The sequence below is a fragment of the Lygodium microphyllum genome, chromosome 26, assembly GCF_053477565.2.
Source record: "Lygodium microphyllum isolate KBCC chromosome 26, Lygodium_microphyllum_v1.1.10, whole genome shotgun sequence".
In the NCBI taxonomy this organism is placed as follows: Eukaryota; Viridiplantae; Streptophyta; class Polypodiopsida; order Schizaeales; family Lygodiaceae; genus Lygodium; species Lygodium microphyllum.
The window spans coordinates 52,800,594-52,872,682 of record NC_141160.1 but is presented as its reverse complement, the minus strand read 5'-3'; the positions used below and the strand labels follow the sequence as shown (position 1 = coordinate 52,872,682).

Sequence of the window (72,089 nt, the reverse complement as noted above, 5' to 3'; positions counted from 1 at the left end):
GTCTCTCTCCCCCCTCTCTCCTCTCTTTTCCTTTTTTCTTTTCTTCACTCACTCTCTCTTAAATTTTATATTTCCTCTCTCTATAATTCTCTCACTGTGTTTAAATTCTTTCTCTTCTTCTTCTTATTTTCTCTCTCTCATTTTTTTCTTTGTCTCTCTTCCCCTCTCTCCTCTCTTTTCCTTTTTTTTCCTCTCTCTCTCTCTCTTAAATTTTATATTTCATCTCTCTATAATTCTCTTTCTCTCTGTTCCCCATCTCTCTCCCTCCCTCCCTCTTCTCTTCTTTTTTTTGCTCTTTCTCTCTCTCTCTCCTTATTTTAATTAAACAAAACGTTTACATTAAAATTTAATCTAACAAAGAGAGAGAGAACCTAGGCCCTAGGCATAAGAGAGAGGGGGAGAGGTAGAAGAAAAATGTTTAATTAAAAAATACTATTCTCTTTCCTCTTTCTCCCCCTTCTTTTTATCCTTCTTCTTCTTCTTCTTCTCTCTCTCGCTCTCTCTCTCTCTCTCTCTCTCTCTCTCTCTCTCTCTTATTCTATCTCCTCCTCAAAATGTATGAAAAACTATGTTTGAAAAATTTTAAATTAAAAAATATTTTAAAATATTTAATTAAAGAAAATTTTAAATTAAAAAGTTTAATCTAATTGAGAGAGAGAGAGAGAGAGAAACTTTTGATTTAAAAATAAGTTTGATTTAATTAAAGGAGAGAGAGAGAGAGAGAGAGAGAGAGAGAGAGAGAGAGAACCTAGCCCTCCACATGAGAGAGAGGGGGGAGAGGGGAAGAATTTAATAAAAAAAAGGATGGGGAAAAGAAAGAGAGAGATTATAAGTGAGAGAGAGGGGAAGGGGTTTTAATTTAAAAAAGGGAGGTGAGGGGAGAGAGAAGGCTTTAATGAAAAAAGGGAAGGGGAAGAGAAAATGAGATATTGCACGTGAGAAAAAGAGGAGGAGAATGGGTTTTAATTAAAAAAGGGAGGTTTGGAAAAGGAGGTAGGTCCGAGAAGCCCTCTGGAGGTTCGGGGCTTTCCGAACCTATAGCTAAAATAATATAGTAGTAAGATATAGATAGATATAGATATAGAATAATAATAATAATAATATAAAAGAAGAATACTATTAGTATTTCCCTTACATCCTCATCTTGAGTTCATGATCCCTTGAACAAGGAAGTTGCAGACAATGGATCAATTGACTCTCCTAATAACAAGACGAGATATGAATTTGCAAGCTTCATGCCACGATCCATATCACACTTTATCTAGATTTGAAGAAAAATTAAGTCATCATTTAAGCCCATGGATACGTCATGATTTTCAATTGGCTAGGTATCAAGCATTATATAAAAGATAATAGATATTTTATTATTCCTCCATTTTTTATTGAGATTGTTAAAAGAGAGATTTCTAGAACCTTTGACAATCCCAGAATACTTCTCAGTCACAAATACTTATTAATCCATTTCAAGAAAAAAGGGCTCTAATTTAGCTTGAGGAAATTGAGGGATTATTGCTCGATGTATATAATGTGTTTTGCATGAAGATATTATTGTATAACCCGTGCAAGTGCCGTTTATTTGGCCTTTGTGCATTGGACAATATATACGCATAGAGTGATCTATTGTGTGTTGCAAGCACCTTACAACTTTGCAAGTTTGAGAGGTAGGTACATGATGCCCTCCTTGTGACTATCTTGATTCCACAAAGGTCTAAAAAGGTTTACATAAGCTCTAGAGCTTAGATGAAGAGTAGTGTACACCTTCAATTTAACCATTATCACCATTTCTTATTGTGACATTAATAGCTCATGTTAGCTTTAGGGTTTGATGAAGGTTACAATAACTAATACTTCATCTCAAAAAACATGTGTCTTTAAACAAAAGTAGTCAAACCCACCTATCTACAAACCAAAGCCATAGGTAAGATAGACAATTGAGACATACGAGGAAAGGGATGTGGTCTTGGAGCAACCCAATCATTGCATTCATAGCTCATGGTGAAAGTATATGAATCACTTTTTTGCCTTCTTTCACATGCATTCTCCTTAGTACTACTAGTATAGATGTGTATGTTTGTAAGAGAGAGAGAGAGAGAGAGAGAGAGAGAGTCTTTGACTATAAAGAGATTGCATTTACTAATGATTATATGCATGCAAGGGATGTGTTCAACATGTAGCTAAAGGCTACAAGTTCTCACAAGGTAAGAACTAGTTTAGAAGCATCTCATAAGCATGTGTACACAAACAATTTCTAAGTAGAGAATCACTCCAAGAATCATGTGGGATAACTAAAAGTTGGGGTTGAGGGGTGATTGCAGCAAACGGAAGAGATTTGGGGTCAATCCACCATGGGAGCTTGAGGGAAAAGCTTGTTGGAAGAGAGAGAGAAGCCTAGAGCAAAAAGTAATTGTGACTTTTACTCTCCTCTAAACTCTTGAATCTCCAACTTGCCCTTGAAACCCCAAAAAGTTGCATGAAAAGGAGTGACGACATGCTAAATTAACCATTTTACCTCCATATACATCTGAGGCTCCAACCATAGCTCTTGCTTGCTCCAAAAAGTTGTAACTAACTATGGTCCTACTTGTTGTACTTGTACCTGTGACCTGAGTAACTAGGGTTTTCAGATTTGAAAAGTCCAAAAAATTAGTGCATTATGTGCACCAAAGATTTTTGACTTTATTTTTCTTGGTGTTTTCCGATGTTTTCTTGATGGTTACAATGCATAGAGGCAAGAAACGAGCTTTGAAGATGTAAGCAAATTGTCTCTAGAAGACTTTAGAATATTTGGAATACACAAAACAAAGTACATCTCATTGAGGTATGCCTAGTCAAATTAACATACATGAATTAAATGCACATTACTAATGTTTTTCCTTCAATCACACCAAAAGATATACAAATTTGCATCTTTGCTACCCTTGTCACAACTAGCATCAACACTAGTACAAGAGAGAATAGGCAAGAATCAAAATTTATGTTAAGCCAACTTTATTGTAGCTAATGGTTGATGTGACTATGTCGATCCATGCACTCTCATAAGCTTCCATGGTGATTCATATAATTATTGGATAGGGGACAATGAGTGGTGTATGCTAATATCTATAGTGTGGCACAACATGTCTATATGTACAAGTAGATGCATGTGGGTGTGCCTTACCACCCATGAGTGCAACCAAACTAACTACCACCCAACTATATTGATTTCTAATTATCTAGGGAATATTGCCTATATCATCAAAAGCCCTTAATAACTCACCACTTAATGCAAGATGGATCAAGTCTTAGTACACTACCTTTCTTAACTCAAGTCATTTGACCCAACGGTCATGTAGACAAGGGCCATCTCATACATATTTGGTCTACAAAGCTAGATGCCTTCCATTGTCTAAACTAGAAACCCTACCAATATCTCATGCTCATCATGGTTTCTCAACATTTGGGGGGCCTTAGAAAATTGAGCACATAGAGCATAGGCATGTGATTGAGAGGTGACCATTTGAGTAACCTCTAGTACCCCCTCATGTCCATTCGAAGGTGAATTACATGCTCATGGCAAAATTGAGTCAATGGGGATAGTAAGCCAACTCCTAGCACATTTGTAAAGATGCTAGAAAAATTGAGTCAATGGAGATACCAAGCCAACCAATTAGTTCCTAGCACTTTTGTAAACATGCTAGCAAAGTTGTCCTCTATAAAATCATACTCCATTTCCATAGCTTCCTCACACAACACTAATATTGAACCTATCTATGTGCTTGTGGGCATGAAATACAAGGCTCTTACCTCTTTGACTAACTATATGTCTTTCAAAATCCTCACTAGCCAAAAAAGGCCTTAGAAGCAACTATGAATACTACATTATACTTGCCCTTTATTGAAGATAATGCCACTACTAATTGCTTCTTATTAATCTAAGAGGAAGATTATAACCCAATTGAAAAGCAATATTGAATTTCACTAATTTCTTGAGATCATCTCTTGCCCAATTTGAGCCATAGTAGCAATATGCATGTGATATCATACTCTTGCCTTATGCTTCACTACTCTAGTGATTCTTTTGGGGCTTATGTGAGTAGCCCCTTGGGACTACAATGGTCGGGCTAAGATCTAGTGTTGCATAGCTTCTCATGAGCTTTTGATACATAGTTTTGCATTTACTCCCATTGATAAAACCATTGTCTTACACTTAATTCTCGAATACCTTCAAAGTCACCATGGCATACCTACATTAGAAAATTAGATTTTGCCAAGTTCTTGAGACACCTCAATTCCCAAGCAGAAGTGAAAGAGCCCTAAAAATCTATCATCTCAATTTCATAAGTCAATCAATTTTGTTTCTTGTAGCATCTATACATGATCTCATATGATGTTTAAGGCACATACACAACCATTTGTGTCATTTTGCCTTGACACGTATATATGATCATCGAATTACTTCTAATAAACTTGATTCTTTTGAAAAATCCATTGATCATTTGACATCATGCCCTTGAAACCTATTTCAACCCTGATACATGAGCACCTCAAACCTTGATGGTGGAGTCACATATGCCTAATTATTAGGGTGTCCATTCAAGAAGGAAAAGTTGACTTAATCTAAAGATGTGTCATTCCTTATGGGTAGACTATGCTAGTAGTGCATAAATAATGGTCATGCTTGTTATAGATGCAATGGTCTCTTGGAAAGTAAAGCTTTCTACCTATGAGTAGACTTGTGCAATAGGTTGGTGCTTGTAGCTCTACAATAACCCATCTAATTTGTAGCATTTGCCACTCGGTCTTCCAAACTCATTTGGTACCAATGGCTTTTACATGTTATGATTGATTGATCAAGTCTCAAGTTATTTTTGTCAGTGTTCATATGTCAATTACATGGGATCTTTTATATTTGAACTATGCACAACTTCTTTTAAACTTATAGGCTTATGTACTTGCCTTATCTTAGCCATGAAGGTCATATGACCATTATGTTCACCATGCAAATAAGTGGTTCCTCTACTATTGTAGCACTATAGCATGTTATTATGGTTAAGAAACTTCATCATCCAAGAGATACTCGTCCTCCTCTGCTATAGGAGATCCACTAGTTGGTGCAAGCAAAAGTGGCTTTATTATTTTGCTAATTCGTGCAAATGAGCCCTTCTACTACATATCATGTAGCTACATTCACTGCCTCATAATGTAGATGAGCCCTTTTGTTCTGCTACATTATGTTGAGATTCCATGAACACAAGGATTGCAAATAAACTTATTTGCATCATTATCGTACAACTAATAAGCTTTAGGCTCATGCCTATACCCAAGAAAGATACACTTCTTGTTCTTGGCTTCTCGCTACTAATTTTCTTATATCAAATATGGCCAAGGCATCCAACATGTAATTTTGGAACACGTGTGATAGAGAGATGCCTACCAAGGTAGACCTGTTGAGGTGCTTTGCTTTCAAGAGCCTAGTGTCCTCTAATTGAGAATGTACACTACCATGTTGATTGCTTCAACCCAAAGAAACTCTGTATTTGCCAAAAGCTCAAACCTTATCCCCAAGCTAGTATGCCCACATCTTTCTCCTACAATCGTCTAATAAGCATAATGTAGAAAGATCATCCCAAAGCTAGCCTAGTCATCCTATCAATCCTCTATTAATATTATTTAGGGCCACAATATCACTTATATAATATTGTATTATTACTCCTTCAAAAAGCTTTAATGCTACTGCAACTAATTCTGCAAGTTTTGAACTAGTCTAGTCCTATGTTTGGTACTAACTTCTTAGCATATTCCAAATTAGAATCAAATGCACTAGAAACAATGGTGAAGAGTAGTGCTTCTCTAATTCCATGTTTCTAGGCATGGAGGAGAGTTGGACAAGGTGGGATTTGATTGTAAGGACTAGTCAAATCCAGTGTTGAGAAAACACATGCACGTGCACATATATGTATGTATATATTTATGCATGTGAAGAGACAAAAAGAGAGAGACAACATGTTCATATACTTCATGTATCACTAACATTAGTAATGACGTATCATTCCCTATAAGAGCCCATACATATCCAAGATTATGCTAATCTTAAGCTTCCATAAAGTAAATTTGGTCCCATCAAGTTTTGCTTTTGTGAAAGTAAATGCATGAATTGTAAGGTTTTGAATTGTGTAGTCATTTCAATATTGCCTCCTAATATATGCTACATAGGAGAGATGATTCTCCTTACATTGTCCAGTTGCATAGAGCACTTGGCTCTATAATACTATGAAAGGAAACATCTTTGTCTCTATCTTCGTCTCGTGTGTGTGTGTGTGTGTGCGTGTGTGCGTGCGTGCATGTGTGTGTGCGTGCGTGGCACAACAGTAGAACAAAAAATGCAAGTATAAAAGAGAGAACATTAGAGTATTAACCTTTTCATTGTGGCAAACAATAGACATGACTATTATGGGTAATGACTTTATCCATACGTACACTCCTACATGCTTCAATAGTGATCTAGAGAATGATGGATTGAGGAGAGTGTCAATAGAAGGTGCGAGCACCCAATACTAGGTTGTAAAATGGAGGGTACATGGCTATATATGCTGTTGTAGGTTAACAAGTCATAGATGCATACAAATGGCCTAACTAGAATAGAGCACCCAAGTCTAATTGAGTAGTTTCCCACTAGTAATCTAGAGCTCTAGATCCTGTGATAGGGTCTCCTAATAATTAGCCATTAGATGCAATATGCTTTCAATGTATAATCTTCTACATTAACTCTTATCCACTTAACTCAACAATCAAATCAATTATGGCCATTTCATAACCATTTGGTCTTCAAGGCTAGACCTTTTGTAGAGTCCAAACAAGAACTCTACCAAGACCATGACTTCCTTTTCATTTGGAGTATACATGTGTAAACATCGGACACTTGAAGCACATGTAGGTAGCAAGAGAGATGGGCATTTGAGTAACCTCCAACATGTATCACAACTCTGTAAGGCATTTCAATGACTAACGTAAAGGTGTATTGTAGCCTTGGAGCCAACCTCTTCATCAAAAGAAGCCTTAAAAATTTTTAATTGACCTTTCTACATAGAGACAACTTAGCTCTCTTCTTCAAAGATTTAGAGCTCATTCAACTATTTAACACATCAAATTGTAAATCAATTCAATTTTCATACCCAAAGGAACACACAAAATATTGAATGATTGCCATACAAGCTAGTACCCACAAGATTTGTCATTCATCTTTCATGTTTTTAATTAGCTTCAAGAAGCTCTAAAATAACTCTCCCATGACACCAAGCCTCAAATGGTCCCCTTGTGCTGAGATATTGATTGGCAACTTGTCTAAGATTATTAGAAGACTTTTCTAATGACATGGGATTTATTTTTACCTCACTTTTTTTTGGGTTCAATAAAGGAGGAATAAAAACATTGATATGACCACATTTTTCCCATAGGGAAAACCATGACCTATTTTTCATGTTCACAATATTAACAACCATTTTTCTATGTTTCATGTTTGCTTGCATCCTTTTGGTTTTTGTGAAAAAACATTTAATAACTAGCTATCACCCAAGCTTGAGTTGATTGCTTCACATCTTAGTAGATTTTGCTCATGCCTCAACAATTTTGGTGGATTGCTTCCACTCCATCTTGAACATGTAGCCCACACGGCACACATATGTGTATTCACATGCACATACTAGCATATGCAAACATGCATGCACATGTGCACAAATGGATGCATTACACATGCAACTATGTGCATAGGCATCTGAATGGATCCCTTCCCCCACCAAACTTGTGGTAGGCTATGATACCACATCAATAATTATTAGTATCTGACTACAAGCTCAAGCAAACAAATAAGTACTTGCCAATTTCTTTACAAATTTCATTCTACTTCACATCAAAGAAATTGATATTTGTTAAGGTCTATAGGCCATCATGAGCTAGCATTTGATGTTGGTCTCCTTACAATATTGAACAAGCTCATCAAGTTTGAATTCTTCTCAATTAGTACACATTTTTTCACCTCCACAAGCTTATAGTATTGTTTGAACTTGCAAAAATCCCCAACTTTGCTGTAATAAAATATGCAAAAAATTTTCTACTATAGTCATCTTAGAATGTAGAAAGATTATTCCAAAGCTTTAGTAATCATCTTATTAATGGAGATCATTATGAACAATATTTAGAGGGGTTTTTGTTCAATTAATGCTCTAGAGAACTCTTTGACTAAGGACTTCGTAGATCAAAGCTCCTAAAACAATAGGAGTGTGTCCATCAGTCCTAACATTGAGCTTGTAGAGTGCAACATGTTGGTTCCATTGCTAGGACTCATGTTTTTTTTTTCAAAGCTCTCTCTTTAAAAGTTGATCATCATTTGGTGACGAGGTCCCCAAATTATGTGTCTATTTAATCTTGTGTGAAAGATTACTAGTATCCTCCTAAACTTTGTCATATTAGATGTAAGCTTGTATGGGTTATCCCTAATTCATTTTTTGTCAACCATGTGCTGCCCCCTCTATACCCACATTGTTAGTTGAATTGAGGATGTACACCACTCTGTTGATTGCTTCAATACAAAGAAATTGGGCATCTGCTAAGGTGTTTAGGTAGTCATGAGCTGGCAGTTGACATTGGTCTCCTCACAATACCAAAGGAGTTCACTGGAATTGAATTCTCCTCCACAAGCTTATGCCATTGTTTGAATTTTCCAAAAGCTTTGACTTTATCCCCAACCAATCATGCTCATATGTTTCTACCATACTCATCTAATAAGCATATTGTAGAAAGTCATCTCAAGCTTTAGTTATTTATCAAAAGAGACCATTTTGAACAATCTATATAGAATTATTTGACCAATTACTATAAAGGAGTTTGACTAATTAATGCTCCCAAAATGACTTTGGCCATTGCCTGACCATACTACATGCATGGCTTCCATGTGCGCCCCCTTCCTTCACCAAGCCCATGGTAGGCTATGATGCCATATTGACAATTGTTGGTATTAGACTAAAAGCTCAAGCAAACACATAAGTACTTCATAATCTCTTTGCAAATGTAATTCTTGTTCTCCTTGAGAACTCAGCTTATGTGAGAGCAATCCATCTTAACCCACCATAGCTTGGGTCCATTACATATTTTCTCTTACCAAACTGATTTAACCACATGATTCATGGCATTATTATGCCCTTATGTCAATAGATGATTATTGTGGTTAAAATTAGCTATAGTATTGTTTTGCAATGTTCCAAAATACTTCTTTTTATCATCAATATTTATTGTTGTCACTTCTTAAGTTGACAAGCAACTTACTATTATGGAAAATTATCACACCATTAACATCAATTAGGCTTTAGATGGGTTGTATCGTGAAGTGTAACGAAATGAAAAATGGTGAATCTATGACCAAGAGCACATTCATGAGAGGATTCATTTTGAATAATTTCGAGATTACTAAAAAATTCATACTACTTATGCTTCTATTCAATCTCCTATGTTCCCTCTAATCCATGTTTCATTATCAAGTTTTCCAATGCTTTGGACAAGTGATAACTAGAGTTTCCAAGAATTTTTACAATTATATCAAGGAGCAATAAGTGATTGATTGTGTCATAGTGGCACCCTCCTAAGTGTGCTTTGATGAGTAAAGTGGTGTTATTTGAAGCTAGAGCAAATGTAAGTCAAACCTTATGATTGTGTCTTAGTGTGATTCAATCATGTACACATGCCCACTCTATATTTCATGATGTCAAATAAGATGACAAGCATAAGCAAAAACCATGCTTAATGAAACATGAGATTCTAAAATAGTTGCATCAAAAGGTTTCATGCATTGTTTGGGTTGTGATGACCTTTGATGTTGTCCAAACATTTACCTCTTCATAATAGTTATTGTAGGTGGAAAGCAATTGTTGTGCTTGTCACAATTCTAGAGAAGTTGGGCACTAACCACTTCAATGTCTCCATATATGCTTGTCTTTCTCTTTTCTTTCCATCAAACTTCACGTATTTGTTAAATGTGTAGGCTTAAAAAATTTTCCACACTATAATGAAGAGTAACTTGCTCTTAAAAAGTGTGCAATAGTATTATATTGTCTACACATTAAAAAGATATTATATTATAGTATTTGATGTGAATTATATTTAATGCAAGATAGCATTATAATATACTATTCATAGTATAGAATCAAGCTCCTTTAGAGCTATGAGAGAAATGCTTGTATAAATGAAGAGTAACCTAATGTAGAATGCTTAATAACTACATGCAACTATTTGTGATATACAAGCTACATCATGGATTATGCATATTGAAGAAGAGAGTGAGGAGGTAGTGAAATGTCTAAGGAAGAAATGTGCTTGGAATGTTAAAACTCAAATCCTCCTTTCATTATCCACTCTACCTTTATGTCACATGCATGGAGCAAGAGTATCAATGTTATTCCTCAAACACATTTAAAGAAATTGGATGATATCAAAACCTAAAGCTTTAATGGAACTAATTGTCACATGCATATGATCAAAACTATATATTTCATGATCAACACAATCAAAGGGATTAGATCATGTCAAAACCTAAAGGTTCAATCAAATAATTATGTATTGTCGATGCAATCCTTGTTGTGCCTCCCAAAAGAAAATGTTCACAACCTACAAAAATTTTGGACTTCACAGATACATCACTCAATTTCCAAATTTTACTTCCTCTACGAGATTGCTTTAAAAGCTTAAAACTCATCAAAATCAATAAGAGGGCTTAGAAATTATAAAGACTTACTACCTTGTGAATAAATAACAATTTTTACTATTCGATGTAAAATTAGATGGTAAAATCAACTCAAGATTCAACAACTTGTACATTGAAATTTTGTCACAATAAAGAAAAGAGGGACTTGATTGTGGACATGGGATGATAGGTGTTGTTATGCTTGGGTACACACAGGAATCCAAGCACAAAAATTGCAATAGCATTCAAGAAAATAGATTTTGATGAGGTTGACAAACAATGAAGAGATCCATAGGATGTTTGCCTAGTTAAGCTCGACTACATGTGGATAACTCTACAAACACAAAACTTTGTGATAGCAAAAGTATTTTTGATAAGATGCAATGCCCGATGTTAATGTTCAAATTCATGTCTCATCTAGAATCTCAGGAGTGTGTCTTCACATGTGCAAGCCAATGCAAAAAGTGGCAACTTTAGTTCATTCACAACAAAAAGGAGCTTTGCCTTTGCACATCACCGATTCAAATTCACTAAGAAAATCAGTTTTGATGATACCCACCAATGCACACATTGAAGTTTAAACATTCTTAATAGAGAAAGAGCATCTCATCACTCAACATCATATATTTGGGCCAAATAAACACGCATACATGTCGGCACTTTTGAAAAAACTTCTAAGACATTGTTCTCTTCTATATCATCTTTTCAAGCAATCTCCAGCCATTTTCAATATCCAATGGGCATCATTTTCCTTTGATCTCTATATTTTCAAGAAGACTTTGATCATACTTTTTATTTGGCAACTAATTTCACAACTAACATCAAATACCCTTTTTCTCTCCACAACTCTTCTGTCCATACTTCTTCCTTGCATTTCTACTTTAAAGCAAGTATGAGATCACACCAAATTCCAATGTTTTAATGTGCAGAAATAATTGTGTTGATACACAAAATGATCCAGAGTCTCCATTATCTAGTATTTTCAGTTGTGGCTCCCCATCTCTTAGTGATGCGCTATTTCAAATTCCAATCCCTTTATGACAAATAGCCAACAATGCCCACCTCTACTCACCATGCAGTCGTTACTGGTTGGGTATTTAAACGAGGAAATAAGAACCCTAAGAATAGCTTTCAAAAACAGCAATCAGCCAGATCGATTGGTGTCATGGATACAACTAGATGTTTACACATGCACGGAGAGAGAGAGAGAGAGAGAGAGAGAGAGAGAGAGAGAGAGAGAATCAAACACTTTCTATTTTCATATTATACATGCAAAGAATGGATTGAATCTACTGTGTACACTCTGTGCTAACAATTAGTGGCCCGCTCTCATTCAGCTCAATAGCAGAAGATTTCTTCTGATCTTCCAAAGAATCAATGCTCTCAGACATTTCTGGTAAGATATAAGTTTCTGTCCTATCCGTCCTTAATGCCAAGTAGCATGTAAAACCAGCATAAGCAAGTAAACTACATGAACCCAAAAAACCTACAACCCAGATTGTTGATCGGTGCAATGTGCTGGTGTGCATCCAATGAATAAACTCATTGGTCAGGTAGAACACATTTATCAGGATAATACACGTGCCAATTAGCCAGGTCATAACAGTCACCTGCAGAACCACAAAAAAAGATGATCAGCAAATCTCAAAATGCCTTAGCTACACATATCTACTTGAAAACAAGTCATTCTTCAGGAAAAAAGAGCAATCAGTGAGCAAGTGCCAAACAACACTATCCATATCCAATTCCTAATCAGTCACAGACATCCAAATGTTGTCCTAACAAACCGAATTCCAATCACTTTTTAAGTGTCAACAAGTTCATAGCTTTCCTGTTGTCCCTGTGCCAATTTACTGCCATCCTCCTGATAGGTTGTCACATCTAACCCTGTCCCTCAACTTTATCTTATCTTCCACTATTTTGCTTCAAAATAAGGATCAGTATCACCCCATAATAAATCATTGGTCAATCCAATATGGATAAGTTGAAGCATCAATCCAGAGATGCTGAATGGCATGCTAGTATCATCAATATTCTTTGACAGTCCTCAAGCAAGGATGGGCTAGTGGGCCATTAGCAACATGCTCTGCATCTGTGAGTGGCTTTGTCTAAGGTGACTCCTTGCACATGTTGAGTATCAAATGTAGCTGCAGCTCTGAAAAAGTCAGTAAAGATGTGCTAGTGTGTATCCCTGGAGTGCCTCCCTTAGGACTGTGGGAGTTGCTCTCTATATAAGCACAACTCCAAGAGGAAGAGTTCAAGGCATCTTTATTACCCTCATGGACACAATTACTTCTATTTATCTTTTTTTTTAAAAATAAAACACAGACAACGTTCAAAGTGGTTTTACATCACCTTTGCACATCTTGGTAGGGTACTATACTAATAGGCAGCCAACGAACACCCTTTGTTAGATACCTTGGCCTCTTTGGGGTGGCCCTTTGGACTCCTAAGGTAAGATAACCATCACCAATGTAGTCTTGGAAGGTTCTGAGGTAGCCAACATGCACTCATTGACCAGTGCCCTAGCTGCTCTAGGGTGGGACATCTCAGGGTATACACGGGATAAACTATGCTTGCAATCCCTTTTTGTTTCCAATTTTGGGCATGAGATGCAGTGCTAAGCTAAAAATAATCATTTCACATTAAACCTTAATTAGCTCATTTAAACAACCCCAAAACTCAAACTTAATGCTTAAAAGAGTCTTTGTGACCTGTAAACAAATTCCCATCGTTTTGGTTGGTTCTGCTCAGTCACTTGGCATCTTGTGTGTCCATTCACTCCAGTCTTCATCACACAGCTGCTATGTACTGCTCCTGGCTGCTGCCCACACATCCTTGAGCTCTTCAACTGCTGCCACACAACCAGGTGACCTGCCTGTATGCTGCTGACCAGATTTGAAGTGCTTCAGAGTGCTGGATTGCAATCTTAGCAGGCTTCCCTACTATCCAGCTCACCCACAATCTGTGCAGGCCTATGCTTTTGCAGCTGTGCAGGCCACCTAACAATTGACTTACCTCTCCCATCAATTGCCCAACTCTTCTCTATTGCATGTGACCAGTTGCCATCATTTTCAAGCAGTACATTGCTATGTTAACCATCACCAGCCTCTTAAGACAGCAATGTACTGCTGTCTTGTCATTTACAGCATCATCTGTGCTTCGATTGGTGGTTACAACGTTGGGGATTTGTCTCTGGTGGGCATTATACTCTGACTACCCCCTCAACCTACTCCCACGAGAGTCATTGACTGTTTTGTCCTTGAGCATTTTGTACACACACATTCATTTCAACATTCATTCATTTTCTTCAAAGTTATCTTTCTATTATGTTTGTGTTTTTGCATTTTTATGTGAGTTATTGTGTTTTACTTGTGTTCGTATAGTGTGCTTTTTAAATGCAAACACTAGCATATCTTCACATTAGTTGTGTTTGTACATTTGTGCTTTCTCAATGTAAAGACTAGCATATCTTCACATCTTTCTCTTACACCTATGGGGAATGGTGGCATATGGACCATTATTTGTAGGTTTAGCAAATAGACTTATTTCAATCCCCAAAGGAAACAAATAATTGTGGATCACATGGCAAGACTATTTCTGTTGAGCATTAAATATCATGGGATGCCACAATCTATTTTAAGTGACAGGGATCCTCATGTGAGGAGTTTGTTTTGGAGAGGCATTTTTTAGAATATGGGTGCAACCATAAAGTTCTCTTTTTCTTTTCATCCATAAACAGATGGGCAATCTTATGAGGCAAATATGCAATCTTAGATCTTTTGCAATGTTATGTGCCTGAGCATAAGACCAAATGGGAGTAGGTTTTGCCACTTATGAAATATGCTTATTATAAGACAATGCACAGTTCCACTGGCAAGACACTATTTGAGATTGTGGAAGGGGGGAAGAAAGTGCTACATACAAATGATACAATATTTGAGGTCAACGAGTATATATCAAGAGTATGGATGAAGCTTATGCTGAAGTAAAGATAGCTCTCCAAAGACTCCAACAAAACAAGAGAAAGCAATTGACCATCACCATAAAGTTTTGGCATCTACAAACAATGATTGGATCTTGTTACGCTTTGGAAAGGCCAAGGGAAAGAAAATAAAGGGGCGTTTTTTCTCTAAAATTAGTGTATGATATTATAGGCCTTTTCAAGTGTTGCAAAGGATCAGTGAGGTGGCTTACAGGTTGAAGCGTCTTGATAATTGGAAAATTTGCTATGCTTTTCTTGTGAGTTTTCTTACGACTTTCCATGGTGATGTACCTAAGCACATTAGTGATGAGATTCACCTAGAGGTTAAAGAACCCGATGAAATCTTGGTTCGTGAGTAGATATTGGCATATAAGCAAAGGAAGATCAAGGGTAGACTTTCCCGCCACTATTTGGTCAAGTTTCAAAAGTATGCACTAATTGATGGGAAATGGATGGAGAAGGATAATTTGGTAGATTCACCTCATTTGTTATAGCTTTACCTTGAAACTTTCTGGTTGCTCAATCAAGCTCAATAAAGCATAGATCTAAAGCATTGCATGATGCTCAAGAGGAGAGGGGTGGTGATTCTATTGCCTTACTATAGATATGCTCGCATATCTAGAGGCCGTTTGGAAATACTTCCAATTCTATACAAGTAATTCTATGATCAGCATACTAGACAATTGTGTTTCTACAATTATACTTGAGTATTTACTTGTGTAGTGAGTACAATTTTGAAAGTTGTAGATTTGTACAGTAGTGATTTATTGTATACTAGTGCAATGACTACCATCTTGGATAAATATACTTTGCCAATACATGGGGGTAACAATAGTGTGATTGGTTGCTTGAAAACATGTATGAAATAATACATGGAGGAACAATAGTCTGCTTGGTTAATTACAAACATGTATGGATAATTGTACATCAACAATATATGCAAAAACAGTAGTACGCTTGGTTACTTGGAAACATGTGTTAGTCATTTCATATGGCTTCTTGAATCTTAATTGCATGAAATTAGGGTTGCTTGTGATGTTTCAAGAGGGGGCTATGTCTCCAATCTCCGGAATGCAAAATAAGCCTGACAATTTAATTAACTCACCAAGTTTTGTTAATTAGAATGATTTGGTATCTCTAGTTCTTGGCATAGTGATCAATATACCAGCACTAAAGGATTTGACATTGGTCATGCAATGGACAAGCGTATAGACTAAGTGGCAATGAGAAACTTTCGTTAACTTAAAAGTTTGCACCTTTGAATTCAGTTACAGTGAAACTTTTGCCTAGTAAGCAACTCACTTAAGTTATAAAGTAAGTCTAATTTTTAAGTTTGTTCTAGTGAGCACCTCACTTATGATTGATTACTAAAGCATTAATTAGTTCTTAATAAAGTTTGAAATTTCAAATTTTGATTTGGTAACTCGTTTAGAAAGTTGATTTGGCTATTGAGACTCTCTTTCTCTTGGGCAGCCCAAGTTTGGCGACATCAATTCTTCTTTTCTTTGTTGCCAAAATTGTGGGTTTCAGCCATAAAATATGAGTTTAAAAAATGTATGGAGTGAGGACGACGACCAATCTTCTCCTCTCGGTATGAAGAATCCATCGGAAAGGAAAAGCCTATAGCAGAGTCATTACAAGCAAAATTGGCCACGCAAATACAAAAAGTGCATTGATCTGATTCAACACATTTTTGTAAAGTAGTTATGCCAGCAATCACGAAGAATGAGAGGATTGAAAGTAATAAGAAAGAGATAAGAATTGGTGGTTTGTCTTGGGATGGGATATGCAGAAACTTGCTCAAGAATTAGGACAAGATTTCATCTTGGAAATAGATGTTCTACAAGCACAATTAAGCAAGGTTATCCCTTTTGATTTGGGAGAGCTCATCAGCATTATGCCAAAGGCACATAAGCAAAGGTCAGTTACACAGATATGACACAGAAGATAGTAGTGATCTCCTATGCTCCTACAAATGCTCCTCAATTCTACTCCAATCAACAATGGATTAAGTTCAAGCTACTATTAAAGCAGCCCAAGAGTAACAAAAGAAGCAAGCTAAGAAACAAATAAGGCATTTGGCTTTTAAAAATGGTCAATATGTTTTACTAAAGTTTGATAAAGTCAAGCTAATACAAAACTATAGTCCAACTTTATCTTCTCCAAAGCTCTCAAAGACATACTTTGGACCCTTCAATAATTGACAAAATAAATGAAGTTACTAATAGACTTGAGCTTCTTGCTTGTTAGAAAATGAAATAATGTTTCTATATAAATTTGCTCAAGCCTCGTGAGACCACAATAAAAAAGCCCATTACTAAAGATCCCCAAAAAGTCGAAGAAACAAAAAAACTCTTTAAACCTTTAAAAAATTTGTTTCACAAGTATTAAACCACAAGAAGTGGCCTTGTGACACGAAAAATTCAAAGATTTAAACACATCCGGCGCAAAGTGGATGGATGAATAATTTATGAACGATTACCCTGACATCCTTCCACCATATAAAGAAGTTTTTCTGATGAGGACAACCAAAACCACATGACAATGCATAAGAGAGGTGAGAGAAATAAAAATACACAAGAACTAGTGTGAGCAACAAGGAAACATAGACTATGAGCAATCAAAATGGTGCCTTGTTATATAGGCAAATGAATAGATACCTTAGCCTAAAAGTGTTAGGACACTGACAGAGTGCATCCAAGAATGGGGTCTTGGAGTCGAAATGGTCCTGCTTTATGTCAATGCACAACTGGAGATGCACTACAAGTTACAAGCCCCTATATTTATCTTGGTGAGAGAGACATCCTTGAGAGGCACCTCCCTTGCAACTTTGGGTGGCCAGCCATAGTGCAATACCCATGACTGATACAAGGTATACAAACATACATCTCCTTGGGTCCCTAGGGTACCTATATCTTGCCTATGAGGCCCTTGTGCAAAGTAAAAAGCTCTAAAACCTTTATAGTGGTCAAGAAAACCCAACCGTTGAACAAGAAGGTACATCACATTGTTACCATAGCAATCACTCATATGATCTGAGGCACTCCTCATCATGTCAGTTTTCCATGATTCAAACGCCTCATAGAATCTAGATAATATATAGGTGCACCAAGGACTATGGCTTAGCTATCTTGAAATCACATAAATCATAGAACTATATGTAAAGGAAGAGTCGAGAGTATTGAAACAAGTAAAAACCATGGTATTAAGACTGGAGCCCCTCCAACAAGATTTTTCACTCAAGAAGAATGAGTATTGATTTGTTAATTTTCAAGCCATGGAAAAAAGGAATTCGAAGAAATTCAATCTATTTACCTATGCAATTTGGGCCCAAAAGAATGATGGACCATTCAAAACTTTTTGTCCCAAGTTTTTAAGAGAGTATGTTTGGAATTGAGAGAGAAATGGGAAGATAGGATGTCACCACGCATGACTTTGCAAAGAGAACTATTTATTCATGTCCCACACGGTTTGGCATTACAGAGTGCCTAGCTGCCTATTTACTCAATCCTTATAGTAGACCTTACTTATTTATGTTTTATGTAGTATTATTTCACTTAAGTCCTATACAAGGCTTGCTCTTGTAACTTTACCTAGGGAATTCTTCTCTTATGTGTTCATTAATCAATTCTTCTCTTCTTTGAAAATAAAATTTGATGAAAAAGAAATAATCGTGTGTACTTTGAATTAAGAGTACATAATTCTATTTACATGGTGTTGACTATAGAGATATACATGCTACTCTATAAAAAATATTTAAAGCTATGATTTTAATGAACACATAATACAATATGTTTTAAAATTTGGCTATGATTCTCCTCTTCAATCAATCAACAACACCTTAAAATAAAAAAAATTCACTACATCTTTAATAAAATTGATTGCATGCTTGCCTTTTTGGAGTTGACATGTGGACCCATCTTCACAGGGTTGCTTGTAAATTTCAAAAGTGGCAAGAGCGCAAATGGCAACTCAAAAGAAAGTATCATCTGCATATGCATCCCACCCCCAAAGAAAGTAAAGTCAATATCCTACATTATTGTACCAAAGCTAAAAGATTTGCAAGGTTTAAAACACATACAATTGCAAAAGACGTGTCATATAAGTATTAAGAAAGATTTCCATAACCAAGAAAATCAACCACATCATGTAACATAGAAGCATAGGCAGGGACTACCTCTATTCCAACATAAGTAGTTTACTTGCATCTTTGCTTGTTGCATCCTTGGACATCCTAGATGGGCACCCATGGCATTGGCCATTGACCATTTTATCACTATGTGCAAATAAATCCTAAAAGGTAGGAGTCAGGACAATTGGTCGGTCTTATAGTGTGAATGCATCACGCATTAAGGCTAGGGGAATAAAGCAAGCATTTCATTGGTATCAAAGCAAGAACATGTTCTCTATCCCAAGCCATGGCAGCATGCACAAATCCACTGGAAGCTCATGGGACCCACTAAAACAAGCCTTCATTGATTAAAAGGGTGGCGATCTACCAAATTCACAAGCAATTTACAGCAAGCAATAATCCATAAAACAACAAAATTAATACTTACCAATCAGAAGACACAACCGACACCAATTGGTTCCAAAGCTGGTGCTCCTTGCCATATTTCTTTAAACTCTATTCCAACAACTTGTTGTACAACCAAGAGAATGACTAGATCCCCAAGAAGTTGGTGGGCTGGCTGTGAGCTCAAGGAATAAGTCCAAGATTTCCCAAAATCTTCAGCACACGAAGGACAATCTCTTGCAAAATCTAGAACCTCTATGACCAGCAGCTAATATCCCCAATTTGCCCCTTGATTTTGAGTAGTCAGAGAGCCAAATTGGGTCTTCAACCTTTGTCTGCAAAGTGCCTTTGCTGTAGATGGCTGAATGTCTTCAGATCTGCTGTAACTTCTCTTATTTACAGCAATAGGGCTTCATGCATGTCTGATTTCGTCATGCACACATCCATGAAGAGCTACTAAACCCTTTTTAAAAAAAATTAAGTCTGTAACAGCAATTGCAGGGCTGAGAATCTTCAGATTGTTGAGAGAAAGAGAGGGGAGCAGTCAATCAGTGAGAAGTCTTCAATTTCAAGCTGAGAGGTGTTAACAGCAGCAGTCACCTGCTGAATTGGCCCAAAAATGCCCAGAGACTTGTTGCCCACTGCGAAAGATGAGGTGTCAACTGTTGCAAACCCTAGATCAGCTGTTGCCTGTCCCAGAATGCACTCTCAAGTCTCCCCAACTGTGCACAGCCTAGATTGCCCAAAACAGACTCTCCCAATCTTGCATGGTATGTTCTCTCCCTGTGTGCGAAGTGTTAAACCTGCCCATGCATATAGGGCATTTGTTTTGTTTCATGTTTAGCATAAAACTTTCATGGTTTTTGATCCCATATGTTCTTATTAAATGTCCATCCTACGATTTAGATTAACATGTTCCTGTCCAACCCTTTTTCTGCACAATCAGATTGATTTGTAGGTATTTTATCTTTTATCCATACAAATTACTTTCCATTTTCTTCATTGGATTCTTATTTGTGTTTTATTCAGCCTCTTGAAATGAATTTTCATAAAATAATAATGTGAAAAATTAAGAATACTTAGCCCTGTCCAAGTCTTCTTTGTTTTTTTTTAAATGCAGTAAAAATTTTGGCTACTCAGAAAAATTGTGCAATGAGGCACATTTGATCAAAAATCTAGCTAGAGTTTTCTCAAAATCACAAAGCAATCATGTATACAAGCCTCTCAAGGAAGTTTGGGGGTATGGGGAAAAGAAGCCATGGAGATGGGATGGACCGTCACCTAGGGCTGCCCACCTACATCATGAAAAACAGGTTGTGACCACCCCAACTAAGTAAGAGCTGTTATCGGAGCTTTTGGCTATTGGCGACAATGGGCAGTCCTCCTCCATCGCACGACCTTTACTACCCTACGTTTTGGTCCTTCACTGCCAGGTGGCTACTGGTTGATGCTCTCCTCCATCAGGCGGGCGACACTCTGTTTGCTGCATTTGCAGCTTTCTAGGGCCCCCCTCTGCCCTCTACATCTTCTACAACTTGCGCTTGGTTCTCCAACAACCTCTGGTACCATCGTTTTGTAGTTTCCTCTCTCTTCACACTCTGACTAGTCGTCACAGACTTGGGATCCGCCTCCGATGGACGTCACTCTCCGACATTGCTCTGCCCTTGAGCACACTATACACTCTTACATTCATTTACAACATTCATTCACTTCAGAGTTGTGTTCCCTCTCTCCCTTCTTCTGTTTGTGTTTGAGTTTCTGTGTTTTGAGTTTTGAGTTTTGCGTTTAGGGTTTGAGTTTTGCCCTCTATGTCTATGTCTGTCTCTTTTTGTTTCTGTCGTCGTCGTACACTCTGTGTGTCCTTGGTGCAAACCCCTAGCAATTTTCTTCACATGGTATCAGAGCCGGTGCTCTTGTAAAGAGTATCCTATGGATATTGTGGAGAGCTAGTCTTTGTGCGAGGCACACAATACGACTCGTAACTGAATCACATTGTCCCAATTTGCTATTTTGGTAACACATTGGTAGTAGACTAGTAACGTACTAAAAGTAGTAGAGTGGTATCAAGTTAATAATAAAATGGTAGCTTCCAACTTGTCAATCTAGCAGCACACTGGTAGTAACCTAAAAGCAATACACCAGAAGCATTTGAGGAGCATAATAAAAGTAGCACACTGATATGAAGGCAGGAATAAAATGGTATCTCCCAAGCTACCAGCCTAGTAGCACACTATAAGTAGCATACATATATTGGGTTGAAAACAACATTGTAGCTCCCAGCCTGCCAATTTCATAAAACATTGGTAGTAATCTAAAAGTAGCACATTAGTAGCATTCTAATAATAGCACACTAAAACTAGCAACTAGGATGAAGTCAAGAATAAAATGGTAGCTCCTAAGCTACCAACTTGGTAGCACACTAAGAGTTGCACACTGGTATTAAGTTGAAAGAAAAATTGTTGCTCCCAACATGTCAATCTAGTACTTCTTCTCCAGTTCCTATGATGTCTTGCCAGGCTCTAAGATGGCATTATGGACTCGGTGAGGAGGACAACACTCCACTTTCACCTTCTTCTACTCCCATTCTAGATTTCACTAGCATGACAAAGGAGGACTTTGAGAAGTACTATCGCAACAAGTACTGTGATGTTTACACCCCTCCTACCAATTTTGCTACCACATTCAGACCGGTTGGTGAGGCTGGCCACCTCTTCGATCATGGAGGATATACGGCATTCGAAACGTCTAGCAATCCATCTTCATCATCTCAGCCAGGTCCAATGTCAGGTTTGTACAATTCTTTTGTGTTGCACGAATCAAAACCCTCGCCTCTTTCTTCTTTTGAGGTACAGGATCCAAATGGCTTTGCGTATGTGAACTTCAATAGAGAGGGCTCACGACGCAAACGGAATTCAAATACATCTACAACTTCTGTTTCATTTGAGCATGTCACACACACTTCTCACTTTCCTCCCATCCCACCCTCTTATATATCACATCTCTCATCTTCTTTCCAAAAACTTGGATTACACTCCACATTTGCATCACACACCCTAGGGGTTGGATCTTCCATCTCCACTTCTAGCACCTTTTCCTTCTCCACCCCATTCTCTACCTCTTTGCACCATGGTACTTCGTCAGGGGAAATGCCACCCTTTAACACAGTGCCTGTCACCTTTCAACAAATGAGCACACCCATAACTCCTGGGTCGACTGTGATGGGCATCCCCCTCACTATCCCCAACTTCACATCTCACATGACCACTCAAACGCAAGGGTTTCCATCCTCAACTTATGGTGCATCTGCATCTTCACACTCTCCTTGGGTTACATCTACATAAGGATTCCCATATTCTACTCCCCGTGTTCCCATCCCACCTCCTTGGGTTCCTCATGTGACTACCATGCCCATGCCTAGTCAGCCCATTCCTACCTATGGATCCACCTTGCACACTACCCGCATGCTTGATGGGCACTCTCGGGCCCATTCCCAAGTGTACTCCACTCCCCCATCCTACCCACACTACACTTTTTCGCACTATCCATCTTCGAGCACTACCACTCCTGTTGCAACGGTCAAGAATGCCTTCATGGATAAGACACATTTTAACGGGGTCAAATTTCACCACTTGGTCTAATTTCATGCAACAAGTGCTTGAGTCTTAGGGTCTTTGGGACCTCGTCATTGGTCTAGAGCCTATGCCGATAGCTCACCCTGACTACATCCGTCAATGGAGAGCCCGCAATGCCACGGCCAATGTTGAGTTGATGCAAGGATTGCTTCCTGAGTTTCACTCTCAGTTGCGACACTTTTGGAGTCACCTTCTCGACCGGTATGCAGCTCGTGATCATACTCGGTGCATCAATCTCAACTTTGAGCTTCAAGAGTTCTCTATTAAGAAAGGGGATAATCTGAAAGTCAAGCTTGCTGAATATAGGTGGTTACTTGCTGAGTTCGCCAATACTAGCCCTCCAAAGTCAGATGACAATTAGGTTACATTCTTCTTGAATAAGTTTCCCAAAAAGTACTTCCATTTCATTCAACACATCATCTCCCAACCTCGATTGCCAACCTTCTATAAGTTTGAGTGCCAGTTCTTGCGTTATGCGAGGTTGCATAATCAAGTCCACAAGAAATACTCATCACAGCCTTATTCAGAGCAGAGGGGCTTGGTCGCCTCTTCTTCGGCAGGGAAAACCCCCAGTGGCAAGAACTCGCAAGATGCGAAGGCAAGTCGATCAAAGGGTGACTCCTCTTCCTCAAATGGAATCAAAGAATCTAGACCTATTTGGTAGCAACTCCCTAAGAAAAACTGGTTTTGCACACACTGCCACAGAGCAAGCCATGTGGACGAGGAGTGTCGCTCCAAGGCCCAAGGTCTTCCACCTAAAAAGCCTCAGCAACAGAGTGTTGCGACTACATAGTCCAGTGGGGTTATGCCTTCCGCTCCTGCTTTATCTGCTCCTTTAGCACCCGTTGTTGCTGCTGGGCATGTGGCTCGAGTACAGCCTCAGCAACCCATCTCTTTCACTGTCCCTGAGGGACTCACTGATTGATCTGCAAGTTTGAATTCCATTGCACTTCATGCATCCATCTCACCTTCCTCTCCACCTCGTTAGGCGTTCCCTTGGCAAAGCCCTGCTACTAGACGTACGCGACGGTGGTCACCTTCTTAGCCTAGCATGTCTCTAGGTCCTTTCAAATACCCTAAGTCAGTCTAGCATTCATTTTTCGCACTCTTAGAGTCGGGCCCATAGGATTCATTATCCTTACCTTTTCCATTCTTTTGTCTTCCGTTGCATTTACACACACACATACACATTCATTGCATTTATTTTGAGTTAGATTTTCTTTATGTTATATTTTGCTTTGGAGCATCTCACCACTAACCTCTGTGTTTGCAAATTCTCATCTCTTTTGCAAGAGATTGTCTTTCAATATAGGGCTAACTTGCAGATTTCTTTGGTCCTACCTGGGCTAGAGACATGGGGATGCACACCGTTCCTTTCATGGTTTCATCATCCTAGGAGTGCTTGCTCTTCTTCCAGCATGGCGGTTTTCCCTCCCGAGGCGGATTGTGCAACATCTCTTTCGATGCTATCATGGCGGTGACTTCTACCTTGCTCTTCTATTAGGGTTCTTCATCCACTTCATCTTCTTTCATTCCTTATGGTTCTCAGCATCTTATGAAGACCGACATCAGGCTCTGCTTTCTTCTTTGGCATCTCCATCCAAGTTGAGAGGGGGTTCCTACCCTTCTTGGTATTCTACAAGCTTCAACACTTTGTCTTCGACATGGCTTCTTCCCCCTGTTGTACCTTACCCTTTGCATTGCATAATTTCATTATCTTTGTACTAGGTGCTTGGGCAAGTGAACAATTTTCCCACGAGGAACACTGTCCAAGTGGCACTTGCTACATGAGCATTCTTCAACATGTAGCATACTTTGCATCTCATTGTGCAAAGCACCACTGGAGCGGATCCTAAGTTGTTTCCACCGGCGATTGTTGTTACCACATCACCATCCTCCTCCATCACATGGATACCTCATTACTTATTTTTCCTCGTCATCGACACCCTAAGTGCATGGGTTAGCTTGTTCCGTTTTGTGATGTGCTAGGTGTACCCTCCCTACTCCCGTCTTCTAGGTCACTATTACTCAATCGGCCGCCTGCCATAAAATTTACCTCACTTATTTTTTTTTTTTTTAAATCAATGTGGTTCCATCTGCCTTTGTGGGGCTTGGTAGGCCACTGGGCAGCTGACGTGCACCCTTTGTCCGATGCCTTGTCCTCTTTGGGGTGACTACTTGGATTCCCTTGGTAAGATAGCCATCGCCTGATGCTCTCCTCCATCAGGCGATACTCTATCTGTTGCGTTTGCAGCTTTCTAGGGCCGCTCTCTACCCTCTGCATCTTCTACAGCTTGCATTTGGTTCTCCATTTGCCTCTGATACCATCATTTTGCAATTTTCTCTCTCTTCACACTCCGACTGGTGGTCACAGACTTGGGATCCATCTTTGGTAGACGTCACTCTCCAACATTGCTTTGCCCTTGAACACACTATACACTCTTACATTCATTTACAACATTCATTCACTTCAGAGTTTTGTTCTCTCTCACCCTTCTTTTGTTTGTGTTTGAGTTTTGAGTTTTGTGTTTAGGGTTTGAGTTTAATCCTCTATGTCTGTGTGTGTCTCTTTGTGTTTCTGTCGTGGTCGTACACTCTATGTGTCCTCAGTGCAAACCCTAGCAGTTTTCTTCACAGAAGTGCTATCTCCCCCTTAAGTATCAAGTAATACTCTAGACCCCCTACTTTAATGAGCTTGAATGAGCCTAATCTAATATCGGCTCTAATTGAAATGCATTGAGGGAAGTTGCAACAACTGAGGATGATCTATCAAGTCACCCTCTTTCATCCATTTTGCATCCATACATGAATAATTTTAAAATTCACCAAGTAGCGTTTGAAACTTTACTCGTAACCTTCCTTTCCTTATGTGCCACAGTCAGATCTAGTACAAGAACCTCATCCAATTCCTTAAGATTCAATTTTAGTAGATCCATCCTCTGGTACATCCCCATGGAAAAGTCTCAACAAGCTAACATTAAAGGTAGTATGTATCTCCCAATGTTTGGACAACTCTAGCCTATATCACTAAAAGCCATATCACTGATCTTTTTCAATGCTTGGAATGGCCTATAGTAGCGTATATTCAGTTTTGCATATACGTGCTCACTGCCTTTCATCTTTTTTGGCCCTGTATTCTCAAAGCATAGTAACACCTAATCACTTTCTATAAATTCCAATACACGACTATGGTGATCAATTGCTCTCTTTTGCTTTTCTTAAGAACTTTGAAGTCCATGTTTAACCTTTTGATAAGCAACATCCATGCCTTTATCAACCTCAAAGGTCTTGTCCTTGGTTTGAAAGATAGATGCAACGTTCTTTCCACCTTCCAAAATCTCAAATGGAGCCTTACCAACACAACTAAACATAATGTGGTTGTATGCAAACTCAACCAATGGCAAACATTGTTCGCATTGTCTTGCGCTCTAACACATATCATCTAAAGAGAATCAAAACTATAGAATTTGCCTCTTTTGATTGCCCACCAATTTGTGGATGGAAGGAAGATGAGAATCTCAATGTAGTATCAATGTTATTAAGCAATCCTTCTAAAACAAATTAGTCATATATGGATCTCTATAATTGATGATGGATTCCAGCATACCATGATGCTTAAACATTTGCTGCATAAAAGTGTGTGCCATATGATCAACCTTGATCTTCTTCTAAACAAATATGTCTATTTGCTACATCTACAAATGATAGTCCAAATGCCACCATTGCTAATAGGTGTCCTCAAAAGATCAAAAATAAAATCCATAGCAATGCTCTATCAAGGCCTATGACGAATAGGCAAAGAATGCAACCACCGCAAAACCTTTTGTCTATTATATTTAACCTTTTGACATACAATGCATGCGCAAGCAAGCCCCTCAATATCATGCCTCAAAGCTGGCCAAAAGAAAATGTGATCAACTACCTTGCTAGGATACATCATTAAAAAACCAGCCTTAAGTGCATAGTCCTTGTTCCTCTTGCCACTGCAAAGTTGATTATACACATTTGCAAAGCCAAATCAATAACATATTGTGTCGAGCTGAAAATGCATTAGCCTGATTCAAACAACCCCAAAACATGCTTAATTAATGAAGAATAGCTCTTATTTTAAAAGGAAACGTGATCCTAGAGAGTTGTTGTGTTCCGCATGCAAAACCCTAATTTGGGTGAGCCAAACTTTCTATAAATATGCATAAAGTCCACCACTCTCCCTTAATCTTGTTTTTGTAGGTTTCAAGAGCCATAACTGTGCTGCCCACACCCCATTGCGGAGGAAATTGCAATTAGAGCTTCCATCAGCCACCTCCTACCACCTAGCACTTGATTCCAGCCTTCTTCGCGCATTTGCTGCTGTCACTAGGTCCTAGGAGCTATCGCCTACAGTTGGGTGTTGTCACCTACAGTTGGATGTTGTCCCCATCAACTAGCAACTGCCGCCAAGATCTTCTCTCCTTTGAATGTTGTGTTTGCAGTTTCTGGCTGGCCCTAACATTCTCTTGCCTCTAATTGTTGCGTTTGCATCTAACAGCTCTTGTGCAGATTTTCTCTCTCCTCGGGTACCTATGGTTTTAGTCTTTCTCTCTCCTGCACTTCCATTTGCATTAGATTCAACCTTCCTTGGCTACATTTACTAGTGTTCAACACTCAGAGGCTACCTTTGCTGCAATTTGGGATCCATTCGGAGTACGACACACTCTACAACTCATAACCTCTACCTTGATCCAAGAGATATGAGAGTTCAAGGTTTAGTATTCACTGCATGATGTGGACTCCTGGATTGTTGAAGGAAACTTCAACAACCTGGAGGCTTTGGAGGACCAGTAGGGCAGAGGGAGAAACTACCAGGGCATGCCCGAGGAGGAGCAGGAGGCATGGGAGGTCTTTCTATTGGCAATAGGAGCACGTGATGCCTGGAGAGACCCTGCCTTCCACAAGAGGGAGAGGTCGCTGGACTTCTCTTGGGGATACAGGCAGCTAGGTGGAGTCCTGCTAGAGCGGTTGGACAAGTTTATGTGGGAGAGTGGGGAGGCTCTCGGGGAGGCCAGATTGGACAGTTGGCGGGCACCACATTGTCTGATCATTGCCCAGTTCTCCTGACACTAGATCCCCCAGAATCTGCCCTAGATACACGATCTTGTCGGATCCCTGACTCGATCTATAGGAGAGTGGAGGTGACGAGATAGATGGAGCAAATTTGGACCAGAGGGTGGGGCAGGAGGGGCCAAATCACAGAGAAGATTGCAGAGGCTCTAGCTAAGTCGAGCAGAATCTGCCAAGAGGTAGCCATACACGCCAGGCAGCAGAGCTGGGAGGAGGAGAGAGCACTCCGGCGGGACCTTGCAGCCACGCAAAGATTATTACAGGAGACACCAGGGGATTCCACTCTCCACGCATAGGTGTGTGCGCGAGCAGCCATTGCTGGCTTAGAGGACAGGCGCTCTGAGTTCTCTTTCCGCACCTCAGCAGCTTTCTGGGCACGAAAGGGGGACACGATGTACAGGGAATTTTTCCAAGTGCACCAGCCTCGCACCTCAGGAGAGCAGATACGCAGCCTCCAAGATCAGAATGGGAGGACCCGTTCTAGCCCAAACGAGGTGATGAAGATTGCCACTGACTACTATAGTCACCTCTTCCAGTAGGAGACAGCCTAAGCTAGAGGACAACGATGTAGATAGCAGGTCTGGGATAACATCCTGTCCCTCCTCACAGAGGAGATGGAACGCTCCCTCCTAGCCCCCTTCATAGAGAAGGAACTAGAGAAGGCTTTCCATACACAAGACAGGCAGAAATGCCCGGGAAAGGATGGCCTCTCTAAGGCTTTCTTCACTACGTTCTGGGAAGTGGTGAAGGACCCCCTACTGATGGCCTTTCAGGAGATTTTCACTTCAGGACAAATGTCATGGAGTCTATTGGCAGGCCTTGCCTTCTCCCCAAAGGGGGAGACCGGCTGGAGCTTTCCCAATGGAGACCGATCACCTTATTGTCAATGGCCTATAAGGCACTGGCAAAGATAATTGGTAGGCGACTATGACCCTTGCTTCCAGACATCATCCATGGCACACACACAGACTTTGTCCAGGATAGGAGCATCCTGGACAATGTATTCACCTTCTTTGAGGTGACAAAGTGGGCCCAACACAGTGGGTAGAGACTAGCCGTACTACTCTTGGATTTTGAGAAAGCCTATGACAAGGTGGACTAGGATTTCCTAGAGGGCACCATGGTGAGGTCGGGTTTCCCCCAGGCTTGGATTTCCCGAATCTCCGCACTTTACAGATCGGCCACCAACAGGGTTCTCATAGGTGGGAGGCGAGGGGAGGAGTTTCGGCTGGAGAGATCGGTTCGACAGGGCTGCCCCCTGGCCCCGTACCTGTTCCTTCTCTTTGCAGAGGTGATGTCTCACTTCCTCAGGTCACGTGTGAGCGGATTACGTGGCCTCCAACTTCCAGTAAGAGAGGAGACCGAGTTGTTAGACTCAGAGTATGCAGATGATACAGCACTCTACATAGAGGACGACGAGTTGATGTTGGAGAGAGTGAGGTTGGCTCTTGAGGTGTTCTATTCTGCAACGGAAGTAAAAATCAACTGGCAAAAGTCGGTTGGTTTTCTCACAGACCCGAACTCTAGCACGGAGTGGAGCATCCACCTGGGACTTGGATGGGTGAGTAGAGGACAGATCGTCCGCTACCTAGGGTTCCAAGTGGGACTCAACATCACTCCCGCCCATCATATGACATTGGTCAAAGGAAGGGCTTGGGATCATAGACCCAGAGTATCAAAGTATGGCCCTCCTGAGCAAGCTAGTTGTCCGCGGCCTCACACTAGGAGGGCAGACTTGAAAGGTCCTATTGCAGGAGGGTCTTTAGGACTATAGACCGAGGCTTGGCAGTGAGTGGAGGCCGTCCCTGAGATGGATCTTCACATCATCCCAGATCACCCCCCCCCCCCCCGATCACCCTTCCTACGCAGCTTGCTCCACGTGTGGCAGGGCCTCCGTAAGGCCCTAATCCAGAGCCCCCCAAGCTGCCAAGAGGAGATAGACCGTCAACCGGTGATTTGGAATCCCCAGGTCAGGGACCGCGAAGAGACACAGATTGGCGAGCACCCCCACATCCAGTGGGTTGGTTAGGAGGCTGGCCCAACTCGTACCATCAGGACATGGCGGAAGGTGTACAGGACGGCGGACGAGGAGGTGCTGCAACAAGTATCAGGCTGCCAGCGAGGAGTGGAGCTGAGGAGAAGGGAGATAGACGCAGCAATACCTCAGGAGTGGCTTGCTCCCCCTATACGAGAGCCAATAGAGCCCGGGGAGATATGGGCCGTTAGGTTTTCACCTGCAAGTATCCCCCCTATAGGTGGCAGGAAGAGTGGGTGGCGCTTCACCTGGGACCTTTTTCAGAGTGCACGAGGGGGGGCGTCTGGCTCTTGACAGAGGGCAACAGGACGAGGGGATAGCCGTCCTTTCATGGAAAAGGATCCGGGTGGTTGGCCTTCAGGAGAAGACATGGCGGCTCGACCCTTTGGTCTTTTGGCAAGAGCTCAAGGAGTGGCGCCTCTGGATCTGGGAAGGAAGGCCACTTGATGAGCTAGAGTGGGATCCGAGAGAGTGACTTTAGCTGGCCACTGTGGTTGCCAAGAAGCCACCGAGGTTCCTGGAGTACACTGCCAAGATTGGCAAACATGTACTAATGCAGGAGGATATGGATTGGGCGCCATCACATAGCAAGCACTGGGTGGAGCACAGCATCACGGAGCCGTTCCGACGGACCTTCTAGCGGCGCCTATGAGACAGCTGGAGGCCAAGGAGAGTATCGTATTTTTTATGGCTGGTAGCACATGGAGGCTTGGCGGTGGGAAGCTGGCTTGCCCACATACAGAAGGAGGGAGTTTGTAAGTGTTGCATACAGTAGTCTATGGAAACCCCAAAGCACTGCCTTTGGTCGTGTGAGGCAACACAGCTCGTGTGAAGAGGAGTATGCTGCATCCTTCACCACATAGCACCCAGCCTTGGATGTATCTCTTGGGGAGCTTTCTGCTGGCAGGCGGTCAGCCACGGCCGTCACCTTCTATATGAGGCCGGGATGCAGGATACGATATTCATTATCGAGGCAGGGTCGTGCGCAGTGGTGGGTTTAGAGGCTCTACCCATTTGCCAGGTACTGGAGCCCACAGTAGACTGCTCTGAGGTATGGGAAATCATAGGGCATCTTATTGGTTGGCATATCTGGAAGGCGTAGTGTCAGGTGGCTTTCGGTGGAGAGAGACTTTCAGTACAGGCGACCTTAGCAGAGCTTTGGACCTCCATCATCCACTCCCTTCGAGACCGATGGAATCAGGTGCAAGGCGAGTCTAGGGCTTGTCAGGAGCTCTGAGGTCATTTCATGTGCACTTGGGGCGGCCAGGACATGTTCTTCGTGATGCAGACAGGCAGCCCCAAATGGCGATACACCCCCCCCTCCATGGCTTCTTGCCCCTATCTCCCCCAGACCACCTTGAAAGGCTTGTATATATGATATATCTGTGACTTTCATCAGCTCCAGCTTGATCTATTGAGCATGACTACTCCGTTGTAATCAGTTTTTTTAAGTAATATAATCAGCCACATTTTATAGGGAAAAAAAAAGTATTCACTGCATGGTGTGTTTGTTGCATGAACACTATATATTCATTATTCATTCACTTTATTATTCATTGTGTTCATTGTCTTTGAGTTACCCTAATCCTAACTGTGTTTTGAGTTTATCAATCTATGTTTTGTCGTACAATCGCATTCACTGAATCAACATCCATGTGCTCCATCTCAAGTTGTCTATACAAATGGACTATACAAGCCTCATTGCGCACTTGACACAAAGAAGCAAGATTATCCCAAGCATCCTTGGTCATTGTGCATGATCGAATATGCAGGATAATTTGTCTTTTGCATGAGAGTGCAATCAAAGCATGAGCTTGGGCATCATGCCCATCCCATCTCAGTTGATTTGCAGTGGGAGATGCACCAAGGACTACAGCAGAAGATCCACTAGTGACCGTGAATGAGCTAGATAAACTTGCAATATTCTATGTAGTTGGGCCTGCAAACCTAACCTCTTAACCACATACATAATCCAAAAGCTGCTTGGCAACTAAGACATGCTTCATCATGTATGCCCATATGGGATAATTAGTGCCATCCAATTTATTGGAGTCTCCAAACATATTGAGCAAAATCATTTTGGCCTCCCATCCTTGCTGCAAATTGCTGGTATTTGTAACAAGATGCTGTCCAAGGTACACAAATGCAAGGGCAACACAAAAATAAAGCGAAGAAAATGCCAAAAAACTTACAATTTTTCACAAAATTGATGATGACAAAGAGGAATTTGCAGCTGAAAAGGCTCCAATGTCTGCGATTATTGGTATAAAAGGTGTAATTGGCCTCAATTTTGATGAATTTCACAAAAGCACCAAATTTATTTACTGAAACTTTGTGAAAATTGGGCTCAAATGTGAAGAGCCCCAAAATTTTGGCACAAAATCTGGCACTTTTGGGCATGAACAAAAAATCCCTAAATTTTTTATGAATTTGGGGCTTTTTAGGCAAAAGCCCAAAATTTTTAAAGAAATTTGGTAAAATTTGATGACTATTGCAAAATCCCCAAATTTTTGTGCTTATTAAGAGGCTACACGACAACACGTTTAATGTTGATTAAGGCTGAACAATAACAAGGTTATGATGAAAAATTAATTTTTTAATGTTGAGGCTGAGGGACGCAGGCTGTCGGGGCATTAATCGGAGCTTACATGATGTGGCAAGGACCTGTCAAGGCTGCGTGACAGCACTAGATTTGTCACCGCTTGTGTAGCATAAGCAGACGTGACTTGTTGGGTGAGCACAAGGTTGGCGATGTTTTGGCCAAACGTCCCTGCAGCTGTCGTATAGCTGATGTCAGGCAGGCTCCGATTGGTGGGACAAGGAAGGTATGTCTAATTGACAAGCAAGCAACATGTGCATTTGGCTGACGAGCGAATTCTCGAGCTGCATGAACTGACTCTCGGGACGACGTGGTGCAATCTGCAGGATAGGTCTTATTGAACTCAAGCAAGTAGATGGCGCTGGCTGTTGGGAACAGATCTAGAGCTTCATGAGCCAGCTGCACAAGTAGATTTCCAACGCACATACACCATAAACAGTGGAGCCAAGTTCAAGACTCAATGGCAGCTGAAGCAAGGCAGCTCATGAGCAAAGTGGTAGTTGAGAAGAGGTATGACTCTGATACCATTGTTGGGTTAGGATTCAACAACACACTCACAGTGAACAACAAGAGAGGAGAGTGCTGGAATGTCACATCCACTATGTGAGAATGATATGAAAGTACAATCCCTAATGTACATAGCACCACACCACTAAGGGTGTTCTTACAAGGGAAAAAACCCTTCACCTGGAAGGTATAACATGCCTGTGGATAGGGAAGCGTTCACACCAGAACTTAGAAGGAACATGACAAGTGTAACAAAGACCAATGTCTCACAAGCCCACCGATTTCATTTCCCTCTAGATCATATCCATACCGACTACTGTACGCCCATGCACAAACAGCAGTTGCATTTCCCTCTCAATCATATCCATTCTGAGTATTGCACGACCATGCACAAACTTGTGTTGTGGGCTAGAGCCTTTAGGTTATTCAAGTATTTCTACAGACCTTTAGACTCTTAGAAGAGATTTGCATACTCTGGAACCTTTGCGATGGAGTCACAGAATATAATACAAGCAGCCTACGTGACTTCTTCAGCAGTAGATTGCAGCCCTTAAATCCTGTTGATAGGCCATTTGGGCTGCTTGAAGGCAAAATAGATACCTATCCCTTTTTCCCACTTAGTTGATTCTGAATTGACAAAGATATTTGGTGGATCTAAGATGAATGCCTAGGTGAACTCAACAAGAAAATTCTATGAGCCTTGAAAGTATTCATTGGAGATGGCTGTTTGAGATCCCTCCAGCCAAATAAGAACCAAGGAGAGCTTATTTCATTGCATCTAAAGGAATCACTATTGATTGGGCAATACATCCCAATTTGGAGGAAAATCATCCTTTTGAACCAATTCGTGCACTGAGATTCAAAGTTCAAACAGGTTGATTGGAGCCTGTGGTGTGATTTGTCCACTATGATCTATCTCCTGCTTTGAGGAGCTCTTCATAGTTTTTCTGCTTAAGTTAGCTGTGGGGCACTTTGGACCATTTGGAAATCTCAAAAATGCCATCATTGGGGACTCTCTATTGATTCACGCATTTTCTTTAGGAGATCTCCCTCCATCAGTAATTGTATTATTGTTTTGGACTCCATGATATTGATGAGGATCAGTACTTCTCTTGCTTTAAAACGGTTTCAATAAAGGCTATATTCACATCAAGCATAGGCCTCATCATACCGTAGTATGAATTTACAATGGTTCACCTTCCCCTCCGCCCCACCCCCCTGCCCAAAGGAAAAAAAGAAGTGTGTGGCAATATGCACATACAGTACAGAAGTAGAGTCACCAACGTACCGATGAAGCAATGATTAGCTTTCCAGCTCCACTAGATCCTCCGATCAAGGAGACAACCAAGCTTGGGACAATTGCCACACACCTAGTTAGCATGTTTCGAATCCAGGGAGCAAATTTAAGCTCCAAAAATCCCTGCAACATAACTTTAGGTTAGAGAGGAGAGAGACTGCAAGGTTGTCAAGCATCAGCAATGAATTTTACCTGCATCACATACTGGCCAGCATATGTTCCAGTTATTGTTGAGCTTTGTCCTGAGGCTAGCAGTGCAATAGCAAATAATGTTGAACTCCACTTTCCCAATGAGTTCTGGAAGACCAGAAAGCCAATAATAGAGCATGAGAACTTTCATGTAAGGAAATTTACCTTATTAAGATTTCTTTTATGTTGTGAGCACCCAAAATACTCAGTTTTAAAAAAATTTCACATCCAAGATATTCCACCTACATATCCATCCAAAAGAGACTTCTAGCTTCAATCTCTTTTTGCAGAACATCTGGATGAGATCTCGTTCATAAGGTATGCTTCTCCTCTTAAAACAATCTGACACTTACAAAACGCCTTAGAGCACCCAGCAGCCTGGAAGACCAATAGTTTGTGTTTCCAGACACACAAGTTGTAGGTCAAGAAGGCGTTCCTCTTTGACTTCCAATTATATTTTTTGGGAGGGAAGGAGCTTGATTTTTCACAAGCACGTGAAGGTTACTCAATAAAGACAGGTTTGAAATGCCTTTCAAAAATATGTTTGGCTATGGCTTGAAGCTATGATACTCAGTTCTGAGAAAGGACACACTCGAGCATGCCCTACGATGCATTATGGAATAGTTTGATCTAAGGTCATTTTTTGTTTGCATCCAGGGCCATATTCAAGAAGAAACTGATAAAGCTCCTTAATATGGATAGCAAGAATGTGCTGAGTGTTGAAATCTCAGCAGCTCCTGACTTTGTAGCATCAACCCACATGTCTAATTCACACCATCACCATTTGCTAGAGCCTAGCAAACAGACTAATGGCTTCACAATACTAATACAGATGTGACCAGGAACAAGAAAGCAAGAATTAAAAATAGCAGGTTCTAGAATGCACTGTCTTCAGAAAGTGCTGCACCAAAAAAATGCAACACTCAGTAGTAGGTGTACTGCAACTGCAATCATTGGATTTGAATCATATTACGAACAGTATCAGGACATACTTATTTATGCATAAGAGTTTTGACTTTTTCACTGAGCACACAAATTCAGCCTGATTTATTCACCCAGAAGGTCAAAAGAATATGAATGCTGATGTTGCAACTGGGCATTTTGTCATTTCTCAAGACCATACAGTGAAACTAAAATCCATCGGTGGGCTTCATTCTCATATTTGGCTACTGAGATCAACTTAGAAGAAGTTTATGATGGTCTAACTTGTAAATAGTTTTATACTTCCACATACACCAGACATGGAAAGACATGCTTGGCTGCCAGTTCATACTTTCCAATACTAATGACCAAGCACAAAATATGTAAAAGATTTCAACAAATGATCTTTGTTGACTCACTTTGAGAAGAAAAGATGCCCGGTTCAGATCCAGGTCACTGCAACTGGCTTGATCCTCAAGCGAAAGTCCTTCACTATCACAGACAGCTCCACTGACAGATACCACAGCCACATTTATAGCAAACGATACTATCAGAGCAAAACTGCACTCAAGAAGGTTGTACCTGCAACCATCCTGAACAAGAAGCGTAACTTTTAGTGGTAAGAAAAAAAAAATTCCAATACCACATAAAAGGTGAATAGCTGAACCTTGATCCCCTGAACTGTCCGCGGTGTTTTTCTCGTTAAAACCAAAGCAGAGTGAAGATATAGATTGTGCCTGCATTTTATATAGCCATTTTTGAGAGTTTTTCAAACTGCAGTATATGTGCTGGTGTAGCTTGGTGCTTATCACCTACTCATACAGGATTCAAATCATGCATAGGGATTGTCAGGTGCTGATTTCTGCAACTATCAATGCTGCAGTCAATGTACAACTGACAAACAAGAGTGCACACTGTTTAGATTGCACATTGATGCACTTTCAGCATCTTGGTCAGTTTGATTGACCACGTTCCAAGCTACAGAAAATACATACAATTCCACTGGTCAACCATATCATGTAAACATAGTACAACAGTTTTGATAGAGACTTCACACTCAAACAGAGTACGGTCAAGTTCATGCTCTCTTTTTTTAAGTGTCTTCATATACACATCATTGGGTGGCTGTTACAAGGCCAAAACTTGCAGTAGTAGGATATGGGGCTCTGTATTACATACAACACTAATATACGAAGCACATTCTGGCAATCAAGCTTTTCAGCAGATTAAATGTTAAACATATTGGTAAGGAAAGCTGAACAGATAAAATACAACAAAATGTTCTCACAATTAATTATGATGATATATATGAAGCAACAGTAGACTTACGGCATGACCATTGCACCAAGAAGAGAGATGGCTATTGCAAATGCACCACTCCCTTGCAGTCGAGGTATAAAGAGACCAGATAAGATTTCTTTATAAGAGGGTTCTGCGTAGTGCAACTCCCAAAAGAAACAGCTTGCAATGGTTAACACTAGGAAGAATATGAACACCTCCAGCTTTCTCACCTGTACCAAAATTAGGATACATTAAAGAATTGGCTGGCTTTACTTAATCCAGAATATCTTAGGGTTTTGACTTGAAGCATCACTAATGACAAAACTCACCCCATACTGTTGTAGTGCAAGAAAAACAAGAGTGCTGAAGCCTGTCAAGATCACTCCTAGCCAGAGCTTAAGGTGAAATAGCATGTTGAGAGCATAAGCTGTTCCTATGACTACAAAACATCATAATCCATTAAAACATTGGCTTGAAATCAGTAAAACTCCTTTAACGAGTCTGATTGATATCAGTAGAAGGTACCTTCTGGAATATCACTTGCAACAATAGCCAATTCTGCCAGTATCCATAGCATCAAGTTTGCTTTTGCTGGATATTCGGCTCTGCAATGTTCTGCCAAATGTTTTCCTGTCATAGAAATACAAGACAAACACTTAACCAAAAGCTAAATTCTAAGACCATAAGTAGAAGAACAATCAACTAAAACAACACAGTGACCTGCATGCAGCTGAGAAGCATGGAATAGAACGTAAAATATGAATGTGTTGCAATGAAATAAATTTTTGCCCGATTTTGTTAGCATTCCTGTTTTCATGCTTATCATCTCCTGCTTGTGAGCTCCATCAGAGTCTGACAGAGACAGAGGAACTCTGACCGTTCATGCATTTCAGTTTCCAGCCCTAGCATTTCAGTTTTCAGTGCACTTTAGTGTGTTCACATTGCCAGAGACTGAACCAGTTCCCATGCATTTCAATTCAGTAGAACCTCCAGTTCTCACTGTAGGAGGCTGGGGTGACTTGGAGATCTCCACAAATGCATCAGATTATGGCATTGGGGGCATGCTACTGCAAGAGGGCCACCCCATAGCTTATGAATCCAAGAAGTTCACAAATGCCAAAACCAAATGGAGCACACATGAGAAGGAGATGCTAGCAGTATTCATTGTCTTAGAAAACGGAAGCATTATGTCCAGGACAAACACACAGTAGTCTTCATAGACAACATTTCCCTCAAATACTTCCAATCCCAACCGAAGCTATCTGCCAAACAAGCTCGATGGCTCGACTTCCTAGCAGAATTTGACTTGGAGATCAAACACAAGCCAAGATCCACCAACAAGATAGCAAATGCTCTAAGTCACAAAGCTGATTTGAAAGCCGCCAGTGTAGACAGCAGCAACTTCCTCGAGTTAGTGAAGGAGGCTTTGGAACAGGACCAAGACATTCACAAGATTATAGAAGAGGTGAAAGTTGACAAGACACCGCATGGCATGTATACCCTAGAGGAGCAAATTCTGTTTGTAGGAAAGAGATTGTACATTCCCAGCAGCGTGGAACTGAAGAAAGTCATTTTACATGAAGTGCATGATGGAAAATTAGGTGGACGTAAGGGACAAAGCAAAACATTTGAAGTACTCAAAAAGCAATTCTTTTGGCCCAACATGAAGGAAGAAGTCATAGACTACATCAAGGCATGTCCTACATGCCAACTTGTGAAGGCAGCACACTCTAAGCCAGTAGGCTTACTTCAACTAATGCCAGTAGCTAGCTGACCATGGGATGTAATTAGCATGGATTTCATTGTGGAGCTCCCCGAATCCCATGGTTACACCATCGTTTTTGTAGTGAAGGACTGTTTCTCAAAGCAAGCTCACTTCATACCCGCCGAGCCACCATTGAATGCCAAGGAGATAGCCCGTCTCTTCTTCACGCATATTTTCAAGCTACATGGTTTACCCTTAGCCATAGTGTCAAATAGAGATGAAAGATTCATGAGTGACATGTGAAAGGGGCTCTTCAAGACCCTGGAAACACAGTTGAGATTCTCATCATCCTTCCACCCCAAGACAGATGGGCAAACAGAGCGAGTCAACCAAGGCATTGAAGATTACCTCAAGAGCTACCCCCGGGTGGACCAAAAGGATTGGGCATTGTACCTCAATGTGCTGGAGTTCCACTACAACAGTTCAATTCACTCCACCACAAGCTACACACCCTTTGAGTTAGCCACAAGAAAAGAAGTCATTGTTGAGAAACTCTTCACCTTGTACTCGCAATTTGCGTGTTTGCGTTTCTGCATTTTGCGTTCAGGGTTTGCAGCCCCAAAAAGGGGGCGCCATCCTAGATTGACTGTGTCTATTTATCGGCCACTCTCTCATTCATTCCTCACAGCTGATTCATTCAATCCATCACCCCTTCTCTCCAATCTCTCCACTACCCTCACACCCCTTCAGGAGGACATTGCAGTTCATGGTTCATGGTTGTCTTCATCATCTTCCTTGTGCTACGGAACCCTTGTTCCCTTGTATCACATTCACTCCATGATTCAAAACTTCATTATTCCATTCATCAGAGTTTCTTCTCTCTTCTCTTCTCTTCTCCATGTTTGCCGAGTTCACTCTGTGTTCCTCCCCGCAAACCCTACTATCTCATTGATACGTCATCTTTTGACATGGTATCATAGTTGGATCTGCTCAAACAGCGGCAACAATCCTCCACTTCAGTGAAGGCAAAGACCGGTGGCAGGTTCGGCATCCACTTCTCTTCTTCTTCCGCTACATCAAAATCTCGTTTTTGCAAGTTTCAGGTGTTTTCAGCTTCCTGCCCACACCCCTTTCATAGAGGACATAGCAGCCTCAGCTGTCCCTTGGTGTCATCTACAGTTCGGTGCCTGTTTCCAACCTTCCACCTGCAGTTTGCAGCTGTTTACAGCAGAGCAACTGTTGCTGATCACTCTCCATTCAGAAAACAATCTCGTTTTTGTAGATTTCAGGTATTTCAGCTTACTGCCCACACCCCGGACACAGAGGACATCGCGATCCAAGCTGGCCATTGCTGTCTACAATAGTCTAGCGCCTGTTTCCAACCTATCACACACTGTTCAGAGCTAATTTTAGCATGCCGACTACTATTGCTGGTTTTTTCCTGCGTTTTTAGTCTTTCTCTCTCCTGCAGCCTACGTTTTTTAGTATTTCTCTCTCCTCACCTGCGTTTTTCTACTGGTTGCAACCTCTTACTGCTGGTCACATCCTCCTTCCACTGGCAGCTCACTTCCAACTCTTCCACTACCCTCCCACCCCTTGAGGCAGACATTGCGGTTCGTGCTTCACACTGCCCTCATACCCCTTGAGGCAGACATTGCAGTTTGTGGTTCATGGTGGCTGACCTCTTCCTTCTTCAGCAAGGCACTATGGTATCTATGGCTTCTTTACCAACAGATGACCAAACTACTAGGTGCTCCTACTGTGGCATCACCAGACACACCACCGATGATTGCCGACTTCGACCTTTGCTCCCCACTCCCTCGGAGTATATGCGTCTTCCACCAGGCACTCCTTGTGCCACCTCTCCTTTCTCGGCTACAAAGATCGTTCTGCATCGACTATCAGAGTACTATGCTTAAGGTAATAAGACGCATCCGATACGCACTAAGTCCTTTTGAGCACATGGAGGATCGATTGGCGCTACGACCTCCTGGAGATCGTCGCAATGCCAGTGATAGTCTTTTCCCACTTATTTTCAAGTACAGTGGCTTCCACGACCTACGGATCTGCAATCCACTCCATTTTTTATACCGTCTCCCCGTCAGTCCGCTCCTTCGAGAGACAATGGCTACTTGGCTCCTTCCTCTTCTTTGACTACCCAGTTTGCTCCACTGAGAGACAACGATTGTTGCCCACCTCTTGCTCATTCTGAGCCCCACCCTCCACTACTCAAGTTCGAGAGGCTACCTTTGGGAGCTCTTCCGCACCCCAGATACCTTCTTCGGCACAACCGGTGGCACTTCCTTCGTCAACACATTTCGGAGTCCCTGATCCATGAGTTTTTGGATTCCCTATCTACTTCAGAGGGGGATATATTTCTTTGCCCTCAGAAGGAGCATCTACTTCTTCTTTGACTGCAACGGCCCCTCCACCTCCCACCTCAGAGGGGGAACCTACTCCACATGAAGTTCTTCACCCATCCTCTACTTTCTTGGGTTGGCTATCTTTGACCAGTCATCACTTCTACTGATACCCAAGATCTTCAGGTACCACCTAGATCAAGACCTCAGAGGTTCAACAGCCACGACTTGGTGACGAGGCCTTCATATTCCTTCCAGTAGGGACGCACAGAGCTAGTGGCTTCTCTCTCGAGGTTGAGTTTCGGGTTCTCCAGTTCACTCTGCCTACTGTTCTTTACTGCAGGTTTCCTTTCTGGTGGAAATCTCGTATCTTAGGGATCCTCTATATCTTCTTCCTCCTCTTCTCTTCTTGCTTTGGTCACTTGGTCAGCATGGAGCCACCTCCCGAGATCAAGTATGAGCATATCCTTATAGTTCTCGGCACCACACAAAGTCTAACGTTCCTCCTATGCATTGCATGTTCTCATCATCTTTGTACTGAGGCGCTTGGGGAAATGAACAATTTCCCCACAAGGGACACTGTCCAAGTGGCACCTGCTATATGAGCATTCTTCAGCATGTAGCATTCCATCTCCACCTCACTCTTCTCTTCTTCCCCTTTTTGGGCTTGAGAGGGGGTGTAGAGAAACCCTTCACCCTTTAACCACAGTTTGTGTTTCTGCATTTTGCATTTAGGGTTTGCGTTTGGAGTTTGCAGCCCCAAAAAGGAGCACCATCCTAGACTGACTATGCCTATTTATAGGCTACTCTCTCATTCATTCCTCACGGCTGATTCGTTCGGTCCGTCACCTCTTCTCTCCAGCCTCTTCACTACCCTCACACCCCTTCAAGAGGACATTGCGGTTCGTGCTTCGTGGCTGTCTTCATCATCTTTCTTGTGCTACAGCACCCTTGTTCCCTTGTATCACATTCACTCCATGATTCAAAACTTCATTATTCCATTCATCAGAGTTTCTTCTCTCTTTTCTTCTCTTCTCCATGTTTGCCAAGTTCACTCTGTGTTCCTTCCCACAAACCCTACTGTCTTGCTGGTACATCATCTTTTGACAGTCATCACATCCCCTTCCTTAGCCTCAGTGTTAGGTGTAAAGGCCCTTTACGCTCTCCCGTGTATATACTACTTTACACACATGAACTCACCCTAGCGGGTGTAAGCGTACCATACCCTAAGTATAAATACATTCTTTCATTCTTTGTGTGTACCACACTGGTACACACCTATCTGTCAACTCACTCTCACTCTATCTCACTATTCAACATTGTTCAGTTTCGGATCATTAAGCACCTCAATCAATGCGCTTGCTCTCTGCTCACTCTCTATCTACTTCCGCTTCAACCCTACAAACCGGTATCGGTGTCAATTGCTCGCCCCAACTGATAGTGCAGTCGTCACCACTGTGACCAAGCGTAACAGTCTGGCGTGCTGTTGAAGAGCGGCCAACCAGTCGACAGCACACAAGGGAGCAAACAGTCAATGGGAACCAGCATGACGAGCACCAGGTGACAAGGTCGGGCGCGTGGAGGTGTAACTGGCCAGGCGACGACTTCAAGAGGGGCCAAGCGACTGATTGCTACGCAACGGGACTGGAGACATGCATCAAACACGCACGAGTGAGGGGCGACAAGGGGCTGCACGAGTCAACAGGCCATCATGCGACACAGCTGCACAGACGACGGGCAAGTCAACAACCACAATACTTTTTTCTTAAAATCAGAAATTTTTCAGTCTCATTTATCCCCCCTCTTCGGAGTGTTCCACGAGCAAGCACAGAGCACAAATCTGTGCATATTTGCTTCCTAAAATTTGAAGCTTTTCCCAAATTTGGTGCCAAACACGTGTTAGTGACTCCTGATCCATAAATTGCAAACATTGAATGCACTGGTCTCAAAAATTTTGGGGATTTTCAGATGCGAGTGAATTTTTGCTTGTTTGAGCCAATTTCTTGAAAATTATGCACTCTTGGACCTCGAAATTTGGGACTTTTGTGGAAATCGTTAAATTTTTGCAACATTAGCCCGTACTTGATGCTCAAGAAGATATATTGATGCAATTGGAGCAGATTCACTGCATCAATTTTGGGGCTTTTCACATTGGTGATGTATTTTGAGTCTATTTGAGACTGAACAGTGAAATTTACAGCAAATTCACTGCTGAGTGGGAGTATTTTTGAGTTTTGGATGCTTCAAATGTTGAAAAAGGGCAGCTTCTCTTGATACATGTATTATTGAATACTCACTATGCAGTGAAACAGTGGTAAATACAGCATTTGGGTCATTGCATTTGGAAAATTCGGTGATGTATTACTGAAGTGGAGCTGTCTTTAATGCAAATGTATTAGTTTTGATTCATGTATATGTTGTAATCAGTACTTGAAACTGAAATTGCAGCTAAACATCTGCTTCTTGGACACCTTGGAACAAGAGTGTGTACTTGCTGTTACAATTCAGCAACCTTGCTATTGGCTGAAAGCATTCAGCCCTTTATTACAGTTGTGTATTGCTGAAGATGGCTAGCAGTGCATCTACATCTAACACAAAGAATCTCTTTGAGATTTGTAAATTTAATGGCAATGGTTTTGATCTTTGGAAAGATCGTATGTAGGATACACTCTTTCTAAAGGATTGTAATGATGCTTTAGTAGAACATAGGTCTGTTGCTTTGTCAGATGAGGATTAGGCTAAAATGAATAAAAAGGCCATTACATATTGGTTGATATAAAGGGGCTTAATACTACCTATGTAGTTTGGGAGAAACTCAAGGCTACTTCAGAGAATACAACTCCTATCAATCAGGTACATCTCATGCAGATAAAGCTTGATGAGTCCAAGCCTAGCTCAGAGCATTTGAATGCTTTCACTGGTATTTTGAGTCAATTACAGGATGCAAGTTTACCAGCTTTTGATCCTAAATTGAGGGCTATCTTCTTGCTCATGACCTTGCCCGATTCATGGAAAGCATTGGTTGTGTCACTGAGCAACCCCAACTTGACATTTGATGGTGTGCGTGGTTCTATTCTAAATGAAGAGATTAGACAAAAGGCAAGTGGGGAAAACAGTGGATCAGCCTACAATGTAAGAGGAAGAACTGAAAAAATATATAAAGCTACAAATAAAAACAAAAATCGCAGCAAAAGCAAGGAAAAACAGCAAGATGTAACTTCTTATCAATGTGGTCACAAAGGGTATAAAAAGCCTGATTGCAGGTACTTTAAAAAGGAACAAGAACGCAAGAAGTAGGCTAATGCAAAAGGCACAAAGAATGACAAGGATGGCAGCTCTACCCCTAAAGAGATAGAAAATGCAAATGCAGTATCTAGTGTTGTTATTGAGAAAATAGAAGATGATAAAGATGCTGATTTGCTGGTTGTATTTCCAAATCCGCTTGCTATGATAGTGGAGGACATGTATATCACTAAAATAGATGTGATAGATGCTTTGCTCATGATGGTTTATCACAATCGTGGATTGTTGATAACGGTGCTTTTTTTCATGTAACTCCATCTCTAGAGTGTTTTTCTACTTATGCAAAAGGTAATCTTGGAAAAGTCTACCTTAGCAACAATCATACATGTGATATTGAAGGAATGGACACCATACACCTAGCTCTAGAAAATGGTCGAGAATTGATTCTTCATGATGTTAGGTATATACCTGGCATCAAGAAGAGCTTGCTTTCTGTTGGGCAGCTAGACAGCAAATGTTATTTCACTACTTTTGGTGATGGTATGCGGAAAATACACAGAGGATCTATGCCTAGTCACTAGAGGTGGTAAAAAGGAGACTCTGTATTATCTCTACTGCAAGGCACTTCCTAGAAATTTTATTGCAATTGCTGAAGTACAGTCACACATGGATTTACAGCACAAGCATCTTGGACACATGAGCCAAAAGGGGTTACATGCACTCTCTTCACTTGGAAGAGTTGATGTGAAAAACTCAAAGCTTGACTTTTGTGATGATTGTGTCCTTAGTAAACATGCAAAGAGTCCACACTCTCATGGAGCCTCTAGGAAGACATGTATCTTGGATTTAGTCCATTCTAATGTTTGCACCATGCCAATAAAAACTCATAGTGGTTTCTGTTATTTTGTGTCTTTTATTGATGACCATTCTAGGAAGCTATGGGTCTATTTGCTTAAGTAGAAAAGTGACGCATTGGATGCTTTTAAAAGATTTTATACATTGCCTAATACTCAAAAGGGCTTAAAGTTAAAATGCATAAGAACAGATAATGGGGAAGAGTATGTATCTAAAGAATTCAATAAGTTTTATGATGACAATGGGATTAAAGGAGAGCTTACAGCTCCTTACAATCCATCATCTAATGGTGTGGCTGAGCGAATGAATCGCACGTTATATGAGAAGTTCGGTGCATGCTATCCACAGCTAATCTCTCACAATCATTTTAGGGAGAGGCACTTAAAACCACAATACATATTTGCAACCGATCTCCACACCGTGCACTTGAAAGTGGCATCCCTGAAGAGGTTTGGTCTGGCAAACCGGCTTCATATGACCACTTAAGGGTCTTTGGCTACGAATGCTATGTACATGTACCTATTGATAGCAGAACCAAACTTGACATGAAATCTCATAGAGGCATCTTCATGGGTTATGAAGATGAAGGTGAAATGGGCTATAGAGTTTGGGTTCCAGGCATTAAAAAGGTGCTATGCAGCCGGGATGTGGTATTTAATGAGTCAAAGCTACTGAAAAATGTCACATCTAATGACTCAAACAAAAAGAAAGTTAAATTTCAGCATGATCAGTTACTTCAGCAGCCATCAGCCACTGAATATTCAGCTCCTTTCGATGCTGATTAAGACAATCAGCGTATCATTATTGAGCCAGATGAAAATGGGAAGAAGGGGATGCTCAATATCAGCTTGAGCACCAAAATCAGCATGCTGAAAATGAATTACAGCAGCCTGAAATTGTATTACAGCACTTGAACATGCAGTTCAGCAGCCAAATAATGAGGTCATTGACATTCCCTTGGATGTGGATCCATTAGTTGATAACACAAATCATTGGGTAAGAAGGTCTACACATGTCAGAAGACATATACAAAGATTTGATCCTTCTTTGAACTGCATTCTGCTCACAGATGAAGATGAGCCTCTTACATATAAAGAGGCCTTATCATGTGAATTAAAGAAAAAGTGGGAGCTAGCTATGCAGGAAGAAATAAAGTCATTGTATCAAAATAATACTTTTGGGATTTGGTTACATTGCCCAAGGATAGGAAAGCCATTCCTAACAAATGGGTCTATAAAATCAAATGTGTGGATGGCAAACCCAAATACAAAGCCAGACTTGTGGCTAAGGGCTCTACACCAAAGGAGGGCATTGATTTTCACGAAGTGTTTTCTCCTATTGTCAAAATGACCACTCTTCGAGTGTTATTTGCCATTGTAGCATCTATGGATCTTGAACTTGATTAGATGGATGTTAGAACTACATTTCTACATGGTGATCTGGAAGAAGAATTGTAGGCTCCTAGACAATGGTATAAAAAGTTTAATGCCCTCATGCTCTCACATGGATTTAAAAGGAGTAGTGCAGATCACTGCTTATATATTAAGAGGGCTGATGATGGAAGCCTTATTATACTTGTACTTTATGTGGATGATATGCTTATTGCTGGTAAGCATAAAAGCCAGATTAATGCATTGAAAAGACAACTGAATTCAGCCTTTTCCATGAAGGATTTGGGTGCAGCTGAACATATTTTGGGCATACGTGTAACACAAGATAGAGAGCAACAAGAAGTTCTCTCACAAGAAAAGTACATCAGCAAAGTACTTGATCGTTTCTCTATGGCTGATGCTAAGCCTCTTGGTGTACCTTTTCCACCTTATCTTAAGCTTAGCAAAGCAAATTGCCCAAAAGATGATAAGGCAGTCAATATTATGAAGGGTGCTCCTTATGTTTCAGCTTGTGGTTCACTCATGTATACTATGGTTGCCACTAGACCTGACATTGCTTATGCAGTGGGAGTAGTGAGCAGGTTCATGTCAAATCTTGGCAATGCATATTGGGAAGCAGTGAAATGTATCTTACGATACCTTAAGGGCACACAAAGAAAATGTATTTGCTATGGCAAGGGTAGATCTGCAAGGGTATTGTGATGCAAACATGGTAGGTGACTTGGATACTCGCAAGTCTAACCTTGACTGGTGGGGCGGTTTCTTGGTGCTCTAGATTGCAAAAAATAGTAGCACTCTCTACCACTAAGGCTGAATATATTTCAGCCACTGAAGCTTCAAAAGAAGCAGTTTGGCTTAGTCGTTTGGTCAAGGATTTTGGGCTGCCCACCAAAACACCTGTACTTAGATGTGATAGCCAAAGCAATGTATGCCTAGCTAAGAATGCCATGTTTCATGCACGTACCAAATATATTGATGTTCGGTATCATTTTATCAGGCAAGTTCTGGATGATGGTCAAGTCACCCTGACTAAGATCAAATCACAGGATAACCCTGTAGACGTTCTCACTAAAAGTCTTGCAAAGGCTCAACATGAGCATTGCATTAGACTTGTGGGAGTTGATTAAAGATTCACTTCGAACCTTTAAGTGGGAGGTTATTGGGTGTAAAGGCCCTTTACACTCTCCTGTGTATATACTACTTTACACAAGTGAACTCACCCTAGTGGATGTAACTGTACCGTACCCTAAGTATAAATACATTCTTTCATTCTTTGTGTGTACCACACTGATACAAACCTATCCGTTGACTCACTCTCACTCTATCTCATTGTTCAGCATTGTTCAATTCTGGATCATTGAGCACCTCAATTAATGCACCTGCTCTCTACTCACTCTCTATCTGCTTCCGCTTCAACTCTACACTCCCCATCCATGGTTTTGCCGCATTGGTACATCCGGCCTACAAGTCACTGACAGTCATGGATGATAGAGAGTTCCGTTCGGACTAGCTTGCTTATTTGACTCGAGTGGTCCCTATGGATGATCACAATGCAGTGCTGGAGGAGCTAGGATACTATGCAAATCAGAGAGGGCATGTTCCTTTCGCTTCTCCCACTTGTTGGAGGAGAGAGTCACTTGTGAAGCCTTATTTTAGTGGCAAAACTTTGGATACGCATAGGAGACCCTTCAGCCCTTACCCATGAGGGTCCTTGCCTGAGATTGCTCTTCCAGTGCATGTGAGAGAAGTTGGAATGCCTATTCTCTCATTCACACAAAGATTCGCAATCGGCTTAGCACACAACAGTTAGAGCGCCTAGTCTACTGCCGCACTAACTTACGCATGATGAGGGCTATGATGAGCATGGGTAGTGCGAAGCAGGTAAAGTTTAAACACTTAACCATAGAATTTGAAAATTGTTGTTTTAAACTTTGAACTTTGAAGTTTATACTTTACAATTTAGACTTTAGCATTTACAATCTTACGTGTATCACTGCATTATGTAGGTGAATGTTGATACATTCAATTAATGGGTGACACTCTTCCGGGTACACATCAAGAGGTGGATGAGGAGAAGGAGATGATTTTTGCAAAGCTCTATAGAGAGCTTATAGCAGCACATACTCGCGACACTCACAGTTAGTGTGCTCGTGGGCGAGAAGTTTGAGTAGGTGGTAGCAGAGGCATGGTCATTCAATGCCCTCCAACATCAAGGGGTGGTGGTTTGAGTGGCTTGTAGACATATGCAAGGCGGGGCTCTAGTAGCTCACATCCTATGCCTCATGATGACATCCCTCCTTGCCTACAGAGTCGCCACCTAGGGAGCCATCATTTGATGATGATGGTAACCTCATCAATGAGGATGAGTATGAGTGTGTCTCATCATTTGATGGCGAGGAGTCATCTTCAGACTCTCTTGATGAGCACTCAAATGGGTCTAATGATGATGATGATCTACTTCTCTCTCTCCTCTGTCTAGCTCTCTCTAGACTCTATCCCTCCTACCTCTACTTGTATCTCTATATTCTTTACCTCTATTACAATGCCTAAGCCCCTTCATCATGAAGCCTTCACATTACACACAACTCACCACGATCCATGAATCGTCATCCATCATTGCAGCTAACTCCTTTCATGCATTACATGTCTTCAAATTTTTAGATGAAATTTGATCTTTGACATTACTTGTGACTAGAGTCTTGGATTTACATTGTGTCTCAACCTCTCCTAGTGTTCATTGCTTGGTTTGCTTGCAATGCCATTATGACAATTCTCAACCCACATTGTTGTGACAGCAAACTCAAACATCCTTGTGCAGTAGACTGCACTAATAAAGGCATGAAAGGCTGTACTAGTACTTTCTGACAAAATATTATGCCTGACAGCTCTTGAGGATTCTTTTTACCCCCTCCAAATTTGCACTCTCAACATCACTGCTCTGCTCAATAGGATTCTACATGCTTGCCCTTGTAGGATCCCCTCTAATATCTGTGCTCTCAGCCTGTCACCTTTCTTTCTGCTCTGCATGACTTTGCTGAAAACATCGACATCAATGTCAATTTTACTAACAATCTTTGCTTTCAATTATACAAGGAGATCTTCCAAACTTGACTAATGCTTGATCGATTATCAGGTAGCAGATAATGTCTAATGGATTATGTAGGTGCATAACCACTCATTGTGTGAATGTTAGTCTCTGACAAAGAAAGAAAAAGAAGACAGGACATAATAAGAAGGAAAGAAGAAACACACAACAAAACTAAGAGAGACACAGCTTTAGAGATTGATGGGCATAACGAAAAAAAATGTGTTTGCTCATCTTCAACATAAGTGAGCTTTTAGAAGTACACCAAGCAGAAACTATTTGATTCTCTTCCTCTACAAACCTGTCACAACACCCAAGTTTGAAGCTAATGACTGGATGATTGCTCCTGCTAATGTTGCTATAACAAGCACCCAAAGAAGCTGCATGAAAAATCAGTTCAACATATTATCATCAGGAGAATCCATTCCCTCTGTAAGATAATTGTTGCATTAAAACTAAAGATGTCTAGTTTCCAATCCTATATGCTAAACCATCAAATGGAGTTGCATGTACATGTATGCTGAAGAATTTTGTAAAGTCAAATGCGATAAAAACTTGACTCAGAATTACGAATTGACTCATCTTGAAGGCGATGCATCTAAGAAACCCAACCTACATGAAGATAGTGATCATACTTCAACTTAAATACTGATAGAAAGAGGAATCGTGAAATTGCGCACCTCAAACTTAAACTTTGCTCCTGCTTGGAGGTCACTTTCAACTAAAAAGCAGGCAAATGTAAAAATCAAAACTCAATAGACTTTAAAGTGCAAATGCAGGATGCCAAAGAAGATAAGCGACTCACAGTTCCCAGGATCCATGTATGCAATAGAAACAAGAAACCCTGGTCCAACATAAGCAAGAAGCTTCTTTAAACCCTGGTTCTGTATAAACAACAAATCAGGAAAGCTCAGGTGGCCATAATTATTTACTTGCTTCAAAGATTTCTCCTCATGTGTTGTACAACTATCTTAACAAAACATTTCAAATCAAACCTTAAGGATCTCATGGGTAACTTGGCAAGGGTTGTGTGATCAATACAAATACCTCTCAATCACACTTCATTAACAGCCAGAAAACCAAAATATTACCTTGAGCCCAAGGTTTTTACCTTGAGACAAATTCGGTTTTACATTGAGGAAGATTTTCTGGTCTCCTCTAGTGTCTGAGACCACCACCTAGTCCAAACCTTAGACACTGCACTTGTCTTTGCAATTCACAGAGGATTGCCACTTGACCTAAAGTACCCAATAGATAACTAGCATTGTCAAGTAGTGCAAGCCTACATAGGCTAAGCTTTGAGCACCTAAACCTATGCAGTCTATAAATTTCAACTTTCATGATTTAGAGGGGATATGAATCTGTACTTTATGTGGAGCACCTTAATAATCACTAGCTCAGCTAAATCTGAAAAGGAATCCATTCAGGCATAATTGTAGTTGCCAAGAAACAAATATGACAGGAAACCCAGTTAACTGGTATATTTTAGGCATTTTTATTGTGCTTTATTTGTGGCATTTTAGGGCATTTAATGCTGGCCGACCAGCTGCTGTTTATGGGATATTTATTGCCCATGTATTGTGCTCCTCCTCCTCAGTTGTACATTCATCACCTGGAGGTCCTAGAGGAGAGAAAGCAGCCAGTGCCAATGCCCGTGCTATCAAAAGATGACGTACCAGCGAGACAGTAGGGTTGGCGGGGAGGAACACAGAGTGAACTCAGCAAACATGAAGAAGAGAAGAGAAGAGAGAAGAAACTCTGATGAATGGAATGATGAAGTTCTGAATCATGGAGTGAATGTGATACAAGGGAACAAGGGTGCCGTAGCACAAGGAATATGATGAAAACAACCACGAACCACGAACCACAATATCCTCCTAAAGGGGTGTGAGGGTAGTGGAGAGGCTTGAGAGAAGAGGTGACGGACTGAATGAATCAGCCATAAAGAATGAATGAGAGAGTGGCCTATAAATAGGCGTAGTCAGTCTAGGATGGCGCCCCTTTTTGGGGCTGCAAACCCTAAACGCAAAACGCAAAAATGTAAACTGCAGGTGAAGGGTGAAGGGTTTCTCAACACCACCTCTCAGGCCCAAAAAGGAGAACAAGAGAAGAGTGAGGTGGAGATGCAATGCTACATGCTGAAGAATGCTCATGCAGCAGGTGCCACTTGGACAGCGTCCCTCGTGGAAAAATCGTTCACTTGCCCAAGCGCCCTGGTACAAAGATAAAGAAAACATGCAATGCATAGGAGGAATGTCGGACTTTGTGTGGTGCCAAGAACTGTAAGGATATGCCCGTACTCGATCTCGAGAGGTGGCTTCATGCTGACCAAGTGACCAAGGCAAGAAGAGAAGAGGAGGAAGAATATGTAGAGGATCCCTAAGATCCAAGATTTCCACCGGAAAGGGAACCTGCAGTAAAGAACAATAGACAGAGTAAACTAGAGAACCCGAAACTCAACCTCGAGAGAGACGCCACTAGCTCCGTGCATCCATGTTGGAAGGAATATGAAGGCCTCGTCACCAAGTCGCGACTAAACCTTCGAGGTCCTGATCTAGGTGGTAACTGAAGATCTTGGGTATCAGTAAAAGAGATGACTGGTCAAAGACAACCACCCCAAGAAAGTAGATGATGGGTGAAGAACTTCATGTGGAGTAGGTTCCCCCTCTAAGGTGGGAGGTGGAGGGTCCCCCGCTGAAGTTGAAGAAGAAGTAGATGCCCCCTCTGAGGGCAAAGAAATAACATCCCCCTCTTAATCCCCCTCTAAAGTAGATAGGAAATCCAAAAACTCATGGATCACGGACTCCAAAATGTCTGATGACGAAAGAAGTGCCGCCAGTCGTACTGAAGAAGATATCTGGGGTGTCAAAGAGCTCCTAGAGGTAGCCTCTCGAACCTAAGTGGTCGAGGTTGGGGAAGGGTGGAACTTAGAATGAGCAAGAGGTGGGCAACAGTCGCTGTCTCTCAATGTGGAGCAGACTGGGTAGTCGAAGAAGAGCAAGGAGTCGAGCAGTCACTGTCTCTCGAAGGAGCAGACTAACGAGGAGACGGTATCAAACAATCACTGTCTCTCGATGGAGTGGAGTGCAAATCCGTAGGTTGTGGAAGCCATTGTACCTGAAAATAAGTGGGAGAAGACTGCCGCTGGCATTGAGACAATCTCTAGGAGGTCGTAGCGCCAATCGATCCTCCATGTGTGCTGAAAAGGACTTGGTGCGCATCGGATGCATCTTATTGCCTTGAGCATAGTGCTTTGATAGCCAAGGTAAGAAGCTCTTCCACCTTGCTTAATTTGCTTTGGGTTATAGCCGCAGGAGGCTCCTAAGGCCAGTAGGGATGCAATCTTCGATTATAGTGAAACTTGCTAGAGCAAGAAAAATTATGTATATACTAGAAATATGTCCTTTAAGGCTTTCTTACAATGACTTTTGGCATCTGAGGTCATTTCAATCTTTGTTCTGTACATGCAAATGGTTAAAACACTAGTTTTTGGATATACTATAGTTTCGGTTATATTAGTTGTTTACAGATGCACATGTTACAAATTTCAAATCTATAAGATTTCAAGTATTTGCTAGGTTGCAAATATAGAAGGCATCTGCATACACAACAACAAATAAGAAAGCTACCACTACCACGACCACGACTATGACTACGACTACCACAACAACAATAAACAAGAAAAGAAGAAACAAGACAACGACTATCACAACAACAATAAACAAGAAAAGAAGAAATTAAACAACAATCACTAAAACAAAAACGAGGCATAGACGCGCAAAGTCGCGCATCTATCAGAGAGTCTATAAGTGAGTGTAAATGTATGTGTAAATAGACGCGAATTTTGCGTCTATATATCCGCGCAAATAGATGCTAATATAGATGCGCCAGCAGACGCACAATTATTTAACCACCTAAAATTAGCATTGCAACCAGTAGAAAAACGCAGGTGAGGAGAGAGAGAGACCAAAAACGCAGGCAACAGGAGAGAGAAAGACTAAAAACGCTTGCAGGAGAGATAAAGACTAAAAACGCAAGCAGGACAGCCTGCAAGAGAGAGAAAGACTAAAAACGCAGACAACAAGAGAGAGAGAGAGAGAGAAAGACTAAAAACGCAGGTAGGACAGCCGACAGGAGAGAGAAAGACTAAAAACGTAGGCAGTAGGACTGTGATAACGTAGCAAGCTATACGGCAACAGGTCTACACAAGAATAGCAGTCGCCTAACTGAAATCAGCTCCAAACTGCGTGAAGAGGGCTAGAAATTAGGCGCCAACTGATGGAGACAGCAATGGACAGCTTTGGCTGAGATGTCCTCTGCAAACGAGGTGTGAGCAGCAAGCTAAAACACCTGAAATCTACAAAAACGAGACTTTGATGCAACGGAAGAAGAAGAGAAGTGCAAGCCGAACCCACCACTGGTCTTTGGCTTCACTGGAGTGGAGGATCTTTACCGCTGTTTGAGCAGATCCAGCTCTGATACCATGTCAAAAGATGATGTACCAGCGAGACAGTGGGGTTGGCGGGGGGGAACACGAAGTGAACTCAGCAAACATGGACAAGAGAAGATAAGAGAGAAGAAACTCTGATGAATGGAATGATGAAGTTCTGAATCATAGAGTGAATATGATACGAGGAAACAAGGGTGTCGTAGCACAAGGAAGATGATGAAGACAGCCACGAACCACGAACCATAATGTCCTCCTAAAGGGGTGTGAGGGTGGTGGAGAGGCTGGAGAGAAGAGGTGACGACCTGAATGAATCAACCGTAAAGAATGAATGAGAGAGAGGCCTATAAATAGGCACAGTCAGTCTAGGATGGAAACCCTTTTTGGGGCTGCAAACCCTAAACGCAAAACACAGAAACATAAAAAACGCAAACTGCAAGTGAAGGGTGAAGGGTTTCTCAACACGCGCAGCCAGCAACTCACTGTTTACACAACTATCACTTGTCTTAGTTCATGGATTCCATTTCCTAAGTCTTCTTCTGAGTTCTCTTCTTTTGTAGTGTTCTCCTTTTCTCTCTATCTTGATTCTTGTGTTCAGCAATCTATTTCAGCGTATGTATATGCTTCCATTGCTGCATCTACTTTTGACATTGTCCATCAATGTATTTGGCATTGCTGAAGCAGCTCACAAAGGACACATGGATCGCTTCTTTTTTTGTCTCCTCCTCCTTTTCTCCAACAACAACTTTTTCTTCTCTTCTTCTTTTCTGGAAGTAATAGCAGCAGCAAATTCCCTTCACATGTGCAGATCTTTGCTGCTTTGATACCACCATTGGGTATGGAGCCTAAGAGAGTGGCTATGGCAGGTGGAACCTGATAGATCAGAGAGAGAGAGAGAGAGAGAGAGAGAGGACTCTAACAGTGCAAAATACAAATCTGAGTACTAGGTTGATTGAGTGATCTAATAGTACAAAGGTTGGGCCTTATTATGTAAGGCTAGAGTCACACCTAGCCCTTTGACTCTTTTTTAAGAAAGAGGCATAAAGTGTGTTTACACCTCTATGCTCTCAATAGCACACACAAAGGTGTGTCTGCATACAAGAGGCATAATATCTTACATAAACAATAGCCTCTAAGCCATGCACATGCACATTTGTGTCCATGAACTCTAATAGTACACGATACAAATCTGAACACTTGGTTGATTGAGTGATCTAATAGTACAAAGGTTGGGCCTTCTTATGTAAGGCTAGAATCACAGCTAGCCTTTGACTCTTTTTTTAAAAAGAGGCATGAAGTGTGTTTACACCTCCGTGCTCTTAATAGCACACACTAAGGTGTGTTTGAATACAAGAGGCATAATATCTAGCATAAACGGCAGCCTCTGAGCCATGCACATGCACGTTTGAGTCCATGAGCTTGTCGGTAGAGCTTGCTATTTTCTAGCTCCAGATACACATATCTGCTCTAGTTTGTATGTCTACTATCAAGAATAACATTTTTCAATTGTGAGGTAATACTAATTTCCTTGTATGTTTTCTATCATGGGCTCAATAACCCACCACCGTAAGGAAGGTATGTTAGATATTATGCCTCCTCTAGAGTCTATGTGGATACACCTTAGGGTGTGTTCGTGATAGCCTAGAGCCGTGAACACACCCTACACCTCCCTCATAAAAGAAGAGTCAAAAGGTTAGGTGTGACTCTCGCCTTATAAAATAAGGCCCAACCTTTGTACTTTTTAGATCCCACTCAATCCATCCAATATTCAGCTTTCTCTAACACTGAGTGCTGGTATCCTCAAACAGACACATGGTTACAACTACATATGCTACATATAGATCACCTTTCACATCTACAATATAGCTTGGATTCCCCTTTCTTAGAGCTTAACTGAGAGGAGCTTAACACAATCATTAGGACGGACATTATTTAGCTACATACAGCTAGGACCTGGATTGCACCCATCCAGGACTTGGGGATGAAGATGGCTTTAGATCGAAAGCATCTTCTACATGTATGCCCTGATGGTTTTGTGATCCGGCCGAGATACATGGATATGCTAGACAGTCATTTCCTGGACAGACGGTGGACAGCAGATCACATTTCCTGGACAAACAGTGGACAGCAGATCAGCACAGGGTGCCACGTCAGCAGGCGCCACATCAGCAAGTGCCACGTCAACCTACAGTCGGACAGTGCAGTCGGCCAGTTATTTGGGCATTATTTTATTACAGTTGGCTGCATTTATTGCAGCCGACCTGGTCACTTTTATGCCTTTTTCTTTTTGGCTATTTATAGCCGGGTTGTGGCACACTCCAACAGTCATTCATTCATTTCAGATTCTAATCTTGAGATCTGTTGGCTGAGACATACTGTGCTCGGGGCTAGGGCTAACAAAGATTGAGGTCATCAAGTCGGAGACACGCAATTATTTCCTCTGCCCCCATGTATTTCTGCACTCTTATACAGCATACTACATCGTAGATTTTCTGCGTTCACACTCTCTCTCTCTCTCTCTCTCTCTCTCTCTCTCTCTCTCTCTCTCTCTCTGTGTTCACTCTCTCTCAGTCTTTGTCCTAAGCTTCCGCATCACTGCACTCTAACATGGTATCAGAGTGGTGAAGATGGACTGACTGAGGGCTAAACCTATCTGAAGAGGAGATTTCAGCACGACACAAGGCTGCATTTCCAGGATTTGAGGGTGAGCAAGAGGGCTGCGCATCGGATCAAGGCTGAAGCGAGCGTGGGCGTGCAGGAAAGGAGTCTAATCGGTGAATTTGCTACAGGTTATTGCTCTTCGAAGGGGAGGGAGGCTGCATTTGAGGCCTTCCATTGCAGATTTTACCTTTTCATCGCCTCCGACGGGTGAAGGTTTGGGCAGCGGAGGAATCAGCCCTAGAAGGCTGCGTTTTCACAGTCAAAGGGGACTACTTTTGCGTTTGTGCAGGTGAAACCAGCCTTCCTTCTTGGAATGGGTGGTGATAACTTGATTTAAGAGTTAATTACAGCAATAAATAAATGCACATAAAATGAAATACACACTTTACCATAACATTCTTGGACAGTAGACACCCTGTTGGCCCCAAAATTGGCGCCCCTTGCAGTGTTTCTTTAGCTTTCATTCAGTTGGAAGGAGTACAACTTGAGATTCTTCAATCTCCTCCTGCTAACCAATTGCTCTTGCTGTCATAAATATCCAACAAGCCTTTTGGGTCATTTGCCCCTTGTTTCACCTAGGAATTCTTCTCCAATTTGACCCTTGGCTGGCCAAATGCTGCCCCAAATCAATTTGGGATGGGCTGGCTCCTGAAATCCCTTGATAATCTTCAATTATCAGCTGTTGATTTCAGTCCCTTGAGCCTTCAATCTCTGGCACGGATCCCAAGGTGACTGCTAAACCCTAATTTCTGCTGTGAATTAGGGTTTACTGCAGAAATTACAGATCAGCCCACCAAAAATGGCTGAGATCTCCTCCGAATGGCTGAGAATTGCTGAGAATGGCTGAGCATAGGCTGAAGGAGATGAGAGAATGCTGTAGAGAGAGAAATTTTTGAGATTTGTCGCGAAGAACTGATCAAAATCAGTTGCTGCCCTGCTGTACCAGCCCCAAACGGATGCACCAACAACAATAGGAGCATCAAAGACTGTGACCTTCAGAAGAAAGTGCATCAGCAGCAATTGTCAGCTTCCCAAGGTCAAGAATATGCAATCTCCATCACCAAAATGGTCTCCAATGGTTGGGAATTGGCCCCTAAAGCTGGCAGCAACAGTCCAACAGCTCCAAAAACGAAAAAACGAGATTTCCCTCTCCCTTCAACCCTATTTAGCGTTTCCCCCACTTGCATGGGAAAGTTTTGCCAAGTGGCAGATTTCTTAATCCATTTTCAGCAATTTCCAGCCGTTTAATTCATTTTCAGAATTAATTAATTCTGAAAATTAATTCAGCCCTTAATCCATGCCCAAAAATTTGACCTTGCCCATCCAAAAATTAACTGGCTAGGCCAATTGCAACCCAAAGTGGTCGCATGCATTAATTGACCCTTGGACAAGCATTAATCCATTAATTAATGCCTAGTCCCTAGTGTCACCACTGACACTTAATGGCCAATTAATGGTCCTAGGGGCAAACTGACACCAAAATTCACCTAGAATCTAACAAGTGTAACTTGTTACAACTTTTGCCTTTGACACCCATCTTTTTCACAGGGTCCTTCAGTCTTCAACTGTGAGAAAGTAGCTTGCACCTCACATGTGCAACACATGTGCATCTTTTAATTGCACATTTGATTAATCCTTTAATCAAATGTCAATTAAACATAAGCAAAGCATCAAATTTTCACGTCCTCGTGGCAGCAGGTATTTTAGGTTAACATGTCTATAGAGACTGATTTGGAGTTCCACATGATCATGGACAGGAAGGTGCCTGTCCTACCGGCTCTTCCATTGGATCAAAAGCTTGATGGTGACAATTACCGCATCTGACAAGTGATGATGTTGGCCATTTTAAAGTCTTATGATTTGGCAAAACTGGTGATGGAGGAGATTAACAGGCCCTCGATGAGGAATGAGTCCAAACTCTCTTCCAATGCTCGTGCGGAGTTGACCAAGGCCCAGTCTCATTAGGACAAACTGAATGCCAGGATTCGATCTTTTCTGTTTTTGTCTTGCACTACAGCCGTGATAGCTCATATCGAGCACTTGACGGTGGCTCGAGAGATATGGCTGGAGCTCGATTAGATGTACAACTGGATGACCCTGATGAAGAGGGTTTCTTTGGAGGTGCAAATACGGACCTTGTCCGTGAATAATTCTTCTTCGCTTCGAGAACACATCAACAAGCTTCGGCAGCTTCAGATGCAGGTTCAAAATGCGAGGAAGCCTATTTCCTCCAAAGACATGGCGATCGCTTTACTATCCCAATTGCCGCCACGATTCAGTACTTTTTATTCCGCTCTTATTGCATCAGGGCAGGAGTCGACTCTTCCTACCGAAGGATTCTGGAGCGTGTGGCTGCACCCTCATTAGCTGCTTTTCTACACTTAGCAGTCATTGAGAACTCTACACCGAAGACTTCTGATGCTGCGATGGCAGCTCCCCAGGCTTGTGAGTGGATTGTGGACAGTGGTGCCTCTCGGCACATGACTTCTTCTCTTGTTGGTGTTGCCCATTTGCGATCTTCGCGTGGGCAGATTCTCATTGGAGACAGCTCTTCTGTGTATTGCTGCGCGGGGTGAGATGTAGCTTATTCCAAATGGACATGGTGGTACCCCACTTCTGAGGTGTTACATATGCCAGGTTTGGGATATCATTTGCTTTTGGTCCATAAGATTTGTGCTCTTGGCCTCTTAGTGGAGTTTGACAGTGATATTGTTGGAGTCCTTGATCATGGATCGAGGAAGGTTCTCTCTGTAGGGTATGAGGAGAATGGCGTCTACAAATTGAAGTCTTCTTCAGCTCTTACTTCTCTTCTTCTTACTTCTCAGACACAGTCCAAGTTATGGTATGCTCGATTTGGCCACCTGAGCTACAAGTACCTTCGGAAGGCATCGCGAGGATCATTTGTCCGAGGATTGCTGGACATAGTGGTAAGCCATCAGCCATGTGTCTCCTGTATTCGTGCGAAACTGCATCGGGATGCGATTCCCAACAAAGCTTCTAGGCGGTCTACTTCACCCATGGAGCTTGTATCTACGGATCTTTGTGGCCTGATGAGGACCGAGTCCCTCAAGGGGAGCTTGCACTTCATGTTGATCGTAGATAACTAGAGCAGGATGACTTGGGCCTATTTCTTGACTTTGAAGTCGGAAGCTTTCTCTCACTTCGCGGATTGGCTTCTCTTTGAAGAGAACCGTTCTGGTCAGTGACTGAAGACCTTGTGTTTAGACAAGGGAGATGAATTTATGTCTAATGAGTTTGCTCGTTTTTGTGCAAATAGGGGCATTCACCAGGAGTTTGCTAACACCAACACTCCCCAAGAGAATGGCATTTTGGAGCAGAAGAACTGAAGTGTGATTGAGATGGCGCGCACCATGATAGACCACCGACAGACACCTCAGTTTCTGTGGGCCGAGGCAGTGGCTACCACAGTTCACATCCTCAATCGATCTCCCACTTTGGCCGTTGACAGGATGACACCTTTTGAGGCTTACTTCGGGACTAAGCCTGATGTCTCTTATTTCAAGATCTTTGGGTGTGACGCTTATGTGCACATTCCGAAGACAAAGTGTGATAAGTTCAAGACGGCTTCCCGATGACAAGTTTTTGTTGGCTATAGCTCCCAGTCCCAAGGTTATCATTTGTTTGATCCTGTCAAGCGGGATGTCTACACAAGCTGAGATGTGTGGTTCATGCCACAAAGGGGGGTGAGGAGCACCCCATCCTAGGAGATCCAGGGGAGAGTTGGGCTCCCGAGACAATTCCTTTGGAGCATGAGCCTCTTGATGGAGACTCTTCTTCTGATTCAGAGTCTTCTCTTCCACCGGCCACCCCCGACGAGCTTCCGCCAGTAGATGTTCCTGAGTCTTCAGCAAATGGAGAGCGACGGGGAGAGGTTCATTCTCCTCCTCGTTGGGCCCGTGACACTCTCCAAGATTCAAGAATCAAGGGGGTCCCTGAGGGGTCGAAACCACAGGATGGACCGCGGAAGTCACGGAGAAACCAGGCACATTCTTTAAAGCTTGTTTACTCCAACTATTGATTGTTGACCCATGTTATGCAGGATCAAGAGCCCACTTCAATGAAGGAGGCTTTGCAGTCTGATCATTGGCGGAAGCCCATGGAAGCCGAGTTGGAGGCTATTGAGAGGAATGGCACTTGGTCTCTTGTGCCTCGTCTCTCTCACAAGAAGGTGATCGGCATCAAGTGGGTCTTCAAGACCAAGTACCTTAGTGATGGTTCTTTGGACAAGCACAAGGCTCGCCTTGTTGCTAAAGGTTTTGCTCAACGCCCCGGCATTGATTTCCATGATACTTTTGCCCCCACTGCTCGTATGGCGACTATTCGAGCTATTCTTGCCTTGGCTGGCCATAGGAGATGGCCTGTCTATCAGTTGGATGTGAAGTTGGCCTTTTCTGAATGGTGACTTGCAGGAGGAGATCTATGTTGAGAAGCCTCCTAGCTTTGGATCCTCAGATGGGCAAGTTTACCGATTGAAGAAGGCCTTGTATGGCCTCAAGCAGGCTCCGCGTGCATGGAACGAAAAGATTGACTTGTTTCTTTAGTCAAAGTTAGGATATCGGCGCTCCAAGGCCGATCCACAGCTTTATGTGCACACTTCCGAGGTTGGTCGTGTGTTGTTTGTGTTATATGTTGATGATTTGATTCTGATAGGGGATCATGCACAGAAGGTCCAAGAGACCAAGACAACTTTACATCAAGCATTCGAGATGACGGACTTGGGACTTCTTCATTTCTTCTTGGGTCACAAGATTTATCAGTCTCAGAGGGGGATTTTCATCTCTCAGCAGAGGTACATTCAGAAGCTCTTGATGACTTTTGAGATGGAGACTTGTCAGCCCATTACTACTCCTATGGATCCAAATTGGAAGGCCACTTCACACTCAGATTCTCCCGTGATGGATGCTTCATGCTACTGTCAGTTGACTGGATCCTTGATTTGGCTTCTCAACACTCGTGTTGATCTTTGTTTTACTGTGGGTCTTTTGGCACGGTTCATGACTGAACCCCAACATGTGCATTGGCACGCTGCCCTGAGGATTCTTTGGTATTTGAGGGGGACCTCTGACTTAGGGATTTCTTATCCTGCAGGTACAGATGCTTCCGATTTGGTTCTTGCAGGTTGAAGCGACTCAGATTGGGCTGCCAATGTGGACCACCAACGGTCTACTACAGGCTATTGTTTTATCTTGGGTACACGTGTTATCTCTTGGAGTAGCAAGAATAAGGTACAACAGGGGGGGAGAAGTCGATGTCAAAGACAAAGTGTTGAACCCTGTAGAATACCAAGAAGGGTAGAAACCCCCTCTCAACCTGGATGTAGATGCCGAAGAAGAAAGAGGAGCCTGAGGTCGATCTTCGTGTGGTGCCGAGAACCATAAGGAATGAAGAGGAGGAGGAAGTATCCCAGCTGGAAGAGCTAGGTAGAAGTCACCGCCATGATAGCATGAAGAGAGATGTTGCACGATCCGCCTCAAGAGGGAAAGTCTCCATGCTGGTAGAAGAGCAAAACTCCAAGGATAATGAAACCATGAAGGAACAGCGCGCATCCCAAGTCTCCAGCCCATGTAGGACTGGGCAAACCTACATGTTAGCCCTACACTGAAAACAAAACCTGCAAAGGAGATCAAAGTCTGCAATCACAGAGGTCAGTTAGTGAGATGCTCCAAAAACAAAACAAAACTAAAATGAAAAGCTAACTGAAGGAACAAGTGCAAAGATGCAAATGTATATGTGTGTGTGAGTAAATGCAGCAGAAGACTTAAAATGTAGAGACAAAAATCCTATGGGTCCGACTCTAAGAGTGCAAAAAATGAATGCTAAACTGACCTAGGGTATCCGAAAGGACCTAAAGACATGCTAGTCTAAGAAGGTGGCCACCATCGCGTACGTCCAGTAACAGGGCTCTACCAAGGGAACGCCTGACAAGGTGGGGAGGAAGGTGAGATAGATGCATGAAGTGCAACAAGATCGGTACCTGCAGACCAATCAACCAATCCTTCAGGAGTAGAGAAGGATGGCTGCTGAGGCTGTTCGGGTGCCACATGTCTAGCAATCGCTGTGGGGGCTGGAGGAGCAGATGGGGCAGCAGTGGAAGGCGTAGCACCACTAGATTGTGAAGTCACAGCGGTCTACTGAGGCTTTTTAGGTGGAAGACCTTGAACCTTGGAGCAACAGTCCTCGTCCACATGGCCTGCTCTCTGGCAGTGTATGCAAAACCGGTTTTTCTTAGAGAGTTGCTGCCAGATAGGTCTTGATTCTTTGGTTCCATCGGAGGAAGAGGAGTCACCCTTTGATTGGCTTGCCTTCGCATCTAGCGAGTTCTTGCCACTGGTGGTTTTCCCTCCCGAAGAAGAAGCAACCGATCCCCTCTGCTCTAAATAAGGCTGTGATGAGGATTTCTTGTGGACTTGATCATGCAGCCTTGCGTAACGCAAAAACTGACACTCAAACTCGTAGAAGGTTGGCAATTGAGGTTAGGAGATGATGTGTTGAATGATATTGAAGTATTTTGCGAGCAACTTATTCAAGAAGAATGTAACTTGATCGTCATCTGACTTTGGAGAACCAGCAGTGGCGAACTCGACAAGTAACTGCCAAGAAGAATGTAACTTGATCGTCATCTGACTTTGGAGAGCCAGTAGTGGCGAATTCGGCAAGTAACTACCTGTAGTCAACCAGCTTGACTTGCAGATCATCCCCTTCCTTAAGAGAGAACTCTTCAATCTCAAAGTCGAGATTGATGCTCCGAGTACGATCACGAGCCGCATAGCAATCGAGAAGGTGACTCCAATGCTCTGACACGAGCGGGAAGTGCTGCAACTGAGAGTGAAACTCAGGAAGCAATCCCTGCATCAGCTCAACATTGGTTGTAGCAGTGCAGACTCTCCATTGACGGATGTAGTCAGGGTGAGTTGTTCGAGGGTCCGGCATAGGCTCTAGACCAATGACGAGGTCCCAAAGACCCTAAGACTCAAGCACTTGTTGCATGAAATTCGACCAAGTAGTGAAATTTGACCCGTTAAAACGTGTCTTATCCGTGAAGGCATTCTTGGCCATTGCAGCAGGAGTGGTAGTACTCGGAGATGGATAGTGTGGAAAAGTGTAGTGGGGGTAGGATGGGGGAGTAGAGTACACTTGGGAATGGGCCCCATAGTGCCCACCAGGCATGCGGGTAGTGTGCAAGGTGGATCCATAGGTAGGGATGGGCTAACTAGGCATGGGCATGGTAGCCACATGAGGAACCTAAGGAGGTGGGATGGGAACATGAGGAGCAGAAGATGGGAATCCCTGCGTAGGTGTAACCCAAGGAGAGAGTGAAGACGCACCATAAGCTGAGGATGGAAACCCCTACGTATGAGTGGACATGGGAGATGTGAAGCTGGGGATAGTGAGGGGGATGCCCATCACAGTCGACCCAGGAGTGATGGGTGTGCTCATTTGCTAAAAGGTGAGAGGCACTGTGTTAAAGGGTAGCATTCCCCCTAACGAAGTACCATGGTGCAAAGAGATAGAGAATGGAGTGGAGAAGGAAAATGTGCTAGGAGCGGAAATGGAAGATCCAACCCCTAGGGTGTGTGAAGCAGATGTGGAGTGTAATCCAAGATTTTGGAAAGATGATGACAGATGATCAAGGTGTGATATAGAAGAGGGTGGGATGAGAGGGAAGTGATAAGTGTGTGTGATATACTCAAATGAAACAAAAGCTATAGATGTACCTGAATTCCGTCTGCTTCGTGAGCCCCCTCTATTGAAGTTCACATACGCAAAGCCATCCGGATCCTGTACCTCAAAAGAAGAAACAGGCGAGGGTTTTGATTCATGCAACACAAAAAAATTGTACAAACCTGACATTGGACCTGGCTGAGATGATGAAGATGGATTGCCAACCATTCCGAATGCCGTATATCCTCCATGATCAAAGAGGTGGCCAGCCTCACCAACCGGTTCGAATGTGGTAGCAAAACTGGTAGGAGGGGTGTAAACATCACCGTATTTGTTGCGATAGTACTCCTCAAAGTCCTCCTCTGTCATGTTAGTGAAATCTGGTAAAGGTGGAGTGTCGTCCTCCTCACCGAGTCCATAATGCCATCTCAGGGCCTCCAATGATGAAGGAGCCTGATAAGACATCATAGGAACTAGAGAAGAAGGTGTCTGGGACATTGTGATTTGGTTACGAGTCATATTGTGTGCCTCACACAAAGACTAGCTCTCAACAATATCCGCAGGATACTCTTTACAAGAGCACCGGCTCTGATACCATGTTAAGAAGACTGCTGGGGTTTGCACTGAGGATACACAGTGTACAACCACGACAGAAACACAAAGACACAAACACAGACACAGAGGGCAAAACTCAAACCCTAAACGCAAAACTCAAAACTCAAACACAAACAGAAGAAGGGAGAGAAAGAACACAACTCTGAAGTGAATGAATGCTGTAAATGAATGTAAGAGTGTTTAATGTGCTTAAGGGCAGAGCAATGTCGGAGTGTGACATCCACCGGAGACGGATCCCAAGTCTGTGACCACCAGTCGGAGTGTAGAAGTGTTGAATAGTGAATGGCAGCAGGCTGGTCACTAAAACGCAGCAGTCTGGAGGCTGGAAACTGGTAAACGCAGCAATGTACCACCGATCGGGGGCTGGAAACTGTGCACAGTCTGCTATAAACAGCACGCTGAAACAATGTCTCAGAGTGTCAGGGCCTGCAATGCTGAAGACGCAGGCTGGCTGACCCTGGAGATGATGGACAGCAGGCTGAACAACAGTCTGGGACAGTTTGGAGCAATTGCCAGCAGCTGAGAGCTGTCGCCTACAGCAATGGACGGGCTGAAGATGATGTGGCTGCAGTCGATGATGGCTAGACAGCAGATGGAGGTGGGCTGTAGGCTGGAAATTGGGTGCCAACAGCAACAGAGGGTGTGTGGGCTGGTGTAACCTACAAACAAGGATCATGGCTGAATGGGGGCAACCTGTCTATTTATAGATGTGGAAGGGCGACCCAAAAATTAGGGTTTCCACTAAAGTTTCTCAAAACGCTCCCCGTTTTAGGGTTTCCACTGAACTCTCTCGAACCGCTCCCCATTTTAGGGTTTTACTCTAAAAGAGCATTTTTAGTGTGTTTTGGCGTTGTTTAAGAGGCTAATCAGCAAGTAATGCATATTTTAGCTCAACACTTGTCCCATGGAGTATGATGTGCCATTGGTCAATTCTACACATCCTCACACCAGTTAGGATATAGACCGGTCACCATGGAGGAGATCCCCTTTCCCCAAAGGGCTGGATTTGCCAACTTGAGTAGGAGACTGAGGAGCACTACATATGCAGATCCCCAATGTACTATGAGATCAAAGGGCGCTTCCATTATCTGTTCTAAGAGGGATTCAAGACCACTATCCAGGGTGATGGACTTCCCAAATCTGCAGTCTTGGACTCTTCCTTTTGGAGCTACATCTTATAGCGATGTGTTCATCCCCACAACGCACATAGGCATGTATAGGGCAGTTTATGCAGTCGCTTTATGTACTGAAGCAGGTCGGCCAGCAGTTTTGCAGTCACCAGCAGGATGAGCAGGGTTTACGGCAGGCCAAACAGGGCCGATGGTCTTTGCCACATGACATGCAACTGTTCACTACATTTTTTGCACTATTTTATTCATTTGTGTGCACTCAGTCATATTTGGCAGCAATCACCTACATTTAATTGGCCGAACTAGTCATTTTCTTGCATTATTTTATGCCTATATAGGCAGCCCTACCCACTCATCACAATCACTTCAATTTCTTGCAGGTGAGAGAGAGCTCCAACTAGTGATACTCCGATAGCCCATTGTATACATTTGTCTTCAGCATTCACTCTACATCCTTCACACTCTCTCTCTCTCTCTCTCTCTCTCTCTCTCTCTCTCTCCACACTTCTTTCAATCCAGTCATATGCTTCCACATTCGCTGCACTCTAACATGGTATCAAAGCAGCATAGAAGGGCTGATTGATCGTGGGCAACTCTGAAGAGTAAGTTTCAAAACGACACCAAGGTTGCATTTCCAATGTTCGAGGGCATGCAGGAGGGCTATGTATCTACACAAGGCTGAAGCGAGTTGGAGACCCACGAGAAAGGAAGGCAAGCTACTATTTTTGTGTAGGTTTTGCTGTCAAAGAAGGCAACACGGATGGAGAGTTTGTCTCCAATGAGCTAGCTTGGTTTTGTGTGGATCAAGGGATTCATTAGGAGTTTGCTAACACAAACACTCCTCCAAGAGGGTGGCATTTGGAGCGAAAGAAAAGGAGTGTGATCAAGATGGCTAAAACTAAGCATTGGCTGACACCTCAACATCTTTGGGCTAAAGCAATGGCCATCCTAGTCCATATCCTAAATCGGTCACACACATTTTCCGTTGTTGGTATGACTCTTTTTGAGTCATAATTTGGACTAAAGCTAGATATTTCCTATTTCAAGGTATTTGCGTGTGACACCCCTGTCATATTCCAAAGAAGCATAGGGAAAAGTTCAAGCACGCTTCCAAGAGCCTGGTATTTGTTGGCTACAACTCTCAATCTCAGAGGGGTAAAGTATTTATAATCCCATCTCACAAGACGTCTATACAAGCCAAGCATAGTAACCAAAAAGCATGTTTCATCTTGGCGAAATGCAAAACCTCGAAACACACGAAACAATTCATTTTGTTTTGTGAACCAAACTTTTTTTAAAAGGTTTTCCTTTATTAAAAATAACATGGGGGTTGTTTTTCTTTTACAATTAGCATTTTTTCTACCCTCCTTGCGTGCCCAATCACCTCCTTCATATTTTCATACTTTTTTTTATTTTGAGGTTGTGAAACGAAAAAAAATTTAACGAGTTTCTTTTATTAAAGGACATGCAGGCTCTTTTTCTAGCACAACCCACATTTTTTATATCCTTGCACACCCCATCACCTCCTCCTCCTCCTTGTGCAGCACCTCCTCTTCCTCCTTATCTAGACTAACCACAACCTACTCATGATCTTCTCTCACTCAACTAGTGGGAACTTCCTACTACTCTTTAAGAGTGGGTTTTCTAGAGCTTGGACACCTACAATCTCAAAATAAAGGTGTACCATTTGTGAAAGCATTGGACATTAGTGACTAGTCAAGTACTACTTTAAGAAGAAGGAACAAGCAAATTCAACTAAAGAAAACAAAACAAATAAGAGAAGCCAATGCTTCCATTTAGCACTCCTAATAGCAATTAGGATTTCTAACCTCTTACAATAGACAAAATCCCCTCCATATCACAAAGGCTAGGCCTAATGATCTTTGAGTATTAGCCAACCGGTAAGTCCAATAAGTCATGGCTAGGACAAAAAAGGCATTTTCATGATGGTAGTCTACGAGTTAGTAGATCTTTAGCCAATGTTTAATGCATAGTAATTTGATGATTGTTGTAGTTGTTAAAGTAGTAAGACTCTAAACTATTGGCCTATGTATTAGCAGTGGGACTAGTTTGAAGGGGGGGCATTGGAAATCATCCTAACCCCAATTAGCACCATGATTGATCAAAGATTTCTGCAAGTATAAGGATCAAGGTACTGCAAAAAATAGATTCCTAGTTGATCACAATTGATCAAAGATTCATCCAAGACAAGATAGCAATTGTACTACAATAGTTTAGAGTGTGGAAATGTGCAAGATTGCATATCTAAGCTAGGGTGTAGTAAGGGCATGCAATTGGCAACCCTTTTCCTTCCTATACCTCAGAATTACTATTATATATATGAGAAGAAGGATCACTTTCGCCTTTGGATTCTGTTCTCTCACTTGAGTTATATGTGCTCCAAAGACGTGTCTCACTAGTGTACATCCAATGACTCTTTCCTCATTCTATACTTGCAAGGCACTACAAGTTTTCACAAGCCCAAAACCAGACATGCAGAGCAGGTGAACAGTTCATGCACTAAGTGCGACTATGCTTTGGACTGATTGGCTGTAAGTGAGGAGCTAACAAATACTATCACTCATGCTGGGGTCGGATTCCTGTGGGAAAGGAAAGCGATCGCTCAAAGTTACTCACACAAGACATATTGAGATCACATTCTTGCTCAAATTTTCAGCTGAACAACCTTCCCATTTCAATATTGCAAGTTGAATAATTTCGCTGAACAACCTTCCCATTTCAATTTTACAAATTGAATAATCCCGCTGAACAACCTTCCCGTTTCGATGTTAAAAGTTGAACAACTTCCATGCAAGTAATATTATGGCTGGCTAACAGGCAAGCGTACTAAAACATTCATTGAAAAAGTAGCTTTTTCGGGTAACATATCGGAATTTCATCACAGAAAAGGCTTGTTGTCGATTGGAAGATGACCAGAAATCCTTACCTGAGGCACCTCGATTTGAAGGTTTTTCAAATCGACAATGGTCTCTGAGAGGTAGCCGAGCTTGCCTGCGTCCTCTGATTCATCGGTGACAGCATGGTAGCTGGATCGATTGAAAGGAGGAGGCCGGCCATCTTCTTTCTGGAGCTCCATAACTGACAAGTCTGGTCTGAAAACTTCCCCTGCAAGAAAATGCGGATTTCAGCAAGGTATGGCAGCATGCGTTGGCTAGGGTTTTGGCTTCTGGCCGGCCTACTCCTCCTCCTCCCTTTTATCTTCAGGCGTGCTGGCAAACTACAAAAACAGAGGGTAGGGGACAGCCGGACAGCTCTGTTTTATGTTAGCTCTTGTCGCCATAGCCTGTCCGACTTGGTAATCGATCAAGCTTTTGTATTAGTCTCTAATCACAATTCTTTAATAGACGCTTTTCCTCTAATCCAGCTTTTGTATTAATCTCTAATCACAACTCTTTAATTGACACTTTTCCTCGTATCTTTGTCGCCCTTACATATACCCCATTGCATGGTGGTTTGTCCATTTTAAATTCTAAATAAATGCACTCTTTATAATGCTAACTATAATAATATTTGTCATAATTAAAACAACAGCGCATGGGATGCGCAAAAAGTGTTGCAGAAAGCAAGTTAATAGGATCGGTTGCTTGCAACAAGTGAATGTATCAAAACCTAGGCATGAGAGCAGGTTAATAGGATCGGTTGCTTGCAACAAGTGAATGTATCAAAACCTAGGCATGATGTATATGTCTGGCTTGACCACCTCCAAAGTGCACAAGACTACACTTTGAAAGTGAGGGACCATAGAAAGAAAAGAATAGGGAACAACAATGTGTAGAGGTCAATTTAAGTTTAGCTCGATGTAGTTCTCTTACTCTACCCAAGAGTGCACATCGATCATCGCAATAGCATGCCCTTAAATAAACTGTGTTGTAAATGAACATAAGCTATGGAGAATCCAATGGCAACTTAGTGGAGTTTGTTCTAATGTCAAAGTGTAAAGAACATGGAAGTTTCTCATTCACACACAACGTTTGAACACTTGTACTACTATGCTTTAAGACAGTGCCATAATCATCAAATTGTGATATCAACAGTGTGGCTCTTGTTATTTGGGCCAAAGCCCATTGACTCGAAGGTTAGCACTCGAGGAGGTACTTCTCGCTCAAAGGTGAAAGACCCCCCAAAGTTGCCTCGCCAAGGCTTCAACCTACAAGCACACGCAATACAATCAATGCCCCTACCTATCATGAATAAATTTATAACAATATATTGAAGGTGAGAGGAGAGAATGATAGCTAGTTTGATACACTAAAAAATCTACTTAACAACCATTTAATGTCATGGTGTAGTTATTCACACCTTCATATTTTTGTTGCAAATCATTGTGGAGACAATTATGTAAAGCCATCCTAGTGGAAATTTGAAAGACATACAAACCATGACATTTACACATAAAAGCTCAGGAATGTGCTTTTTTAATAGGAATGCAAAACTCTTCCCATCCACTTCCCCATAAAACTAAGTAAATCAAATGCAAATGTGCATTGAATGGTGGTAACTCTTTTCTACTTGATTAAATGTATAACATAGAGTGTGCATTGCTCTTTTAATCAAACCTAGGGGGCCCTTTAGTAAATTAAAAGCATAAGCTTCAATGTTATCAAACCACTATGACCATCTTAATTGCTCTAGAGAAAGAGTGCCAAGAGGGCCTTAAGGCAAAAAAATAAATTGTAATAGTCTTCTAGACATGGATGCAAAATATCATGTCCAAGCTCATCTCAAGTAGTTTAAACTATTCTCCTTTTTTCTCTTGATTTAAGCACTTAGCATCAACTATCTTACTAAATCTTCATATTGCACCACTTTATTGGAAAAAAGAGAAGTGTACACAACACACATCTACCACATGACCCTTGTGAGATATACCCTAAAATATCTCTTTTAAGTCTAGATTACAGTATTGTACTTGTGATATCCACATCAAGTTGCCCTACCACAAAATGTTGAGTTATTGATTATTACAAATTGTTTGTAGTGGTCCTAATATTAGCATCATTTTAGTGTTATGCAAAATATGTGCTTTTATGGTTCCCTTTTGGTTTGTTCATATGGAACTTCCTATTCTTATGCTTACTTCGAAAAGAATAGCAAATTAAAGTTTTCATTAAAACTCCACCTCATAAATTGCCAAAGGAAACAAAGAATGGTAACCACCCATAAAAAGTTTGCCTTTACAAAGAATTCATCACTTTCATACCTTCACTTTCATATAGTCTCGATACTAACTTTCATGCCTTTGCTTTCATATCACCTCGATACCAGCTTTCTCTAGCAAGCCAAAAAGTGATAAGAATGAATGTGTTAAGATGGCTTTGTGCCTTGTTTATGGATTCCTTTCCATGTCAATGAGTCATTCCGAGTCCCCACACTAGAGGTTGAATGAATGACTGGTAATCCTAAAAAAGCTTACATATTTTATAAAACAGCCTCGACTTTTTGTATTATTGAATAGTTAGAAACTTTTTGGTACTATAATTGAAGTTCGTAGTGCACCCAAAAATACATAATTAAATAATCTTTCAAGAGGACATTTTAAGTGTTTAATGCACCTTTACCTGAAAAGAAGATGTGATATACAAGAACTATAGGAGTATAAAGGCAATTTTATTGAACTTTACTTTTGAAAGTTTGGCATCCTATGATATATCTAGCAAGGTTATAAGGAAATGCATACTAGTGGCAAGATATGCCCTTAAAAGCATAAGCATTAAGATGAGAAATAGTATGTTAATGACTTGTAATGACAATTATGTTTGCCCCACTCATTTTGAGTGCAATGCTTTATTTTTACCAACATGTCAAACAAGTAAAGATGTTCAGTTAACACTTGGTATGTTGTGAGGTTGCATTATTTTAAATTATTGTAAACTCATTTATTTCCTCTAGAGACAATGGGCTTTCACCCTAGATAGATCCACAATGAGCATATTTCCATTATGTAAAAAATTGCCCATAAAAGCAATCCCGTCTCTATTGGTAGAAAGCCATCTTTAAAATTAGTAGCTTCTCCCTTCATTGGTTCATGCTCCTCTTAGAAGAGAAGCTCTCTTCCTCATGTGTTGTATCTAGCTTGTTGCAATACAAACACATGTGCATACTCACATTACAAATACAAACATG

The 72,089-nt window shown here is 41.7% G+C and overlaps 1 protein-coding gene across 3 annotated transcripts; it reads right to left on the bottom strand.

Moving 5' to 3' along the window:
• Nucleotides 1–11,952: 11,952 nt before the first annotated feature.
• LOC148013270 (metal transporter Nramp6-like) lies at nt 11,953–69,334 on the bottom strand. Of its 3 annotated transcripts, XM_087668394.1 has the most exons (13): nt 68,893–69,331; nt 50,215–50,293; nt 50,090–50,130; nt 49,711–49,789; nt 37,296–37,400; nt 37,100–37,209; nt 36,819–37,000; nt 36,157–36,226; nt 35,909–36,082; nt 34,572–34,676; nt 34,371–34,502; nt 18,587–18,682; nt 11,953–12,318 (listed from the first exon to the last, which is right to left on the bottom strand). In XM_087668394.1, the coding sequence occupies exons 1-13, from the start codon at nt 69,040–69,042 to the stop codon at nt 11,998–12,000; spliced, it is 1,644 nt and encodes a 547-aa protein (XP_087524520.1). In that variant the 5' UTR covers nt 69,043–69,331; the 3' UTR covers nt 11,953–11,997. The 3 variants fall into 3 exon arrangements, with proteins under 3 accessions (XP_087524520.1, XP_087524521.1, XP_087524522.1); XM_087668395.1 differs by lacking the exon at nt 50,090–50,130 and having other exon boundaries at nt 49,711–49,767; nt 68,893–69,333; XM_087668396.1 differs by lacking the exons at nt 11,953–12,318; nt 18,587–18,682 and adding an exon at nt 19,684–20,012 and having other exon boundaries at nt 68,893–69,334.
• Nucleotides 69,335–72,089: the final 2,755 nt, after the last annotated feature.

Excerpts from the sequence above, each read along its gene's own strand:
- LOC148013270 (XM_087668394.1), bottom strand. The coding sequence starts at position 69,042 with ATGGAGCTCCAGAAAGAAGATGGCCGGCCTCCTCCTTTCAATCGATCC. Across the intron at positions 37,210-37,295 it reads TGCAAGTGATATTCCAGAAG|TCATAGGAACAGCTTATGCT; the intron begins GTACCTTCTACT and ends GATGTTTTGTAG. Across the intron at positions 34,503-34,571 it reads CTGGCCAGTATGTGATGCAG|GGATTTTTGGAGCTTAAATT; the intron begins GTAAAATTCATT and ends GTTATGTTGCAG.